At 43.0% G+C, this 72,089-nt stretch overlaps 3 protein-coding genes and 1 pseudogene across 3 annotated transcripts in view; 2 read left to right on the top strand and 2 right to left on the bottom strand.

Moving 5' to 3' along the window:
* LOC111158878 (mitochondrial fission regulator 1-like) overlaps positions 1-21,922 on the top strand; it is a 53,199-nt gene extending 31,277 nt beyond the window's left edge. Inside the window, 3 exon segments of the mRNA XM_022521175.1 lie at positions 20,945-21,019; positions 21,106-21,536; positions 21,538-21,922. Of these exon segments, the coding sequence (XP_022376883.1) occupies positions 20,945-21,019; positions 21,106-21,536; positions 21,538-21,922 (891 nt within the window).
* Positions 21,923-34,802: 12,880 nt separating this feature from the next.
* On the bottom strand, positions 34,803-36,675 carry LOC111158919 (52 kDa repressor of the inhibitor of the protein kinase-like). The gene has a single exon (XM_022521250.1). The coding sequence runs from the start codon at positions 36,504-36,506 to the stop codon at positions 35,793-35,795; it is 714 nt and encodes a 237-aa protein (XP_022376958.1). The 5' UTR covers positions 36,507-36,675; the 3' UTR covers positions 34,803-35,792.
* A 12,548-nt stretch (positions 36,676-49,223) lies between these two features.
* On the bottom strand, positions 49,224-51,822 carry LOC111158847 (PROP paired-like homeobox 1). Its single transcript, XM_022521131.1, has 3 exons — positions 51,711-51,822; positions 50,310-50,542; positions 49,224-49,562 (listed from the first exon to the last, which is right to left on the bottom strand). The coding sequence occupies exons 1-3, from the start codon at positions 51,820-51,822 to the stop codon at positions 49,224-49,226; spliced, it is 684 nt and encodes a 227-aa protein (XP_022376839.1).
* Positions 51,823-65,780: 13,958 nt separating this feature from the next.
* LOC111158925 lies at positions 65,781-66,718 on the top strand (annotated as a pseudogene).
* Positions 66,719-72,089: the final 5,371 nt, after the last annotated feature.

Here is a 72,089-nt window from a genome sequence, read left to right on the forward strand (position 1 = left end):
TGATTTCAGACTTCAAGCTCTATTTCAAAGCTGCAGCCATTAAGACAGGATGGTACTGGCACAAAAACAGACACATAGGCATGGAACAGAATAAAGAATCCAGAAAGGGACCCATAACAGAAATGGACTATAACACGGTCAACTAATCTGTGACAAAGCAGGAAAGACTAACCAATGACAAAAGGACAACCTCTTCAATAAATGGTACTGGGAAAGTTGGACAGCCAGACGTAGGAGTATGAAACTGGACCATTTTTTTACACCACACACAAAAAATAAATTCAAAATGGATGAAAGACCTAAATGTAAGACAGAAGTCCATCAGAATTCTAGAGGAGAATACAGGCAGCAACCTTTTCAATGTTGGCCACCGTAACTTCTTGCTAGACACGTCTCCAAAGGCAAGGGGAACAAAGCAAAATCAACTCTTGGGACTTCATCAAGATAAAAAGCCTTGGCACAGCAAAGGAAACAACAAAACTAAAAACAACCTACAGAATGGGAGAAGATATTTGCAAATGACTTATCAGATAAAGGGCTACTACCCACAATCTATAAGGAATTTATCAAACTCAGTACCCCAAAACCCAATAATCCAGTCAAGAAATGGGCAGAAGACATGAACAGACAACAGACAAATTGTCAACAGACTCATGAAAAAAAAGGTCCACGTTATTGGCATGAGGGAAATACAGATCAAAACCACAATGAGATATTAAATGTCTGCAAGTAAGTCAGAAAACAACAAATCTTGGCAAGAATATGGAAAAAGGGGAACCCTCTTACACTGCTGGTAGCAATGTAAACTGGTGCAGCCACTCTGGAAAACAGTATGGAGGCTCCTCAAAAAGTTAAAAATAGAGCTACCCTATGACCCAGCAACCATCCTACTGGGTATTTACCCAGAGGATACAAACACTGTGATCCGAAAGGGCACTTGCACCACAGTATTTATAGCAGCAATGTCCACAATAGCCAAACTATGGAAAGAGCCCAGATATCCACTGACAGATGAATGGATAAAGAAGATGTGGTGTGGGGGCACCTGGGTGGCTCAGTGGGTTAAGCCTCTGCCTTCAGCTCAGGTCATGATCCCAGAGTCCTGGGATCGAGCCCCACATCGGACTCTCTGCTCAGCAGGGAGCCTGCTTCCCTTCCTCTCTCTCTGCCTGCCTCTCTGCCTACTTGTGATCTCTCTCTCTCTGTCAAATAAATAAAATCTTAAAAAAAGATGTGGTGTGTGTGTGTGTGTATGTATGTATGTATGTGTGTGTGTGTGTGTGTGTGTGTATATATATATATATATATATATATATATAATGGAATATTATATAGCCATCAAAAAGAATGAAATCTTACCGTTTGCAATGATGTGGATGGAACTACAGGGTATTATGCTGAGCGAACTTAGTCAATCAGAGAAAGACAATTGTCCTATGATTTCACTCACGTGAAATTTAAGAAACAAAACAGAGGCTCACAGGGGAAGGGAGGGAAAAATAAGACGAAATCAGAGAGGGAGACAAACCATAGAGACTTAATTCTAGGAAACAAACTGAGGGTGGCTGGAGGGGAGGAGGCAGGTGAGGGGATGGGTGATGGGCATACAGGAGGGCACTTGACGGAATAAGCACTGGGTGTTGTATGCAACTGACAAATCACTAAACTCTCCCTCTGAAACGGATTATACACTACATGTTAATTAATTGAATTTAAAGAAAATAAAAAAGAAAGAAGCACCTGCCATAGACAAACTCTTGCTCAATAAAGTGTTGCTGTTATTATTAGGGGCAGGGGTCCTGCTTAATTCGTTTTGTATTACTCCCCGCACTCTTGATAATTTTGTCACTCACCTGATATTCATCAGAAGCTAATTTCTTTGAGGGCACCCAGGAAACACAGAGTCACTCTTCGCTTTGATGGTGAGGTTGCTGAGGATCAGAGGCATGGGGTTGCTGACACTATTCCTAACGCACCAAGCTCTGCTCAGAACCCAGGCACTTTGACCCTTAGTCCAGAGCTCTTTCACTGCCCTGTACTCAGTATTAGGGAAATCAAGAGGTAGTCGGGACCAGAGAATTGTTCAGGGGAATGTATAGAGTGGTTCACGCTCATCCTTTCTGGTGCTTCCATGACCCAGGAAGGGGAAGTGAGGACAGGGTTTCAGTGGGAAAATTGGGAGGTGGGGAGGTATACAAATGAGAAATGATGTGGTAAGAGCACGGGGTGGTAGGTACAGCCATTATACGACTGGCTACAAGTAGTTTCTGAAATGCTCTTTTTAACCAAAAACAAGAAATTATCAGTTACCAATATAAACGTTGTCTAAGAGACACAGTTTAAGTGTGTATATCTTAGAAAAAAAAAAGATTTTATTTTAGAGCATGCGCCAAGTGGTGGGGGGGCAGTGGAGAGGGAAAGAATCTCCAGCAGACTCCCCACCTTGGGGCTCGATTCCACAACCCAGGAGCTTATGACCTGAGCTGAAACCAGGGCTCAGAGGCTTACCCAACAGAGCCACTCAGGCGCCCCATAAGTGGGTATTTCTCTGTAATTACGATTATAGCATTTAGTGAATCATTTTTTTTCTTTCCAGGTTTACTGAGGTATAATTAACAAATTTAAAAAGCTGTATATATGGGGTGTACAGTATGATTTAATATATGTACACACTGTGGAAGGATTACTACTATCAAGTTAAATATCACATCCATTACTCACATAGTTACCATCGTGTGTGTGTGTGTGTGTGTGTGTGTGTGTGTGTGTGTATCTTTAGGATCTACTTTCTGAACAACTTCCATGTTTACAATACGGCATTATTAAGTAAGATCACCCTGCTAAATGTTAGATCCCCAGAACTGATTTATCTCCCAAGCCATGTCTGCATAAATGTGCATGAATTCAAATCCAACTATAGTTAATTAACCATTCCCTTGAAAATTTCCATTTTTAGTGAATTACATCCCATCTTCATGGGGCCGCAGGGAGGTGATGAGGTCAGGAGGGGGAAGTTCTCATGAATGGGAGTAGTGCCTTATGAAATATCACCCAGAGAGGTCATGTGAGGACACTGTGAAAAAAACAGTGGTCGATGAGGAAGTAGCCCTTCACAGATCAAAATAGTGCGGTTCCATGATCTTGGACTTCCCAGCTTCCAAAACTGTGAGAAATAAATGTAAGTTAAAAAAAAAATCTTCAATGAACACTCAAACTATTTCATTGTTGTTACTTGACTTGCATTCCCCACCTTATGACAGGTTCCTTGAAGTGTAATTATTCCATGAAAGAACATGAATATTTATGACTATTGGTACATAGAGCCAAGTGACTTTTCCAAAGAGTTGTGTTAATTAACATGATCAGCAATACAGGCAGGAAAATAAGCTTCACAGCATCACTGTACATATTGCATACTGTCACTAAAATCTATCTTGCAAAACAATAAAACAAAAATAAGTCAATTTTGCTACCAAAAAATGACAAAAGAGTACCTCATGGATTCCCTTTAAACTCTTCTGATGATTAGTGAACTTCAACATGTTCCTGCATGGTTTTTTTTCTTCATTATGAATTGTTTTTCATTGTGTAGAGCAATCCCGTGCATGAAAAGACATTTAGCATTTCTGGCTTCTGGGCAAGAGATAACAACACAACCTTTTAAGTGTTGGTCAGTGGGACAACCAAACCTCCCCCACATATTTTCACATACACGTTTATGAGATACTGACCACTGGCTACTGACCTAGTTTAAGGCCTGGACCAAACACAGGCCTAAGTATCTATTCCAAGCCTTCTTTTTCTTGACTTTTATCCTGGTTTCAGTATGGCCTTCATGGGCAAGAGGAGGCCTCTTGCCAACAAAGAGTTAATAAGGCACCCCCAAGAAAAGGTGTTGTCTTTGTAACCTCACTGACAGGTTTCTCCTCTGACACCTGGAACAGAGTTTATCCTTGGTCTTCACCTACATTAGAACTCCTCTTGTCAAAAATAAGCACATAGATCAATGGAACAGAATAGGAAACCCAGAAAAAAACCCCATAATTATATGGTCAATTAATCTTTGACAAAGGAGGAAAGAATATCCAATGGGAAAAGGACAGTCTCTCCAATAAATGGTGTTGGGAAGACTGAACAGCTACATGCAAAAGAATGAAACTAGACCACTGTCTTATACCACACACAAAAATAAACTCAACATGGATTAAAGCTCTAAATGTGAGACCTGAAACCATAAAAATCCTAGAAGAGAGCACAGGTGGTAATTTCTCTGACATCAGTGGTAGCAACTCTTTCCTAGATATGTCTCCTAAGGCAAGGAAATCAAAAGCAAAAATAAACTACTGGGACTCCACCAAAATAAAAGGCTTCTGCAGACTTAAGGAAACAATCAACAAAACTAAAAGGCAACCTATGGGATGGGAGAAGATACACGCAAGTGACATGTCAGATAAAGGGTAAGTATCCAAAGTTTATAAAGAACTTACACGAAAGAAAAAAAAAAAGAACTTACACGATGCAACACCGAAAAACCAAATAATCCAATTAAAAAGTGGACAGAAGAATAGACATTTCTGCAAAGAAGACATCCAGATGACCAACAGACACACGAAAAGATGTTCAACATCACTCGGCATCAGGGATAATGCAAATCAAAATCAGAGTGAGATATCACCTTGCACTTGTAAGAATGGCTAAAATCAGTAACACCAGAAACAAGTGTTGGTTAGGATGTGCAGGAAAGGGAACCCTCTTGCACCACTGATGGGAATGCAAATTGGTGCAACCCCTGTGGAAGCAGTACAGAGGCTCCGCAGAAAATCGATTACCATACGATCCGGTAATTGCACTACTATTTACCCCCAAACTACAGAAACACCAATTCAAAGGGATACATGCACCCATGTGTTTATTTCAGGCTAACTGAAATAGCCAAATTAGAAAAGCAGCCTAAGTGTCCACTGATAGATGAACGGATAAAAACGATGTGGTGTACACACCATAATGGAATATTATTCTGCCATTAAAAAGAATGAGATCTTGCCATTTGCAATGACATGGATGGAGCCATAGAGTATTATGCTAAGCAAAATTAGTAGCCAGAGAAAGATAAATACTGTAAGATCTCACCTCTTATGGGGAATTTAGGAAACAAAACAAATGAGCAAAGAAAAAAAAGAAGGAGAGACAGAGAAAAACCAAGAAACAGACTCTGAACTCTAGAGAACAAACTGATGGTTATCAGAGGGAAGGTGGGTAGGGGATGCATGAAATAGGGGTTGGGGATTAAAGAATACAGTTACCATGATGAGCACTGAGTAATGTACAGAATTGTGGAATCACTATATTGTACACCTGAAACTAATCTAACACTGTATGTTAACTACAGTGGAATTAAAATTTAAAACTTAAATAAAAAAAAGTTTTTAAACATTTATTTATTTGACAGAGATCACAAGTAGGCAGAGAGGCAGGTGGCGGTAGGGTGGAGCAAAAGGCAGGCTCCCTGCTGAGCAGAGAGCCCGATGTGGGACTCGATCCCAGGACCCTGGAATCATGACCTGAGCTGAAGGCAGAGGCTTTAACCCACTGGTTAAAGGCACCCCCGCCCCAAATAAAAAATTTTAAAAAGGAACTTCTTTTCCTTGGATGAAGCTTTGAGCCTCCCGGAGGATGACTGGGTTCGGCCAGAAGCTGTCTCTCGCTTTTGGCCAAACCGTGGTAGCAGAGGATGGAGACTCTAGGAGAGGAGGCTGGGAAGGAGAGCAGGGTGGGAGACTGGAGTTCAGGTGACAACCCACACTTTACCTCTAGGCAAAGAATTGCTTAGGCCACCCTGATCTCCAATATGAATGTAATCCTGCTATTTCCAAACCAAACACACTAGCGTCTTCATTACAGTCTTTCCATAGTATACAAACCATTTTGATAATAAGCCATAAAATTCCTTTGTTGGCTTATGCTAACAATTTTTTGGGGCCCTTTTTTCAAGGATCCAAGATTCTTTCATAGGATGTCTATCCACTCACGTCTACCCTTTTCATCAGGGCTCTCAGGTTGGCCGAACACAGCAAAGGCGCTTCAGGAAAGCATAGATTTTTGTTTCAGCGACTGGAGGTCCAGAATTCTTGGATTACAAAAGATTCCATGGCAATGAATTTTAAATTCCAAAATAAAGAATCAGAAATGATTTATAAAAAAAATCTACCAGGATTCCTCTTTCAACTTCAGCTTCCATCCTTACATCAGGAAAAAGCTGAATACACTGGAATTCGATGACTTTCCTTAGATTTGTCAGAAAATTAAGGTCACAGGGCAGACCGCCACCCCCAAATCTGGACAATCGCGCACACACAGGGAATCCTAGCCAAGCTGGGTCTGCCTGATCTTGTACTGTATGCACGGTACGGACAGTACAGCCAGTACCGGTGGGCACACTTACAGGGCACCTGATGAATCAGGCTGAGTGTGGACTAGACAGAGTGTTAAAAGCTCCTGGGAATCAGTCCTTGGGGGGGCCTCAGACTTCCACGGATTTTACTTCCAGGACCCCCACCAGGTTCTCCTAGGGAAAAGAGAAAAATCCACTCATGTTTTGGGCATTGGAAGGGGAGAAAGTAACTTTTGAAATATGCTACGGGCTTTCTCCATAACAAAAGCCTACACTGTCAGGGAAATCACTCTACCAGAACTATATATTTTTTTAAGGTTTTACTTAAATTCCAGTTATTGAACACACCGTGTAATATTAGTTTCAGGTGTACAGTATAGTGAGTCAACACTTCCATACAACACATGGCGCTCATCACAACACAAACATACCCCAATCTCCATCACCTGTTTCCAACATCCACCCATCCACCTTCCTACCTGAACCTCATGTGATCTGACCAAAGGGAAATAAGACAACTCCAAACACCTCTAGCTCTCTTACTTCATGTAAGGGGAGGATAAAAAGCTAAGAAATGCTTCTAAAAGGTCAAAGCAAGATGACAGTGGAGGGGAAAAAAATCAGAAGACTGAAGCCTTTAGCACTTAGAGCTATAGCAAACAGTAAACGTAATCCCCATGACCCCTCAAGTTGCTATGACCTGAAACATCATGTCTGTATTTCAACACAAACCTATAAGGCTACTGGCAAAGGATACAAAGTCTGAAGAGACAAAGCAAGCATCACAGCCAGACTGAGATAGGACATATTTTGGTATTCTCAGGACTTTAAAATAACTATGACTAACAGGTTAAGGATTCTGATGGAAAAAGTAGGTAACAAGAAAGAACAGATGGCTAATATAAGCAGAGAGATGGAAACATGAAGAATTAAAAGGAGACGCTAGAAATAAAAAACCCTGTAAGAGAGATGAACAGAGCTGAAGAAAATAATCAGTGAGCTTAAAGGTTAAGTCGGTAGAGATGTTTCAAACTGAAATGCAAAGAGAAAAAAAATTTTTTTAAGATGTTATTTATTTATTTGACAGAAAGAGACACAGTGAGAGAGGGAACACAGGCAGGGGGAGTAGGAGAGGGAGAAGCAGGCTTCCCACCACCCTGACCCAGAGCAGGGGGCCTGATTCGGGGCTTGATCCCAGAGCACTGGGATCATGACCTGAGCCGAAGGCAGACACTTAATGACTGATACACGCAGGTGCCCTGAGGAAAAAAAAAATTTAACTGAATAGCTATCCAAAAAATGTTGGACAATTACAAAAATTATAACACTTAGGGGTGCCTGGGTGGTTCAGTGGGTTAAGTGGCTACCTTTGGCTCAGGGCATGATCCCAGGGTCCTGGGATTGAGTACCAGGTCAGGATCCCTGCTCAGTGGGGAACCTGCTTCTCTCTCTGCCTGCCCCTCCTCTTCCCTTCCCTCTCCTCCTGCTCATGCTCAGGTGTTCTCTCTCTCTCAAATAAATAAATAAAATCTTAAAAAAAAAGTATAACATTCACACAATGCTCCAATTGAGATACGAGGTAACCCAATGGATAAAAAAACAAGAAACATCTTTTTGTTGCCATAAAGAGTCTTAGTTCAAACCTAAAGACATGTATATGCTAAATGTGGCATACCTAAAAAGATATGCCATGTAAATGAAAAGAAAGAAAAAAAGTTGGGGTAGCAATATTAGTATCAGAAAAAAAGGACTTTAAAACAAAAACCGTAACGAGACAAAGGAGGGAATTTCATAATGAAAAAAGGAATCTATCCAACAAGAGGATGTAACAATTGCAAGTATCTATGCACCTAACATAGGAGCACCTAAATAACACATTAGACCTGGTAGACGGAACAGATTACATAGACAGAACATTCCATCCCAAAAGAGCAGAGTACACATTCCTTTCAAGTGCACATGGAACATTCTCCAGGGGAGATCACATATTAGACCACCTCAGTAAATTTAAGAAGACTGAAATCATATCAAGCATCCTCTCCAACCACAACTGTAAGAAACGAGAAATTACAAGAAAAAGTGGAAAAACAAACACAAATAGATGGAGGCTGACCAGCATGCTTCCAAATGGGTCAAAGAAGAAATCAAAGAGGAAATTTTAAGAAAAAGAGAAAAATGAACATGGAAAAACAATGGTCCCAAGTATTTGAGACACAGCAAAAGCCGTTCTAGAAAGAAAGGTTATAGTGGATGGGGAGGAGCAAGATGGAGGAGAAGTAGGAGACCTAAATTTCATCTGGTCCCAGGAGTTCAGCTAGATCAAACTATTCTGAACACCTACAAACTCAACAGGAGATTGAAGAAAAGAAGAGCAGCAACTCTAGGAACAGAAAAGCGACCACTTTCCGGAAGGTAGGATGTGCGTAAAAGCGAATCTGAAGTGATGGGAAGATAGACCGTGGGGGGGGAGGGGCCGGCTCCCGGCAAGCAGTGGAACACAAAACTGGAACTTTTAAAAGTCTGCTCCACTGAATGACGTCGCTCCAGAGGCTAAGTGGGGGTGGAGCCCTTGCAGGGACAGTGTGGTCTCAGGACCGGCGGGATCACAGAAAGACAGGGAGTCTGAGTGTGGCAGAGCTTCCAGGTATCAGAGCGGGGAATCCGACTACAGAGACAGAGCCAAGAAGAGGTTCTCAGCTTGGGGTTACGTTAAACCGTGATCCCCAGCACAGTCAGGCCACTGCTCCTCGAGCAGGGACTCCATAAGCGGCAGATCTGGGAGACTCACCTGCCTCTCTGGGAGCACGCGGCAGGGATCTACAGGGTTTGGAGACTCCAGACGGGGCTATGTGCCAGAGACAGAGACGCTTGGTCACAGGCTGGGTGAGCTCAGTGCGCGGCCAGTCGGAGACCAGGGAGACAGGAGTGACTGAGCACTTTTCTACGAGGGCGCACTGAGGAGTGGGGCCCTGAGCTCTCAGCTCCTCCAACCGCTGATTGGGAGGCCACCATCTTCATTCCCGTCCTCCAGAGCTCTACGGACAGTGTTCAGGAAAAGCTCCTGAGAGTGAACCCGAGCAGATTGCTTAGCCCCGCCCCTGGCAAGGGCGGTGCAGTTCCTCCTCAGGCAAAGACATTTGAGAATCAGGGCAACAGAAGATCTGCAAGAACATCCAGCCAAGATCAAGTTCACCTATCAAAGAAAACTGGAAAACTCAAGAGATACAGGAATACTGCACACAGAATTCATGGCTTTTCCCCCCATGATTCTTTAGTCTTTCGAAGTTAAATTTTTTAAATTTTCTTTATTTTTTCTTTTCTTTTTTTTGAATTTTTCCCTCTTTCCTATTTTAATATTTTGTCTTACGAATACCTTTTTAAAAATTTTTTAATTTTCATTTTTATAGTCATATTCTTTTTTTTAAAGATTTTATTTATTTCTCAGAGAGAGACAGTGAGCACACAAGCAGGCAGAATGGCAGGCGTAGGTGGAGAGAGAAGCTGACTCCCTGCCAAGCAAGGAGCCCAATGCAGGACTTGATCCCAGGACTTTGGGATCATGACCTGAGCTGAAGGCAGTGGCTTAACCGACTGAGCCACCCAGGTATCCCTATAGTCATATTCTACCCCTAGTTGTATTTAACCTTATTGTGTGTGTGTGTGCACGCGTGGGCCTGCGTGTATGTATGCATATGTATGTGTGTGTGTGTGTGTGTGTGTGTGCATAATTTATTTTTCTTTCTTTAAAATTTTGTGATAGTTTCTTCTAACAGACCAAAATATACCTTAAATCTAGTATCTAGCTTTGTTCTAGTCTTCTGCCTGATCACATTCTCCTTTCTTTTTAAATTATTTTCTTTTTTCAACCAACTTCTCAATTCACTTTTTTAAAATCTTTTTTAATTTTCAACTTTATAGTCATATTCCATCTCTTCATTGTATTTACCCTTATTTATATATATATATATAGGTTTTTCTTTTTTTTAAATTTTAGGAGGCAGTTTCTTCTAACAGGCCAAAAGATACTCCAAATCAAGTGTGTGGCTCTGTTCTATTCACCAGCTTGATCGTATATTTTTTTTCCTTTCTTTTCCCCCAAGTTTCAGGTCTCTTGATTTGTTGAGTGTGTATTTTTCTGGGGTCCTTGTTACCCTTTTAGGATTTTGTTCTCTAATTCATCTATTAGTCTCTGGACAAAATGACAAAGTGGAAAAATTCCCCACAAAGAACAAGAGGCAGTACCAACTGCTAGCACCTAATCAATACAGATGTTAAATGAAAGAATTCATGGAAACAAATGAAAATGGAAACACAACTGTTCAAAATCTTTGGGATGCAGCAAGGTGGTCCTAAAAGGAAAGTATATAGCCATACAAGCCTTTCTCAAGAAATAAGAAAGGTCTCAAATACACAACCTAACCCTAACCTAAAGGAGCTGGAGAAAGAACAGCAAAGAAAGACTAAACCCAGTAGGAGAAGAGAAACAGTAAAGATAACAGCAGAAATCAATGAAATAGAAACCAAAAGAACAATAGAACAAATCCATGAAACTAGGAGCTGGTTCTTTGAAAGAATTAATCAGATTGATAAACCCTTGACCAGACGTATCAAAAAGAAAAGAGAAAGGACCCAAATTAATAAAATCATGAATGAAAGAGGAGAGATCACAACCAACACCAAAGACATACAAACAATTATAAGAACATATTATGAGTCACTATATGCCAGCAAATTAGACAAACTGGAAGAGATGGATGCATTCCTAGAGACATATAAACTACCAAAACGAACCAGGAAGAAATAGAAAACCTGAAGAGACCCATAACCAGCAAGGAGATTGAAGCAGTCATCAAAAATCTCCCAACAGGGGCGCCTGGGTGGCTCAGTGGGTTAAGGCCTCTGCCTTCAGCTCAGGTCATGATTCCAGGGTCCTGGGATCGAGCCCCACATCGGGCTCTCTGCTCAGCAGGGAGCCTGCTTCCCCCTCTCTTTCTGCCTGTCTCTCTGCCTACTTGTGATCTCTGTCAAATACATAAATAAAATCTTAAAAAAAAAATCTCCCAACAAACAAGAGCTGAGGGCCAGACAGCTTCCCACGGGAATTCTACTAAACATTTAAAGAAGAATTAATTCCTATTCTCCTGAAACTGTTCAAAAAAATAGAAATGGAAGGAAAACTTCCAAACTAATATTATTAGACCAGCATTACCTTGATTTGAAAACTAGATGAAGACCCCATCAAAGAGAATTACAGATGGATGCAAAAATTCTCACCAAAATACTAGCCAATAGGATCCAACAGTACATTAAAAGGATTATTCACCATGATCAAGTGGGATTTATTCCTGGGCTGGAAGTTTGGTTCAATATCCTCAAATCAATCAGTGTAACAAAATACATTAATAAAAGAAAGAACAAGAACCATATGATACTCTCAATAGATGCAGAAAAAGCATTTGACAAAGTACAGCATCCTTTCTTGATTAAAAGTCTTCAAAGTGTAGGGATAGAGGGGACATACCTCAATATCATCAAAGCCATCTACGAAAAACCCACAGCAAATATCATTCTTAGTGGGGAAAAACTGAAAGCTTTTCCCCTAAGGTCAGGAACAAGGCAGGGCTGTCCACTATCACCACTGCTATTCAACACAGTACTAGAAGTCCTAGCCTCAGCAATCAGACAACAGAAAGAAATTAAAGGCATCCAAATCGGCAAAGAAGAAGTCAAACTCTCACTCTTTGAAGATGATATGATACTTTATGTGGAAAACCCAAAAGATTCCCCTCCAAAACTGCTAGAACTCATACAGGAATTCATAAAGTGTCAGGATATAAAACCAATGCACAGAAATCAGTTGCATTTTTATATACCAACAAGACAGAAGAAAGAGAAATTAAGGAGTTGATTCCATTTACAATTACACCCCAAACCATTACATACCTAGGAGTAAAGCCAACCTAAGAGACAAAAAATCTGTACTCAGGAAACAATAAAATACTCATGAAAGAAATTGAGGAAGACACAAAGAAATGGAAAAAATGTTCCATGCTCATGGATTGGAAGAAAAAATATTGTGAAAATGTCTATGCTACCTAAAGCAATCTACACATTTAATCCAATTCCTATCGAAATACCATCAACTTTTTTTCAAAGAAATGGAATAATCCTAAAATTTATATGCAACCAGAAAAGACCCCAAATAGCCAGATGAATGTAGAAAAAGAAAACCAACGTTGGTGGCATCACAATTCCAGACTTCAAGCTCTATTACAAACCTGTAATCATCAAGACAGTATGGTACTGGCACAAAAACAGACACATAGATCAATGGAACAGAATAGAGAGTCCAGAAATGGGCCCTCAATTCTATGGTCAACTAATCTTCGACAAAGCAGGAAAGAATGTCCAATGAAAAAGACCATACCTTCAACAAATGGTGTTAGGAAAACTGGACAGCCACATGCAGAAGAATGAAACTGGACCATTTCCTGACACCACACACAAAAATAGACTCAAAATGGATTAAACACCTCCATGTGAGACAGGAATCCATCAAAATCCTTGAGGAGAACACAGGCAGCAACCTCTTTGACCTCAGCTGCAGCAACTTCTTCCTAGAAATATGGCTGAAGACAAGGGAAGCAAGGGCAAAAATGAACTATTGGGACTTCATCAAAATCAAAAGCTTTTGCACAGCAAAGGAAACAGTCAATAAAACCAAAAGACAACATACAGAATGGGAGAAGATATATGCAAATGACATATCAGATAAAGGGCTAGTATCCAAGATCTGTGAAGAATTTACCAAACTCAACACCCAAAGAACAAATAATCTAATCAAGAAATGGGCAGAGGACATGAACAGACATTTATGCAAAGAAGATATCCAAATGGCCAACAGACACATGAAAAGGTGCTCAACATCACTTGGCATCAGGGAGATACAAATCAAAACCACAATTAGATACCACCTCATACCAGTCAGAATGGCTAAAATTAACCAGTCAGGAAACAACAGGTATTGGTGAGGATGCAGAGAAAGGGGAACCTCCTATACTGTTGGTGGGAATGCAAGCTGGTGCAGCCACTCTGGAAAACAGTATGGAGGTTCCTCAAATAGTTGAAAATAGAGCTACCCTGTGACCCAGCAACTGCACTATTGGGTATTTACCCCAAGGATACAAATGTAGTGATCTGAAGGGGCACATGAACCCCAATGTTTATAGCAGCTATGGCTACAATAGCCAAACTATGGAAAGAGCCTAGATGTCCACTGACAGATGAATGGGTAGAGAAGAAGTGGTACAAAATGGGCAGAAGACAAGAACAGACACTTCTCCAATGAAGACATACAAATGGCTATCAGACACATGAAAAAATGTTCATCATCACTAGCTATCAGGGAGATTCAAATCAAAACCACATTGAGATAACACCTTACACCAGTTAGAATGGCCAAAATTAACAAGACAGGAAACAACGTGTGTTGGAGAGGATGTGAAGAAAGGGGAACCCTATTACACTGTTGATGGGAATGCAAGTTGGTGCAGCCACTTTGGAGAACAGTGTAGAGATTCCTTAAGAAATTAAAAATAGAACTTCCCTGTGACCCTGCAATTGCACTACTGGGTATTTACCCCAAAGATACAGATGTAGTGAAAAGAAGGGCCATCTGTACCCCAATGTTCATAGCAGCAATGGCCACAGTCATCAAACTGTGGAAAGAACCAAGATGCCCTTCAATGGACGGATGGATAAGGAAGATGTGGTCCATATACACTATGGAGTATTATGCCTCCATCAGAAAGGATGAATACCCAACTTTTGTATCAAAAGGACAGGACTGGAAGAGATTATGCTGAGTAAAATAAGTCAAGCAGAGAGAGTCAATTATCATATGGTTTCACTTATTTGTGGAGCATAAGAAACAACACAGAGGACATGGAGAGATGGAGAGGAGAAGGGAGTTGAGGGAGATTGGAGGGGAAGATAAACCATGAGAGACTATGGACTCTGAAAAACAATCTGAGGGTTTTGAAGGGGTGGGGGGTGGTAAGTTGGGTGAGCCTGGTGGTGGGTATTATGGAGGGCACATATTGCATGGAGCACTGGGTGTGGTGCATAAACAATGAATTCTGATACACTGAAAAGAAATTTAAAAAAAATTAAAAAAAAAGAAGTGGTGCATATATACAATGGAATACTATGCAGCCATCAAAACCCCAAAATCTTAACATTTGCATTGACATGGATGGAACTACAGGGTAATAAACTAAATGAAAGTAGTCAAGCAGAGAAAGACAATTATCATATGATCTCACTGATATGAGGAATTTGAGAAACAAGACAGAGAATCATAGGGGAAGGAAGGGAAAAATGAAACAAGATGAAACCAGAGAGGGAGACAAACGATAAGAGACTCTTAATCTCAGGAAACAAACTGAGGGTTTCTAGAGGGGAAGGACTGGAAGGGATGGGGTGGCTGGGTGATGGGCATTGGGGAGGGTATGTGCTATGGTGAGTACTGTGAGTTGCGTAAGACTGATGAATCACAGAGCTATACCCTGAAACAAATAATACATTATATATTAATAAAAAAAGAAAGTTTATAGTGATACAGGTCTACCTGAATAAAATAGATATCAAATTAGCCATCTAACCTTACAAATAAAGGAACCATAAAAATAAGAACAAAGCTCAAGGATAATAGAAGATAGGAAATAATAAAGATCAGAGACCAAATAAATGAAAGAGACTTTAAAAAAATAGAAAAGGTCTATGAAACCAAGAGCTGGTTCTTTGCAAAAATAGACAAATTTGATAAAATTTTAGCCAGACCGCTCAAGGCAAAAAGGGAGAGGACCAAATAATTAAAATCAGAAACAAAAAAGAGATAACCACCAAAACCACAGAAATATAGAAGATTATAAGAGACTACTACTAAAAATTATATGCCAACAAAGTGGAAAATTGACAAATTTGTAGACACATACAATCCTACAAAACTGAATCAAGTAGAAATAGAAAATCTGGACAGACCAATTACTAGTAACAAAACAGAATCAGGAATAAAAAACTTCCAAGAAACTAAAGACCAGGACCAGACTGCTTCACAGGTGAGTGAATTGTACTAAACATTTTATTTTATTTTATTTGTACTAAACATTTAAAGAAGAGTAATACCTATGCTTCTCAAAGTATCCCTGCAAAGTAAAAGATAAATTCCAAATTCAGCATCACCCTAATACCAAACCAAAGACGCTACAAAAAAGTAAAACTACAGGCCAATACCCTTGATGAACCTAGATGAAAATATCTTCAAAGAAATATTAGCAAACTGAATTCAAAGATACATGAAAAGATTACTTCATGGATTGCAACATCTATAAATGTTGTAATCTATCAATGTAATATATCCAATTAACAAAAGGATAAAAAATCATAAGATCATGAAATAGATGCAGAAAAAACATTTTATGAAATTCAACATGTGTTTATGATATAAATGCTAAACAAAAGTGTGTGTAGAGGGAACACACCCCAACATAATAAAGGGTCATAAATCACAGACTCACAGCTACCATCATACTCAATGGTGAAAACCTGATTTTTCTTTAAAATCAGGAAGAAGGATGTTCACTCATGCCACTTTTATTCAGTGTAGGACTGGAAGTTGTAGCCAGGGCAATCAGACAAGAAAAAGAAACAAAAGGCATCAAATTGGTAAAGAAGAAGTCAAACCATCATTATTGTAACTGATACTATATATAGAAAATCATAAAGACCCCAGCAAAAACTATTAGAAGCAATAAATGAATTCAATAATATTGACTATACAAAATTAATATACAGAAACCTGTTGTGTTTTCATATACTAATAACAAAGTTGCAGAAAGAGATATAAAGAAAACAATTCTATTTATGACTACACCAAAAAAGAATAAAATACTGAGGAATAAATTTAACCAAAGAGGTAAAAGACTTATATTCTGAAAACTATAAGACATTGATGAAAAAAGTGAAGTCAGCACAAATGCAAAGGTATACCATGCTCATGGAAGGCTTCATATGTTAAAATGTCCACACTACCCCCAAACAATCCAAGGATTCGATGGAACCCCCCTCAAAATTCCAACTATATTTTTCTGTAACTAGAACAAATAATTCTAAAATGCACCACAAAGAACCCTGAATAGCCAAAGCAGTCCTGAGAGATAACAAAGCTGGAGGTATCACAAACTGATTTCAAACTACACTACAAAGCTATAGTAAACAAAACACCATTGTACTGGCACAAATATAGACACACAGACCAATAGAACAGAATAGAGAGCTCAGAAATAAATCCATATTTATACGGTCAATTAATCCAATTAATGGATCCATTAATCCATGGATATCAACTTATCCATAAGAAGATAAGAACATACAATGGGAAAAGACAGTCTCTTCAATAAATGGTGTTGAGAAAACTGGACAGCTACTTCAAAAGAATGAAACTGGACCCCTTTCTTACACCATACAAACAATTAAACTCAAAGTGGATTAAAGACATAAATGTGAGACCTGAATCCATAAAAGTTCTAAAAGAAAACACAGAGAAATAATTTCTTTGACATCAGCCTTAGCAACATCTTTCTGGATAAGTCTCCTAGGCAAGAGAAACAAAGCAGAAATAAACTATTGAAACTACACCAAACTAAAAAACTTTTACACAGTGAAAGAAACTAAATAAAATGACAAGGCAACATACTGAATGTGAGAAAACATTTGTAAATGATATAAGCAGTAGGAGATTAATATCCAAAATATATAAAGAATTTATGCAACACCCAAAAAACCCACAAATAATCAGATTAAAAAATGAGCAGAGCACCTGAATGGACACTTTTCCAGAGGAGACATAGAGATAGCCAACTAACACATGGAAAGATGCTCAACATCATTAATCATCAGGGAAATCCAAATCTTAGCCACGATGAGGTATCACCTCCCACCTGTCAGAATGGCTAGTGTCAGAAAGACAAGAAATAACAAGTGCTGGCAAGGATGTTGAGAAAAGGGAAGCTTTGTGCACTGTTAGTGGGAATATAAAGATGCCACCACTGTAGTAAAGAGTATGAAGTTTCCTCAAAATTTAAAAATACCATAGAATCCAGTAATTCCATTACTCGGTATTTACCTCAAAGAAACAAAAACAGTAGTTCAGAAATATATATATATATGTATGTATGTATGTATGTATGTGTATATATATATATATACACATACATACATACATACTGAAGCATTATTTACAATGGCCAAGATAGGAACCAAACTAAATGTCCATTGATAAATAAGTGGATACAAGTAGATGTAGGTGTATACAGATACACACACAATCGAATATTACTCAGCCATAAAAAAGAATGAGACCTTGACATTAATGACAACATGGGTGGACCTAGAGGGTATTATGCTAAGTGAAATAAGTCAGACAGAAAGACAAACACTGTATGATTTTACATATATTTGGAATCTAAAAAACAAATAAACAACAAACACAAAACCCCAGAGAAGAGGGGCATGGAACATGAGCAAAATAGGTAAAGGGGATTAAGAGGTACAAACTTCCAGTTACGAAATACATAAGTCACAGTGATGAAAAAGTATAGAGAATATAGTCTATAATATTATAATACTGTCTGGTGACAGATTGTAACTACACTTATAATGGTGAGTACTGCATAATGTATAGAATTGTCAAAACACGACATTGTACACCTGGAACTAATATAGCATTGTATAGCAACTATATTTCAATAATAATAACTTAACTGAAAAAAACCTGGGGGACTACTGTTTGTTCAAAGTAATGAAAGTAACAATGTATTACAAGATTATAGTATATGGATAAGTTAAAGGAATGATAAAAATGTCTTAAGGAAAGGATATGGAATTGGGAATATTCTTATAAAGTAACTTCAAAACCCATGAAACAGCCTAGTATTAGATGAAAGTAGACAGAGATGAAATGAAAATGTATATAGCAAACTTTAGGGCAACCAATAAAAATTTTAAAGGAGTATAATATGCTAAGAAAGGAGGAAAAAATGGAATCATATAAAATGCTCAATTAAAACCAGAGAAAGCAGAAAAAGAGGAGAAGGTTTGTTTTTTTTTTAAAGAACAGACATAATCAATGAGAAAAACTTATAACCATGTTAAATATTAATCCAAATAAATCAATCACTTTCACTGTGAGTGGCCTAAGTATACCAATTAAAAGAGACCATCAGAGTAGATTAAAATAGGAAAAGACTCACTATATGCTGTCTATAAGAAACCCACTTTAAATACAAAGACACCTATAGATTAACAGTAAAGGCATGGAGAAAGATATACCATGCTAACTCTAATCAAAAGAAAGATGGAGAAGCTATATTAATTCCAGACAAAGCTAATTTCAAAAGTAGAAAAGTTATGAGACAAAGAGAGACGTTACATCATGATAAAGGAATCAATTCTCTAAGAAGACATAATAATCCTTAATATGTATGCACTTAAGACAGGGCATCAAAATATGTGAGACAAGAACTGATAGAACTGCACAAATATTACATTTGGAGATTAAAATGTGTCTTTATCAGGAACTGACCCATCCAATTGGCAGAAAATCAGGAAGGACAGGGTTTAACTAGATAACACTATCAATCGGTTGGACCTAATCGACAGTCTATAGAATATTTGAGCCAACCACAGCAGAATATACATGTTTCTCAAGCTCACATGGAACATTCACCAAGATATTCTACATTCTGGGCCAAAAAAACACCTTAACAATTTTTTTTTTAAAGAAAGTGTGAGCGTTCGTGGGGTGGGGGTAAGTGAGGAGAGAGAGAGAGAGGATCTTAAGTAGGCTCCACGCCCAGCACAGACCCCGATGTGGCGCTCAATCTCACGACCCTGAGGTCATGACCTGAGCCGAAATCAAGAGTTGACAACCAACCCACTGAGCCACCCCGGTGAACCAACAATTTTCTTTTAATGAAAATCATACAAATTGTGCTGTCAGATCACAATGGAATTGAACTGGAACTCAATAACTTAAAGGTAGCTGGAATGCCAAAAAATTTAGAGATTAAATAACACACTTTTAATAACACTTGGGTCAAAGAGGAAAGCAAAAGAGAGGTTTAAAAATATTTTTACCTAAATGAAAATGAAAATACAGCATATTAAAATATGTAGGATGCAATAAAAACAAGGCTTATAGGGAAATTTATAGCAATTAATGTATATATTAGAAAATTAGAAGTTTCTAAAATCAATAACCTAGGCTTCCACCTTAGGAAACCAGAGAAAAATGAGCTCTATAAACTCAAAGCAAACAGAAGAAAAGAAATAATAAAAATTAGAACAGAAATCAGTGAATTTGAAAAAAGAAAATCACTAGAGAAAAATCAATGATCACCAAACATTAACTTTTTGATATAACTCTATCAGGGCTAACCAAGAAAAAAAAAAGAGAGAAATCACAAATTACAAATACACAAATATCAGAAATGAAAGAGGGATCACCACTATTGATCCCACAGACATTAAAAAGAGATATTACAAACAATTCTATGCACCCAAATTTAATAGATTCAATAAAATTCTCTGAAAGACACAAAACTTACACAATGAGAAATCCATACTCTGACCAGAGCTGTATCTATTAAAGAAACTAAAATAATAACTTTCTAAAAAGCACAGATGTTTTCACCAGTAAATTCTGCCACACAATTGAGAATGAAATAATACCAATTCTCTACAATATCTTCCAGAAAATAGAAGCAGAGAGAACTCTTGCAAACGCATTCTACAAGGCCAGAATTACCCTAATACATAAACCAGATGAAGACTTTACAAGTAAACTCTAGACCACTACCTTTCATGAACATAGTTGCAAAAATTCTCAACAAAATGTTAGCAAATGGATCCAAAAATGTATTAAAAAATTATACACCATGAGCAACTAGGGTTTATCCCAGGCATGCAAGGCCAGTACAACATTTGAAAATCAACTAATTAGGGACGCCTGGGTGGCTCAGTGGGTTAAGCCTCTGCCTTCAGCTCAGGTCATGATCTCAGGGTCCTGGGACTGAGCCCCGCATCGAGCTCTTCGTATGGTGGGGAGCCTGCTTCCTCCTCTCTCTCTGCCTGCCTCTCTGCCTACTTGTGATCTCTCTCTCTCTCTATGTCGAATAAATAAAATAAAATAAAAAAGAAAATCAACTAATGTCATTCATCATACTAATAGGCTAAAGAAGAAAAATCATACAAAGCATGTATATAAATGCATAAAGTCATTGAAAAAAATCCAACACTTATTCATGATTAAAACCAACAAGCTAAGAATAGAGGGGGACCTCTTCAACATGATAAAGAAAATCTATAGAAACCTATAGCAAACCACACATATCTAGTGATGAGAAACTAGATCCTTCTCCAAAGACTGGGTAGAAGAGAAAGATGTCCACTCTTCGTCAACTCCTATTTAACCTTGTTCAGGAATAAAATCAGGGGATAACCAAGCTGGAAGCCGAAAAAGTTCAAAGTACCTGGGTTTTTCAACAGCTTGGAGGAAGCATGCATTCGGCAATCCACATGGTTCATCTCAAAATATCGTAAGGAAAATTAGTACTAATTTATCGCTGATTCAGTGCCCAAATGTTCAGTTCCAGCTCACCAGCCCCACAACAAAATGGAGCCCAAGCCATCCTGGAGAGGATGCAGTGGTATCTTTTGCTGATGGAGGATGGGTAGCCAAAGAAGAAGGAGAGTGTTCAGCAAGACAAAGGACAGAGGTCAGATCAAGGGAGTTTCTTCAGGATGACCTTCATTTCTTTGAGAAGCTGCCAAGCAGGCAGTGTTCCTTACCAAACCTGTCTCCAGAAGAGCTTCCACAGAAGACAGCACTAGCAAATGAGGAGACATTGCAGAAGATCTGTGCCCTTGAAAATGAACTTGCTGCTCTTAGAGCTCAGATTGCCAAAACTGTGACCCAGCAAGAACAGCAACATGTCATTCCAGGTGACTTAGATCCTACCACATCTGTTACTACACCACCATCCTCTGTCCCTCTCCCGCCCCCGCCCCCACCTCCCCCAACCCTCCCCCATCGGGGCTCCCGACCTGATGAAAGAGCGAAGAGAGAAAAAAACCTGTGCTGGAAAGACCTTGGTTAAGAACAGTCCAAAGAAACCTGATATGACAAATACGTTAGAGATCCTTAAAGATATGAACAGTGTAAAATGTCAGTCAGTGAAAAGTTCAGAACAGGATATAAAGCCCAAACCGGTGAATGTTACGGACCCTGCTGCCCTCATACCAGGGGATCTGAAAAAGGCATTTGCCTATCGATATCGAAGCCATAGTCAAGGTGAAATCCAAAACCTGCATCAGAGGCCACCTCAGAAGAGAGTGCTGTTGGGGCCACACATGTCGAAGTCTACAGGAAAAATGAAGGCTTTAATTGAAAATGTTTCAACTTCCTACTAGACAGTGAGCAGAGAAAAACTATCCTTGCTCCAGCTGTTGGTTAGGGCTGTTTGATGAGTGGAAATCAACACAATTTAGTAAATACCTGAATTTAGTATTCAGTGGTCTCCTTTACATCTCATCAGACTCAGCAATAACAAAAGTACTCTAAGTTTGTGGGTTGTTTTTTTTTTTTAAAGATTTTATTTATTTGACAGACAGAGATCACAAGCAGGCAGAGAGGCAGGCAGAGAGGAAGCAGGCTCCCTGCTGAGCAGAGAGCCTGATGTGGGGCTTGATCCCAGGACCCTGAGATCATGACCTGAGCCCAAGGCAGAGGCTTTAACCCACTGAGCCACCCAGGCGCCCCGTTTTTGTTTTGTTTTCTTTTTTTTTAATGAGAAGATTAGTTCTGAACTTTCCCATAATGTGTATTCAGACATGTGTTTTCTTTTTTTCCAGACATGTGTTTTTAATGTAGTCAGGATGTTTAGGTTTCTAGTCTTGAAAATAATTATATAGATTTCAGAAGAAAGGACATTTGTAGAGGGGTTTTTAATTCTTAATACTAACTTATCTCTGCAGATATTTTATATGCATATTTTGGATATAAAATAGTATGTAAAATTGTTTTAAAGTTGCGATTAGCCCATTTTTATTATTTAAAAAAATTTTTTTTTCAGCATAACAGTATTCCTTGTTTTTGCACCACACCCAGTGCTCCATGCAATCCATGCCCTCTCCAATACCCACCACCTGGTTCCCCCAACCTCCCACCCCCCCGCCGCTTCAAACCCCTCAGATTGTTTTTCAGAGTCCATAGTCTCTCATGGTTCACCTCCCCTTCCAATTTCCCCCAACTCCCTTCTCCTAACTCCCCTTGTCCTCCATGCTATTTGTTATGCTCCACAAATAAGTGAAACCTTATGATAATTGACTCTCTCTGCTTGACTTATTTCACTCAGCATAATCTCTTCCAGTCCCGTCCATGTTGCTACAAAAGTTGGGTATTCATCCTTTCTGATGGAGGCATAATACTCCATAGTGTATATGGACCACATCTTCCTTATCCATTCATCCGTTGAAGGGCATCTTGGTTCTTTCCACAGTTTGGCGACCGTGGCCATTGCTGCTATAAACATTGGCAATTCAGTAACGTGGCAGGATACAAAGTCAATGTACAGAAATCAGTGGCTTTCTTATACATTAACAATGAAAATACAGAAAGGGAAATTAGAGAATCGATTCCATTTACTATAGCACCAAGAACCATAAGATACCTGGGAATAAACCTAACCAAAGAGGTAAAGGATCTGTACTTGAGGAACTACAGAACACTCATGAAAGAAATTGAAGAAGACACAAAAAGATGGAAGACCATTCCATGCTCTTGGATCGGAAGAATAAACATTGTTAAAATGTCTATACTGCCTAGAGCCATCTATACTTTTAATGCCATTCCGATAAAAATTCCACCGGTATTTTTCAAAGAGCTGGAGCAAATAATCCAGAAATTTGTATGGAACCAGAGGAGACCCCGAATCGCTAAGGAAATGTTGAAAAACAAAAATAAAACTGGGGGCATCACATTACCTGATTTCAAGCTTTACTACAAAGCTGTGATCACCAAGACAACATGGTACTGGCATAAAAACAGACACATAGACCAGTGGAACAGAGTAGAAAGCCCAGATATGGACCCTCAACTCTATGGTCAAATAATCTTCAACAAAACAGGAAAAAATATACAGTGGAAAAAAGACAGTCTCTTTAATAAATGGTGCTGGGAAAACTGGACAGCTATATGTAGAAGAATGAAACTCGACCATTCTCTTACACCGTACACAAAAATAAACTCAAAATGGATAAAAGACCTCAACGTGAGACAGGAAATCATCAGAATCCTAGAGGAGAACATAGGCAGTAATCTCTTCGATATCAGCCACAGCAACTTCTTTCAAGATATGTCTCCAAAGGCAAAGGAAACAAAAGCCAAAATAAACTTTTGGGACTTCATCAAGATCAAAAGCTTCTGCACAGCAAAGGAAACAGTCAACAAAACAAAGAGGCAACCCACGGAATGGGAGAAGATATTTGCAAATGACAGTACAGACAAAAGGTTGATATCCAGGATCTGTAAAGAACTCCTCAAACTCAACACACACAAAACAGACAATCATGTCAAAAAATGGGCAGAAGACATGAACAGGCACTTCTCCAGTGAAGACATACAAATGGCTATCAGACACATGAAAAAATGTTCATCATCACTAGCCATCAGGGAGATTCAAATTAAAACCACATTGAGATATCACCTTACACCACTTAGAATGGCCAAAATTAGCAAGACGGGAAACAACATGTGTTGGAGGGGATGTGGAGAAAGGGGAACCCTCTTACACTGTGGTGTGAATGCAATGCAGCCACATTGGAGAACAGTGTGGAGATTCCTCAAGAAATTAAAAATAGAGCTTCCCTATGACCCTGCAATTGCACTACTGGGTATTTACCCCAAAGATACAGATGTAGTGAAAAGAAGGGCCATCTGTACCCCAATGTTTATAGTATGTAAAATTTAATAATGACATCAGTGAGGGTACTGTTACCATCATTAGTGGTCATTGATCATTTACTACTCAGTGACAGAACAAGGTTGTTGTAGTGAAATATTTAGGATTGGAACCTTTTTGCCTTGAATAGGACTTTTACTTTAGATTCTCTCATTTCCTTGGAGATGGGGTTCAGGTAGGAACCAGATAGATAATGTTCACTGCTGAAAATTCCATAATGCTTTCATTTAAAGGAAAGTCAAAGACTATGAAAGCTGCTTTCACTTCAGTGCTGTCCAGTGCTGAGGGAAAAAAATGTGGTTTTCACATAGTGAGAAATCAAATTATTGAATTAAATCTGTAACAGGAGGGTGCCTGGGTGGCTCAATGGGTTAAAGCCTCTGCCTTTGGCTCAGGTCATGATCTCAGGGTCCTGGGATCAAGGCCCGCATCAGGCTCTCTGCTCAGTAGGGAGCCTGCTCCCCCCCCCACCCTCTGCCTCTCTGCCTACTTGTGATTTCTGTCAAATAAAAAAAAAAATCTGTAACAGGAGAAAACCAGAACATACCATCTTTTTTTTTTTCCAGTTGAATAAATGGCATCGAAAAGATGACTTGTTGCTAAGTTAATATATAATGGAAATAACAATATAACAGAGTTTTAAGATTTTTAATATTTGTCAAATATAGTAGCTTTATAAGGAAACCTTGAATAGGCGAAAGAATTTCCTATTAAGTTGTTCATCATTGGTCAGAATGCTGTCCTGTTGAATTACATTAAGCAGCAAACCTTAGGTGCTATTGGAATTGTTGTAAGTGATCATTTGTGAATGCTTGGTAAATCTTCATGGTTTTCTGTATTTCTGTTAAACTCAGCTATAGTTAATGCCAGAATCTCCTACCATGAGTAAATATTTGATTTACTTAAATCTAGTAAAAAGAAGTGGAGATAGGAAGAGTAGACACTTACTTTTAAGTTAAGTTACTGAAAATATGTGCAATGTTCTCAATCTTAGCAAAGGTTATTCAGCTTAAATCTGAACTATGACTGGGTGCCTGGGTGACTCAGTGGGTTAAATCCTCTGCCTTTGGCTCAGGTCATGGTCCCAGGGTCCTGGGATGGAGCCCCACATTGGGCTCCCTGCTCAGCAGAGAGCCTGCTTCCTCCTGTCTGTCTCTGCCCACCTCTCTGCCTATTTGTGACCTCTCTCTCCATGTCAAATAAATTAATAAAATCTTAAAAAAATAAAAAAAGAAATCAGTGGTATTTATATGAACTGTGAAACACCTGAAAAAGAAATAAATAATCCTGTTGACAATAGCATCAAAACCAATAAAAACTTAGGAATACATTTAACCAAAGAAATGAAAGAGCCGTGGAAAAAAATATATAAAACTTTCATGAAAGAAACTGGGAATAAACGAAAATCTATTCTGTGTGCTGGGTTCAGAATTAATATTAATAAAATGTCCATACTACCCAAGGCCATCTATAGATTTAACGCAGTCACTATCACCATTCCAATAGCATTTGTCACAGAAACACAAGAAACAATCTTAAAATGTGTAGGGAACCACAGAAGACCCTGAACGGCCAAGCAATCATAAAAAAGAAAAACAAAGTTGGAGGCATCACATTTCCGGATTTCAAACTATACTACAAAGTTACAGTACTTAAAACAGTAGGATACTGGCATAAAAATAGATGCATGGGCCAAGAGAACAGACTAGAGAGCCCAGAAATAAATCCGCACAGTTAATGGTAAACTAATATTTGACAAGAGAACCAAGAGTCCTCCATGTGGAAAGGCAGTCCTTCCACAGAGGGTGCTGAAGAACTGAATACCACATGCAGAAAAATGAAATTGGACACTTATCTTACACCCCTCACAAAAATAAACTGAAGAAGATCAAGGACGTAAGCTTAACACTTGATATTATAAAAATCTTAGAAGAAAGCATTCATGAAATAAGTCAATCAGAGAAAGACAAATATATGATTTCGTTCATGTGTGGAATTTAGGAAACTAAACAGAAGAACACAGGGAAGGAAGGAAAAATATGATGAAATCAGAGAGGGAGACAAACCATAAGGAACTCTTAACTCTGGGAAACAAACACGGCTGCTGGAGGGGTGGTGGGTGGGGGATAATATTCTACTGTGTACACTGGGTGATGGGCATTAAGGAGGGCACGTGATGTGATGAGCACTGGGTGTTAGAGGCAATTGATGATTCACTAAATTCTACCCCTGAAACTAATATACAGTATGTGTTTAAATGAATTTTAAATAAAAATTTTTTTTAAAACAGAAGAAAGCATTCAAAAGAAGCTCCTTGATATTGGTCTGGGCAGCATATTCCCTGGATAGGACACCAAAGCATAAGAGGGGAAAGGAAAAGTTAATAGGGGGACTACACCCAAGTAAAAAGTTCCTGTTCAGCCCAAAAGCAACAAACCACAAGATGAAAAGGTAACCTACTGAATGGGAGAAAATACCTGTAAATCATATACATGATAAGGGGCTAATAGCTAAAATATACGAAGAACTGATAAAAATATATAAAGAACTCAACCGTAAAACAAAGTCCTATTAAAAAATGATCAGAAGGGGGCGCCTGGGTGGCTCAGTGGGTTAAGCCGCTGCCTTCAGCTCGGGTCATGATCTCAGGGTCCTGGGATCGAGCCCCACATCGGGCTCTCTGCTCAGCGGGGAGCCTGCTTCCTCCTCTCTCTCTGCCTGCATCTCTGCCTGCTTATGATCTCTCTGTCAAATAAATAAATAAAATCTTTAAAAAAATGATCAGAGGAACTGAGTAGAGGTTTTATTTTCAAAGAACACCCATTAATGGCCAACAGAAATGAAAAGGTGCTCACCACCACCGTCAGCAGGGAAATGCAAGTCCAAACCACAATGAGCTATCACCTCCCAACTGTTAGAATGGCTGTTAACAAGAAGACAAGAATGACAAGCGTTGGCGAAGATGTAGAGAAAGGGAACCCTTGTGCATGGCTGGGGGGAATGTAAATTGGTGTGACCACTACCAAGAACAGTATGGAGGTTCTTCAAAAAATTAAATCTGGAAATACCATATGACCCAATAGTCCTACCTCTGTTGTATCTATGTTAAGGAGAGGAAATTAGGGTTTCAGTGAGATTATTTCCACTCCTGTGTTCACTGCAGCATTACTCACAAAAGCCGCAACATGGGAACAACCTAAGTGTCCTTCAGTGGACGAATGAGGACACGGTGTGTGTGTGTGTGTGTGTGTGTGTGTGTGTGTGTACACAATGGAATATTATTCAGCTACGAGAAAGGAGGAAATCTCACCATTTGTACAGTATGGATGGAATTTGAGGGCATTTCACTAAGTAAAAAAGACAGAGTCCATCAGAAAAGTCAAAAGACAAATACTGTGTGATGTCACTTAGATGTGGAATCCCCCCAAAAAGAAACCTGAACTCATAGCAGAATAGTGGTGACCAGGGGCCATGGGGTGGGGGGAAATGGGGAGAGGTTGATCAAAGCGTAAAAATTTCTGGTTATAAAATGGGGCGCCTGGGTGGCTCAGTGGGTTAAGCCTCTGCTTTTGGCTTAGGTCACGATCTCAGGGTCCTGGGATCAAGCCCTGCATCAGCAGGGAGCCTGCTTCCCCCTCTCTCTTTGTCTGCTTCTCTGCCTACTTGTGATTTCTCTCTCTGTCAAATAAATTAAAAAAAAAAAAAGAAATGGGAATTATGTGAGGTAGTGGGGTGTTAGCTAAGGCTTCAGTGGTAATCACTGCACAATATGTGTGCAGCAAATCAACACGTAATACACCCTAAGCTTACACACGTTTATTTCAATCACATCTCAATAAATCTGAAAACAAAGGCTTACTGACATGCCAATGATCCTGAACCTGAAGGTACCTTGAAATAGAAGGTAAGGTCTGAATTCCTTTAAGGAGAAGTCAGCAAGTCTAGAGGCCCAACCAAATATCACTTAGTGATAACAACATGCATGCATGTTCCCAGAATATACTATTTTTCCTGATGATATTGCAAGCTACTGCATCCCTAGAGAGGCATGAAAATATAGGGCCTTGTAAAATTACCATACTCTATGGAAATTTTAGCTAGGTATAGAAATTAGAATTTAAAAAATAGGCAGTATTGAGGCAATAGAATTCAATTCATAGAAGTAGCTCTTTTTAGTTGATTTTGGTCAAAAGGAAAAAAATCATTTATGTATTTACTGTTGTCTGCTTTTTGAAGAGGTTAAACACTCAAGAGATTAAGCTCTATTAGGTTGGTAATGGAATTGAACTTTTTTTTTAAGTTTTTTTACTTTTATTTATTAAGCAGGCCCCCCCACTGAGTGGAGAGCCTGATGCAGGGTGGTTCCGGGAACCTGAAACCATAACCTGAGCCAAAGGCAGAAGCTCAAACCCCTGAGCCACCCAGGCACCCTGGAATTGAACTTTTTTTTTTTTTTTAAGATTTTTTTATTTATGTATTTGACAGACAGAGATCACAAGTTGGCAGAGAGGCAGGCAGAGAGAAAGAGGGAGGCAGGCTCCCTGCTGAGGAGAGAGCCCGATGCGAGGCTCGATCCCAGGACCCTGGGATCACAACCCGAGCTGAAGGCAGTGGCTTTAACCCACTGAGCCACCCAGGCACCCCCGGAATTGAACTTTTAAAAGTAATTTGTCAGATAAGCTTGCAAAAGGAAGACATCTTATTTTAAATCCATACATTTTGATTTGTTATTAAAGAAGTATGTGAATATTTAAAAGAAATGATGATTAATACTCAGAATATTTAGTAAATTCACAAAATGAATAAAGTTATGGGGGTTCAACTCCAGGCATAAAAGCTCTTGGACATTAAAGAATCAAATGGTAGATATTAAAAATTATAAAAAAATATATTAAGATATTAAGATATAATTAAGATATTAAGATATTAAAATTATTTTAAAATTATTTAAAAATAAAAATATCCTATTAAAAATAGGATGATGGGGAGGGAGAAATCCATGAAAGATTTGGTAAAGAAAAAATGTAATCAGCAAGTATAACAAAAAGACCGAGAAACAGGAAATAGGAGGAAAAGCCTAGAAGCCTAGAGGACAGATCCAAGAGAGCCAATGCCACTGAAAGAAATTCCAGAAATAGAGAACAAAGAAAGCCAAAAGAGACACAATTTTATGCAAATGTTTCAGAATTTAAGAATAGAGAGTCACTGGAATGAAAGGACCCAGTACCAGTACGTGGCAGATGGAGTAAAGAGAGGTGTTTTCACAGCCACATGGGAAATACAAAAACCCCAGAAAGGAAGAGAAGATCTGGAAGCCTTTAGGGAGGTATGAATCAATGCATAGGATAGCAGTCTCCAGAAAAACAAACAAGACAGGATCTAACTGATTATGTGATTGATTTGAAAGTTCAGAAAATAATCTTAGTTAGGCATTTTGTGTTCTTTCAGAGCAATTGGGAGAACAGTTAGAAAAGCAAGGGAAGAGGAAAACAAGAGGTAATTAGATGATCCAGAAAAAAATCCAAATGTTACAGGAGATGAAATGTGATAGTAATATACAATTTCTGGCTGTGCTAAATAAGGTTTACAGTTGTAAGGGCCTATTTAGCCAGAGTGACTCCATCTTGGTTAAAAGTCATTTTATTGTTTGTACAGTAAAACTTAAACCAACCCTGCCCCCCCCCCCCCGCGAGAAACTTACTTAGAAGCAAGTCTGGGAAGCCAGTAAAATATGGTCAGCCAGTTCCTGATAACAGAGCCCAGAATACAAGGACAAGTCAGGCCAGGTGGAGACATCCAATGAGTAAGAAGCACACATACTCTTTCCCTAACCACCAAAGAATGTAAACCCTGCCGTTCGGGCGCCAAACTTGAGCACCAATTCTGACCAGAGTAATAGGTTAGGTCAAACAGCTACTACAGGGTAAACTGTAATTCAATTGGCCACCTGCACGTGGCCTAACAGGACTATACAATGTTACAATCTCATTGGCTACCTATATGTGGCCCAGTTTTTGCTCTATAAAAATTAGCCTGTGAGGCTGGGAGGGTCGTTCTCTTTGGGAGCGGCCCTGGCCATTCAGTCTGATTCCTAATGCTTGACATAGTTTAAAGCTTTGCATAACTTTAACTTTGTTTACTTCTAATGCTTGGCATAGAATAAAGCTTTAAATAACTTTCATTTTGTCTCAGTCTCGTTTCATTTAATAGTGGACCCTAACACAGTGTTACAGAATTATTAACACTAACTACCAACTTAATCAAAATTTTCCTGTAACTATATTGGGAAGAGGATAGCAGGAACATGGGTAGAGAAGAGTTAAATCTTCATCTACAATTACAGAAAGTCTGTATTTTATATTACTGGGGATGGGACTAGTAGCAGGTTGTTTTTTGTTATAAGCCCAAGAGTAGCCTTATAAAAATAGTAAAAGCTGCTTCTAAATGCCATTTAAAAAACCTGTAAAACAAAGCTATTACTTCAATCACAATAAAAGTAATTTTAAGATAATTGTTGAAGAAATGAACAGATTCAAAAAGAGGTGGTGTGGAATCCAGATCATGGGATGGAATGGCTGGGACAGACTCTGTAGTGGCTCAGTTGGAAGAAGATATGACTCAAGATCTCTAAGGTTGTAAAAAAAAAAAAAAAATCTCTAAGGTTGTGAGTTCGAGCCCCGTGTTGGGTGTAGAGATTACTGGGGAGGGGGGAACACTTAAGACAGACCCTGAAATTCGGACAGTCCTCTTGAATAAGGTAGAGGAAGCGCAGCCCAGCAAGAAATGGAGAAAAATCTCTTCTGATGGCTGCCCCTCTGTGTGTCTGACATCCTGAATTTCCACTGGGTGGTTCATCCTTCCTCTAAGAGTAGAGAGCAAATAAATAGGAAAATATCCAAGTTTCTCATATGAAGAAGGAAGAGGGGTAGGGTTAAAGAAGAAATAAAGATGGTACATAAGAATGGTATACCTAACAGTAGTCAAAGAAAATGTAAACAAGAAAAAAAATACTCTTGCTTCTTGTTCACTCATAAAATTGAGAATTCCAATGAAATTGGCAATATGGAAGAAAACACAGGAAGAAGCAAAATTAAACAGACCAAAAAAAATGGAACAAAGAAGAATACCTCGGAGGCCTTGGATCTAGACGGTTTTACATTTTAGAGAAGACGATTTCCATTTCATAGATTTTTTTTTAAAGGAAAGAACAAAAGATGTATAATGATCCAGCTTATTATGCAAAGGGAATCTATGATACCTACAGGTGAGTGAGAGGAACAATTATCCCAATAAATGAAGCCAGATAACCAAACAGAATCTAAGGTACAGTAAGAGAATGACCAATATAATCACGTTGGACTTATCCCAGGGAGTCACAGTAGGTCCACTGTGATAGATCCTATATGGGGTTCTCTATGGGGGGAGAAAGATCATTTTAATTTAAGTCTTGGTGAAGCCTCGCACAGTTCCCTACTTTAGGTATAAATGACCATGTGTCCATACACACATGCTTAACAAGACTAGGATGACGGTTCCTTCCACGTCAAACTGTCTAAATCAAAGCAACGTTCCAGCACGGGAGACACCTCCACACCACCTGGGCAGAATCACAGGGCTCCGCTAGCACCTGTGCGCCACACGGTTCAAGGCGTGTTAGCCAAGGCAGCTGAACTTGAAGCTCCAGGAGACGTAGATATCTTGAACTTTTCCAACAGTGTGGAACAAGGAACAAATAAAAATAAGGTAAGAATTCAGAAAATGGTTCAGCAAGGGGGACTGATAGAGGAACAACAAGCAGAAGGTTTCCTATCCATGGCTAATACAAAATCAAGAAATGGGGGCGCCTTTGTGGCTCAGCTGGTTAAGCGACTGCCTTTGGCTCAGGTCATGATCCTGGAGTCCCAGGATGGAGTCCCCACTGGGCTCCCTGCTAGGCAGGGAGTCTGCTTCCCCTTCCACCCTCCCTCCTCTCATGCTCGCGCTCTCTCTCTCTCATTCTCTCTCAAATACATAAATAAATCTTAAAAAAAAAAAAAAAAAGTGGGGTGGAGGACGGGAGGTGGGGATCCCTACTCACGGAGCAACGAAGGTGAGTCCGTGGAAGTAATTCCAATAAGCTGCGTGAGAAAATGATGACAACTCCAAGCGTTTCCTGAAAATTAGAAACCACGAACCTGAGAAGCAGGTGTTCCACGACGGCGGGGCTCCGAAATGAGACAGGCAGCGTCAAGGTCAGGAAAGGACCTAGGGACGGCAGAAGGGCGCTCAGGAGGTCCTGTTTGGAGGCCGTCTCGGAAGGGGGTCTCTCCCCTGCTGCTCCGGCCCGCGCTGCTGCCTGGGATCCGCGGGGGAATCCAAGCCGACCGCTCTCTTACCAGGACCGCCGCCGAACCGAACCCAGCCAGCCAACTGCTCTCCAAGTCCGAGGCAGCTCCCTGGGGCGATCCCAGCAAGCGCGCGCGCGTAGCAAGCGCGCGCGCGTAGAAACCCCGCAGCACTGACTAGGGATTGCAGTACCTTTGCGCTCTGCGCGCATGGACGCGCTCCGGTTCCGCAGAAGTAGCCGGCGCGGGGCGGAGCTAGTCGGGCCCAAACCCCTCCGGCTGGGGAGCCGAGCCCGGGAAGTGCATGAAACCCAGGCATTCGGAACAGTTCTCGAGGCTGAGATGGAAAGCACAGGAGACGCGCAGACCCCCAAACCTCAAAGTGCAGGTTCACTGTTTCCAGGGTCTGTTCTCAGAAGGACACGGCTGCTCTGGCCCCCGTTTGTCTGTGGGTGTGGTGTGTGGTCTGCGCGTGTGTAAAACAAACCCACAACGTATGTTGAGAAAAAGTAAAATTTGTTCACCAGCCAGTCAGTCCTCGCTTTTCTAGACCTAGGGTTCTCAGAGTGCTATTTGCAATTCGTACTCAGCTTGTCGATATCTACAAAGGAAGGGGTGGGGGGAGCCTGCGGGGATTTTGATTGGAATTGCATTGGATCTCTGGATCAAATTAGGAATAACTGACCTCCTAAGAATATTGAGGCTTCTGAGCAGTGAAAACGGTGTATCTTTTTATTGAAGTTTTATCTATTTGTGTTCATCAGAATTTTATAGTTTTCAGCATACAAATCCTGCCCCTATTTTATTAAACGTATACCTAAATACTGAATTTTGTTACTATTTTAAATCGTGTTTTTATTATTCATATTAAAATTGGTGTATAACATGGTCTGCAAACCTTGGGCCAAACCTGATCTCCCACCTGTTGTTGTTATTTTAAAATAAAATAATATAACAAAAAACTAAAAAAACAAAATAAACATGATGACCTCAAACTTTTTTTTTTTTTTTTGGTTGCTGTTTCTCATGATATCTTTCCAATTATTTACTTTTATCCCAAAGTTTTTCAACCTCAACACTGCTGAAATTTTGAGATAATTCTTTGTAGCAGGATTGTTCTGTCCAGGGTAAGTTGTTCAGCAGTGTCCCTGGCCTCTCTACGCACCAGCACCTCCTAGTTCTGAAAACCAAAATGCCTCCAAACATTGCCAGCTGTATGCTGGTAAGCAAAATTACCCTTCTCCTCCTTTATAACTACTGTTTTAACCTACCCATGTCTTTCTATTTAAAGTAAGTTTCTTGGGGGCACCTGAGTGGCTCAGTGGGTTAAGCCTCTACCTTCAGCGCAGGTCATGATCTCAGGGTCCTGGGATCGACCCCCCCCCCCCCCCCCCCTGCTCCCCCGGGGGCCCTCCTCCCCCCCCCCCCCCCCCCCCCCGCCTACTTGTGATCTCTCTCTCTCTCTGTCAAATGAATTTAAAAAATAAATAAATAAAGTTGGTTTCTTGCCGACCACCTACAGTTGGGTCTTTCTTTTTTTCTTTTATCCAATCTGACTATCTCTTGTCTTTACCCGGTAACATTTAGGCCATTAATATTAATGGTGTTCATTGGCATGGTTGGATTAAAATCTATGCGCTTGCTAAGTGTTTTTTATTTGTTTTCTCTTCTCCTCTTCTCTTGCCTTTATGGATTTAGTTTTATTATTTCTTTTCACCTCCTCAACTGACTTATTATTGATTCCTTTTTAAAATACTTCATTTGTAGTGTAAGTACCTTTAAGTGCTTATTCCCAATTCCTCACTTCCATTTCTTTGTCATTGGGTCACACACCTCACTTTAAAATACGCTACACATACAGAAGACATTGTTACAATTTTTGCTTTAAGCAGGTAGCTTTTAGAGTGATAAAAATCAGAAAAATATTTTACTTTGTCTTCATTTCTTCTATTTCTAATGTGTGTCATTTCTTTGCGTAGATCTAAATTTCCAACCTATTTTTTTAACTTTAAACAAAATTCACATTTTATTTAAGTTGAAATAAACTATACAAAATTGATCTTCTTCACCAAAAATAACAGCAATATTTTCTGTATTATTCCTAGATAAACCACAAAACACTTATTTTTGTAGGTTTTCCAGGTTTTGTTTATAAATCAAGACGAGGCAGTAGATATAGTCATGGAAAAAGACAGAGGAAAACAGACAAATCAGTTGTCAGTATCCATGGCCTCTGATCCTGCCTTGACCATGAACAGAGGTGTTCAACATATACCTGCTAAAAAGCTTATAAAGTCGTTGGTGTTTCAACATACACGTGCTAAAGAGCTTATGAAGATGTAGGCTCAACAAAGGAATGTAAACAGCAACAACCCAATGTGGAACAATGGCAGGCTCTCCCATTCAAACTTTAACTGTAACTTGTTCTGTTAAGTTCATTTGATAAAGAAAAAATCTCTACTGCACTCCTTGCTTGGCAAGCTCACGTGTTTCTGTCTGGTAACTCCCTGAACTGTCCATTACAAATTTTTAACATACTAACACTCCCACTACTCAAGGGTCACTCATGAGCTTCTTGTAACATTTTCTAAAATGTATCCCTTCCCCCCATACCTCTTCAAAATCTTTATCTTCTAAGAAGTGATAACTCAATACCTGACAATTGGATCCAGTGATAATAAATGTTATGTCTAAAATGACTTAACTAAAACAATTCCCAAGTGCCACTAGCAGAAATCCCATAGAAGTGTAATGTGGCACTTTCAATGCTATCTTCTGGAAGAACAGGTATGTCTCCAAAGCATGAGAGTTTAAACAGGGGCCATTTAAATAGGCAGATTATCAATGGCTAATATGCTCAATGAGAGGTCAATATGTCAAGATATTCAGTGATTAAGTGGCCTACATACACCTGACAGCTTTTCTGTAAGATGTTTTCAAATTTCTTACAGATTTTTCCAATATCAAATATAAGAGAAAGCCTACTTTAAACGTTTCTTAGGTATTTTCAATGGTTTCTGAGTTATCTGTAGGAAGCTCTGACTTAGTTGTATAGAGTTTGATATATGTGTCCACCATTAAATCGAGATCATGTTTTATGTCAAAATTTATGTTAAGCAAAGCCAAGTTACTTGACCTTTGGTCTGTCAAAGTGTTCCTCAGGTATGCTTTGAGATGCTTTCGCCCATTTTCATAGCGTTCATTCTCAACCTTCATCACAGGAAGAATACACAGGACTTTCAGCAATGCATAAACATTAGGAAAAAACTTGATGTCTGGTAGATGGAGGGCTTCATAAATGGTAGATGGAAGTTCTATATCTTTCCCTCTGTGTTTCCATTTGATTCTCCAGCAATGCAGCTCAGCTGAGAGTGTGTCAGGATTGGGCAAGTCACTTCTGTACATGTCAGCATGGTGCTCCTCTGATGTATTAAATTTGAGCTGTCCCATGACAGAGGGTACAAGAGATAAGCGTTTAAGAGCTTTGAGGTGCTGTTCTGAGAATATATCTTTCAGTTCCTGAATAATGTGTTCCACTGTTGGAACACTTAGAGTTTCTTTATAGTAACTCTCAGAGGTGAGCTGAGATTCCAGGTTACCGTGCTGGGCTCTGCGGAATTTCCCAGGGAGTTTCATCTGAATATCAAGTTTAGTTGCCAAATTTGTGGCTTCTTCGGACCAAAATTCATGATAAACTTCAATATTTTCCATCACTTCATTTAGTGAATGCAGCACTGCAGTCAAGCTACTGGCTGCAAAGAAGACGTCAGAGGTCTGCCCTTGGAGATTTTTCCCAAAGGCTCTTGTAAAAGATAGAACATTTTTAAGAACAACAATGGTAACGATGAAATCAAAATCTGTTACTGCACTGCAGAGTACAAAAGCTGGACCAGCTATATAGTTATTCCACCTAATATTTGTATCACTATTTATACCATCTAAACATAAAACAAGTGCTTCTAGGAGGTCCACTAAAATTTCAAAAGCATCATGCCTGATTTTTTTTTGTTTGTTTCTTTTAAAGATTTTATTTGTCAGAGAGAGACAGAGAGAGCACGCACGTGTGAGTACCAGCAGGGGGAGGCGCAAAGGGATAATCAGGCTCCAGGAGCAAGGAACCAGATGCTGAACTGGATCCTGAAGCTCTTGATCCCAGGATCCTGGGATCATGACCTGAGCGGAAGGCAGACACTTAATGGACTGAGTCTCCCAGGTGTCCCTGTTTATTTTTGTATTTGCCTGAATCACTTACTTTCACGTTTCCTGTAGAGTAGGTCTGCTGGCAGTGAATTTCCTCAGTTATTGCTAGTTGTGAAATTATTTCTCCTTCACTTTTGAGGGATATTTTCACTAAGTAAAAATTCTGGATTGACAGCTTTGTTTTTCAGCACTGTAGAGATGATACTACCATCTTCTCGCTTGTACGTATTCTGATGAGAAGCTGCTGTACTTCATAGCCTCGTCCATCTGTAGCTAATGGGTCTTTTTTCCCCTCTGGCTGCCTTCAAAGGTTTTGTTTTTTGTTTTTAGCAGTTTGAATATGATGAGTAAATGTGATTTTTGGTGGTGGGAGAGCTTTCTATCCTTCTCGGAATTTGTTTTCATCAAAATTTATTAACAAAGATGTCAAAAGTCCAGAAATAAAAGAAGACCAATAATCAAAGAGTACTTGGTAAAAGTTTATTGGTACACACCGAAGATGTTTTGCAAACTGGGAGCACTCAAAGGAAACTATGGAATGTGGCTCAGGGATATGTTGTAATAAAGCAGCTTAGATAGTGAGAAAGCAGTGACTGGTTATTCTTCACAGTGATTGGTTATAATAGAATTTTCTTAGGTGATAGGGAATTGATCAGTGATTGGTTTTGCTTATGATTTCCAGAGGTATTAGCAAGAAACAACCCATGTCAAGTTAGACTTGCAAAATAGGCTAAATTAAGCTTTGTTTGTGTGACTAAACTGGTTTTGCTGGCTCAGGAAATTTCCCAGGTTGGTCTCTTTGTTTTTTATTTTAACAAGGGTATGGTAAGGCCAAATACAAATCGGAAGGAGAAAATGACCATGAAATTATAAAATTATTGTATTCTAGTTTCTTGGGAAGAACATGGCACTCCACAGACCTGCTCAGGGGATGCTCTGGGGTCAGTCATAAGACAGAGGGAGAGGGAGGAAATGTGGACTAGTGTCTTTTTTGTGGTTTCTTCCAGAAGGAAGAGGGAAGAAGGAGGATCCAGGATTGGCTAGCTGTATTTAAAAGTGGCACCCTGGGGCACCTGGGTGGCTTAGTGGGTTAAGCCTCTGCCTTCGGCTCAGGTCATGATCTCAGGGTTCTGGGATCAAGCCCCACACCAGGCTTCTGCTCAGCAGGGAGCCTGCTTCCCCCTCTCTCTCTGCCTACTTGTGATCTCTCCCTGTCAAATAAATAAATAAAAATCTTTAAATAAGAAATAAAAAAATAATTTTAAAAGTGGCACCCTTGTGACCTCATGCTGTGCTAGGAATGTAGGGATGTTAAATGGTTATCTTCCCTCCCTAGTAGTTTACCTAAAGTAATTGACATCCATCTTGATGATATTAATGCATCAAATTACAGAAATGATAAAACACGATTGATACAAAGTTCATCAAGCTTGTGGGATTGGTGGTTTTGTGTCTGTCACTAATATGGAAAAAAATCTCAGCCATTATTTCTTCAAATATTATCTCTGTCCCATTTTCTCTTTCTTCTTTTTCTGGGATTCCAATTATGCATATGTTAAACTGTTCCATATTGGTCCACAGCCCACTTTTTAAGGCTTGTTGTGATGAACACCCAGTGAGGTTAATGGAAGAAAATGTCTCCAAGAGGGTGTGTACTTTTCCTTTTTTTTTTTTTTTTTAATGGTTTCCAGGGGATTCATATAATGCTGTTAGTGTATACTCACTCTTCACCAATTTGTCTACTATCCTAACCAACCTCTTCTTTCTCCTGTCCTATCCCAGGCACTGGCTCTCAGATTTCAGGCTAGTGGGTTACTCTATGACCTCAGCTTCCAATAGGTTCAAACAAAGTAAAAAAACCCCGATGTTACAGCAGCTCTTTTTTATAGCAAGAATGAGAGCTACCCTTCTTCCAGCTCTCCACAGTCAGGTGGAAGTCAGAATTCTGACCACTGATTTTTTTTTTTAAGATTTTATTTATTTATTTGCCAGACAGAGATCACAAGTAGGCAGAGAGGCAGGCAGAGAGAGTGGGGGAGGGGGGAAGCAGGCTCCCTGCTGAGCAGAGAGCCCGATGAGGGGCTCGATCCCAGGACCCTGAGATCATGACCTGAGCCGAAGGCAGAGGCTTAACTCACTGAGCCCCCCAGGTGCCCTGCCCACTGATTTTTTTAAAGTTATTATTTACTAACTGTTCTGTGCTATGTTGTGTCCTGCAAAATTCCTAAACTGGAGTCCTCACTATGGTACCTCAGAATGTGGCTTTATTTGGAGACAGGGTATTTTCAAAAGTAATGAAGTCAAAATAAGGAACTTAGGTGGGCCCTCAGCCAATAGGACCGGTGCTCTTATAAAAAAGTGGAAGTTTGGAGACAGACACATACATTGGGAGAATGCCACATGAAGACAAAGGCAGAAATGGGGTGATGCTTCTGTAAGCCAATATTGCCAACGAACCACCAGAAGCTGGGCAAGAGGCATGGCACAGATTCTGTCTTACAGCTCTGAGAAGGAACAAACCAGCAATCTTGGACTTCTGGCCTCTGAAACTGTGAGACAGCACATTTCTGATCGTTCACAATCATCCTAAGTCCACGGTTTACCTCAGGGTTTACTCTTGGTGTTGCCCATTCTGTGAGTTTAGACAAAGGTATAAAGACCTATAGAGTAGTTTCACTGCCCGAGGAGTCCTCTGTCTTCTGCCTACTCATCCCTCCCTCCCCTGACAACCACTGATTTTTTTACTGTCTCCATAGTTTTGCCTTTAGCAGAAAGCCACATAGTTGGAGTCATACAGCCTTTTCAGACTGGCTTCTTTCACTTAGTAATGGGCACTTAGGTTTCCTCTATGTCTTCTCTTGACTTACAGGTCATTTCCATTTAGCACCAAGTAATACTCCATTGTTTGGATGGACCACAGTTTACTTATCCACTCACCTCCTGAAGAACATCTTAATTGGCAATTATGAGTGAAGCTGCTGTAAACATCCCTGCGCAGGGTTTTCTGTGGACATAAGGTTTTCTTTTCTTTCTTTCTTTTCTTTTTTTTTTTTTGAATGTTTTAGATAATGTCTATTTATTTATTTAAACATTATTTAGATAATGATTATTTGAAAATAAACATTTTCAAAACCACCTAAAGGAGTTTTCAACTCCTTTCGGTAAATACCAAGGAGCGCGATCCTATGACAAGACTGTTTAGTTCCTTAAGAAACTGCTGGTCTTCTAAAGTGGCTGTGCCATTTTTTATTCTCACCAGCAGTGAATAAGATCTCCTATGACTCCACATCTTCCCCAGGATTTGGTGTTGGTGGTCTGGATTTCAGCCACTCTAATAAGGAGTGGAGTCATTGTTTTAATTTGTGTTCCCTCAACATCTGGTTGAAGCAATTCCTGTTTGTAAGCCCCTTCATTTGTGCCACTTGGCAGTAACAAAAGTTCTAGCAAAAATGGACACTTAGTAGAGGAATGTAGCTCAGATATCCAGGTTTATGACTTGGGGATATTTTTCTCTTTGACTGATAGAATCAATAGTTGATTTCTAAGAATTTTGGTCAACAAGTAGTTGGACATGGTTGCATTTTTTTTTAAAGATTTTATTTATTTATTTGACAGAGAGAGATCACAAGTAGACAGAGAGGCAGGCAGAGAGAGAGAGAGAGGGAAGCAGGCTCCCTGCCGAGCAGAGAGCCCGATGCGGGACTCGATCCCAAGACCCTGAGATCACGACCCGAGCCGAAGGCAGCGGCTTAACCCACTGAGCCACCCAGGCGCCCCCATGGTTGCATTTTTAAATGCACTGCATTTGCCCTCAGGAACATGAGCTTCTTGAATACGTTGAGCATGCCCTAACTAGATCCCATGCAACTTCCCAGTGGGTGATTCATGGTTGCCCTGCAAGGGCAGAGACCTTCAGCAAGTCAGCTTACATTCCCAAACCTCAGTTTCTGCATCCGACAAAGGGAGCCTGCTTCCCCCTCTCTCTCTCTGCCTGCCTCTCTGCCTACTTGTGATCTGTCAAATAAATAAATAAAAATCTTTTTTTAAAGATTATTTATTTATTTCACAGACAGAGATCACAAATCAGACAGAGATCACAAGTAGGCAGAGAGGCAGGCAGAGAGAGAGAGGGGGAAGCAGGCTCCCTGCCGAGCAGAGAGCCCGATTCGGGGCTTGATCCCAGGACCCTGGGATCATGACCTGAGTTGAAGGCAGAGGCTTTAGCCCCCTGAGCCACTCAGGCACCCCATAAATAAAAATCTTTAAAAAAAAACTACAGGTTTAATGAATAAGCAATTAAAGTTTAGATTGACTTTTTAACTGCCTCCCCCTTTCTTATTCCCATGAAGAAAAAGGATAATAAGTGCAAGTCTTGGCTGACCAGAACTTTCACATTCTAAGGAAGGATTTGGCCCTGTGCTCTGCTCCTGGGAAGTAACCTCTAAGCCCTTGGTTGGAGGTTCTCTCCTATCCTTGTTTACTTGGAGAACTTGGGTCACACCAGACAGTGATGGGGCTTGAGCCAGGCGGTATGGCCTTGACCTCCGCAGTGGCTGGAGACTGAAGGTCAGGTGCATGTTTGGTAAGTTATGCCTATATAACTGACCTCCAACTACAGACACTGGATTCTAAAGTTCGGTGAGCTTGCCTGGGTGGTAATGCTTGTTGTCCACACACTGGAGAACTGAGCACTGCCCACAACAGCATTCGGAAAGGACAACTGGAAGTTTGCTTGTACCTGTTGGTCTCCTGGACAGGCCCGGCGTGCTTTTTCCTGTGGCCGATTTGAATCCGTTTCCCTTTGTAGTAGTAAACTGTCGCGGTGAATAGAATGGCTTTCCTGCGTTCTGTGAGTCCTAGTGAATCGCGGCGCCTGGGAGTGGTCTTGGGGACCTTGGAGCTGCACCCCCCATCACTGCCTACCTACACAGGCTGTATTTAGGACTCTGACATTCTTTGGGAACAGGAAAGACATAAATGAGATTTCTGTGCAGATGGATGGAGGGCTGACAGGCCCAGTTACAAATGAGACAAAACATGCACAGCTCTACCGAGAATGCAGAAACTTACGCTTCCTATTCAATGAGATTAATAAGGTCACGTCACCTCCTCTTTCTGGAGACATTACCAACTATAAAATTTTGTTACAATAGTGCAAAGCTTGGTAATGACCATACTTATTAAGACAAACACCAACAAAAACAGGATCATGCAAAGATCCAGATTGTGTGGTAAAAGAGAGCTGAGGAGGGACAGCTTACATTTCCGACCTGACTCTGCTTAACAGTGGCCAGTGAAAGGCGAGACTTGACAAGGGGAGATATGAACTTCTAGAGTTCTAACCTCTACGGTTCCATGAAAATTTACTAGCCTCCATGACATCACAAAATCAGGCTAGAGCCCATCAGGTAGCCATTGATAAGGCAGTTTGGAGAATTTCCTTTTTTTAATAAAGATTTTATTTATTTATTTATTTGACAGGGAGAGATCACAAGTAGGCAGAGAGGTAGGCGGTGGGGGGGGCAGGTTCCCTGCTGAGCAGAAGCCTGACGTGGGGCTCGATCCCAGGACCCTGAGATCATGACCTGAGCCGAAGGCAGAGGCTTAACCCACTGAGCTACCCAGGTGCCCCTGGAGAATTTCCTTTTAAATGAAAAAGTTGTAAGCCCTATTATCCCCACTATCTCTCTTGGGGCTCCCGTTGCAGCCCTGTCCTACAAGGAGGGGGCTTCAGCCCTGGTGGAGACCCCAACAGCCAAAGGGAAGCTACAGTCTGGAGCCCCATACGGGGGCCCTCAACTCAATGGGCCTGGCCTTAGAGCAGAAGGAACCTCTATTGCACCCCTCCTCCGCAGCACCTGGGGCCCGAGGTCACTAAAGCTGGTCTACCAAGGTTGGAGCAGAGGGGAAGCCTGCCCTGCCCAGTCTGGAGTGGGCAGGAGAGAAGGGCGTTCCCCCAGGGCTATCCCAGGAGTCCACAGCCGCTGGGAATCCTGGCACCCAGCTACTCCCTGTTGGGTCTCACCCCATCTCAAAGTCCAGGAAGCAGCTGCCCTAGAATTCTGGGGAGAGCGATGAGGTAAGGCTACAACCTGTAAGCAGGACCTTACCATGCGCCACTGGGGACTAGACAGCAAGGAACAGCCAGGTGGTGTTCCGTTCCCCCCTTAGGAGAGGTGGCCTGGTGGTGGGGACAAACACTGATTGCCAAGCAGTGACCAACCCTCACAGTCCCCAAGGAGGACAGCCTGTTAGCAGCAAGGAAAGGAGATCAGTGCTGAGGCTGGTGCTCAGGTCCATTTCCTGTGCCCTGCCCCACCCTGGCACGTTATGTAGTAGGCACAAGTCAGGTGGCCTTCCGCCCACCGACCCCCAACCAGGTCCAGAAGTTAGAAGGGTTCCTGAGATCTGAGCACAGGAAGCAGATCCCCTACCCAAAGGCAGCTGCCTCTATGAATACGAGGCTAAGTGCCCCCCCCCCCCCCCCCGTCTGTCGGGACCCGGTGGGGGGGGGGGGGGGGGGGGGGGGGCGGCATTCCCACAACTCAACAGACCTGGAGTAAGGAACGGCACTGCCTTCCTTCCCTGGCTACACCCGCCGCCCCAGACGCAATCTTCCCCTAAGGACTATTTTTCCCTTTTCAAAGAATCACTGTCTACCTCCCACGTCACCCTGCAGACAAGGACGCAAAGCCTCGCCGCAGCCGGGAGACGGGAGACGCGAGCGCAGACCCGGGCTCCGTGAGTTAAAGGCTCTGCGAAGACAGGACGGCGGCGGTGGGGGAGGTGGTCCTGGGCCGCCACCCTGGAGGGCCGGAAGTGTTCTGTCGCGAGTCCCCGGCTCACAGCACCCCCTTCCCCGTTCCCTTCCCCGGGCTGCCTGCGACAGGCAGGGATGGGGGCACCGAGCTCAGCCAGGAAGCTGCCCTGGGAAGCGGGGACGATTACACCTAAGGGTGGCAGCCGCGGGAGAAGAGCAAGACAATCTCCCGCCGGAACGGCCAGTGTCCCCGAAGGCCCGTGTTCAGAGCGGCTGGCTCCCAAGAGCTTTGGCCAAGGGCTTCTGCGGGTGCCTGTCTTGAGCTGGCGCTGCCGGGACGCTCCCACTCCTTCCTCTCCTCCCCCCAGACACTCGGGTGGCAGCGCCTGTAGGTGCGCTGGGAGCAGGGACAAGGTCGCCGAGGTGGGGGTGGGGTGGGGAGGAAGAATCCCCCTTTGGTGTCTTCTATTTTTTTTCTCTCTGTCTGAGGCTGGGCTCACGTGGTCCTCCCCATCCTGGTATGTCCTGGCATCTGGCAGGATTTCTTGGATTCAAGAGGACTCCCAGCATCTGACCCCCATCATGACACTAAGGTAGGTGGCTCACAAATGTTTGCACAGAACTAGCTTTCTAGTTGCCTTATCTGAGAAGTCTTAACAAGAAGCAGAAGTGTTTATAAAGGTGCAGTGGGGGAGGTGGTGGTGGGAGTCACCGGCACTGAGCAGGTAGCTGGCTCTTCCCCACTGCTCTCAAGGTAGATGGCTTGGTCAGGGGTCAGTTCTGTCTTTTGGAGATGGGCAAGAGGACCTGACCTCTTTGACCTTGGGGTCCCTGTCCCTGTGACGGAAGGGCCTATGTGGTGGAGAGGCAGCTATCTACACCCATGTGTCCCCCCTTCACCTCCCTCACCTGGCCTGGGATCTTGAGGGGTCCCTGTTCCCCTGACCCTGGAGTGCATGGGCCCATTTCACCCTCGAAGATGCCGAAATCTTCCAGAGGTGTTCTGGCTGCTAGTTGGGATACCCTACTCCAGCTCTCTGGGTCCCATTTGCTGGTACGAAGACACCAGGGCTCAGATGGACCCAGGTGTCCTGCAAATAAATTGATAAGTGCATGGTTTGAGTACCCTAAACCCCAAAGCCTTCGGCCATGTGGCTTCCTATACTTATCCAGACACTAGCCCCAAACACACACACACAGTCTCTCTCTCTCTCTCTCTCTCTGAGTCACCCTGTGGAGCTGACCTCTACTTTTACTCCACTTTGGGCTTCTTAGTTGGGTGCTAGTAGAGAAGTAAAGGACCACATAGGCCTTTAGATGCCAAGTGTTAAGGGGGCATAACTCAGAGGCTGGTGGGAGGGAAGAGAGGAGGGACCTCAGCGGAGCAGGAACTTGGAAAACTGAAGCTAACTGCCCAAATACAAACAGGGCAAATTCTCAAGAACCCCTCTTGCTGTTGGAACTTCAGCCTCACCGTTTGCACCTAACTCAGAAAAGAGAGAGTGGAGGTACTGGGAAACCGGGAAAATAATAAGAGGTCTGATAAGCCCCTGGGGGGGGGCACCCCCCCCCCCCCGGCACCGTACAGTCTTAGAGCCTGGCACCTGGGCCCCTAGTGTGGGCCCAGCACTTGGAGGGCCCTGTCTGGTCCCCCTCTACCTGGTGAGAAGTTCTCAGGGTCCCAGCCCATGCCCCATTTCCCAGTTAGGTCTCATACCCAGGTCCCCAGTACAGTGATTCCCTGTCTGAATGGCCCTGATCCCCTTTCTAGGGTCTGCAAGATATAGTCCCCAGTTCCATCTTCCTGAAGGCTGAGCCTTGGTCCCCAGGGAACCAAAAGAGGGCGCTGTTTGTGTGGATGAGTAGTGTAGACGGCACCTTGATGAGCAGTCTGAGTACACCTCGAACTGGAGAGGTCTTTCTGGGCACAGCAAGTAGGGGCTGGTAGAGATGTCAGGCAAGCAGTGGACCGGGGTCTACACTTGTCCTCTTGCCAATCTCGGGAGCCAGGCGTCCCCATTGTGAAGGAAGACTGAAAATGTGCGTGGAAGTCAAGTCTTCTCAAGACTTGCTGTCATGGGTGGCATGCTGGCCACGTTTCGGGGACAGCGAGCTGCGAGCCGGAGAGCTGCATCCTGCAAGGCGGCCAGGTTCGGTGTGCACTGGCCAGACAGCCCGCAGGCCAGAGATGCGCCGGACTCCTTGGGAGAAGTGGACGCACTGCCTTCCGGCTCCCGGGTAAGGTGAGGCCGGTGGAGCCAGAAGCCGCCCCCACCTGGAGTCTTGCGGGTTCCCGCTGGTCCCTCCATGAAATGCTCCTGGCGACTGAAGCTTCTCTCGGCAGCTGAGTGTGTTACAACCTCTGCTTTCTTAGGCCTGGTTGGTAAATCGGGATAGCCGGTCGCCTCCGTTGCGCAGAAAGGTACCTGCCGCCCGCAGAGGCTACCTTGGACCACGCATGTGCACTGCCTGCGCCCTCCCTGCGCGCTCACAGGACCCACCTGGAGGGTCTTCTCCACCTGCATTCATTTCCCAGCATGAAGACGAATTCCTAACCTTTTCTCCCTCGAGTGGCTGCTTTCCCCTTTGGTTGGCGGGGAGGTGGAAGGGGATGTTGCTGCTTGTAGGACTGTTTTTTTTTTTTTTTTTTTTTTTAAGTTTTTTAATCTATTTTTTAGGTAGTCTCTACACCCAACATGGGGCTCGAACTCATGACCCTGAGATCAAGCCGCATGCCCTCCTGACTGAGCCAGCTGAGCTCCCCCTTTTTCTTTCGTTTTTATTCCCAACTGGGATGCAGATTCCAACCCTCTGCCAGTTTTAAGAGTATCTCTTCTCCCAAGAAGGAAGGACAGGGAAATGAGAAGAGTTGAGATGCACCCTGCCCTTCCATTGGGCTTTACAAGAAAACCTGCCAGGACTCCGTATTGCCATGTTAACCCTTAAGGCTCCAACGTGCCAGGTCATTCTCCCGCACTGGAGGCACCGGGGCTCCCAGGTGAGCCGAGAGAAGGGGCCCATAGGGACAAACGCCCTCCAGAAACTGCTGGTCTGCGATTTTTACTTGATCTATATGCATCCTAACATGCATTTAAATTTTCATCACTTTTCAAGTTGTTTTGCACAGTTAAAACTTTATATAAACGGTATGATATAGTGAAAGTACTTTCCTGGGAAAAAATGCTTTTTGCTCAACATAAGGCTTTTGGAATTAATCCAGGTTAATACACACATAAATATACTGTCCTATATGTTTATATATATATATATACACACACACACACACACACACACACACACATATATATATAATATTTTGAGTAGACTTGTTACAAAGAGTACTTTTGTAATTTATAAAACTCCTATTGAGATTTTAGATATATGTGTGTGTGTATATATATAAAGAACTTTCCTGAATGACGTAAGAGGAGTCTGGAAAAAAAAAATGACAGGACACATCTGTACTTGGATAAGACGACTTAACATTTTAAAAGATATCAATATTCCTTAAATTTTCACAGAATTATAACCCTAGGATGGCGGTGGTGCCAGAAGGGACAAGCTAACTGATGGAAAGAACCAGGCGTCAACCACTGTCTTGCATGTAAAGGAGAAATTAGTGTGTGTGAAAAAGCAGGGCTTCACAAATCAGTGTCAGACGACCAGATACATTCGACCGGTAAGACTGGCTGGCTGGTCAGGAGGAAATTACATGAAAACTGTGCATGACTGCACATCCTAAGATAAAGTTCAGATGATTCAAAGCGAAGTGTTTTGATCCAAATCGCGGAGGGAATGTGGCTGGAGCTGATAAAAACAAGGGGAGAGGTCTCGGCAGGGCTTCCTTAGCCAAACCACCCCTTGCAGAGAATGACCCGTGGGAATATTTCTCGGGTTCTACCAATTCTGCATAACTGGTAGCATTCCAGGGGCTGAAAACAGAAGTTACATATGATACGTACCGACAGCATTAGGGCTTAATTCTCTCAGGAAAACCTTGCTCAGAAATGCTAGAACACAAGTAACAAATAGCGAAGGACAGCCACCACACATCTAAAAAGCGACTTCTACCCCTACTGCACAAGGTGCCCTCGATCACTAAAGAAAGATGACTCTACCAATACACAAATCCAGAAATACCTCAAAGAAGCCAGACAGGAAATATACAAGTTGCCAGTAAACATGACACTGTTTCCCCTCTCACTAGCAGCGGTGTAAATGAAAACTGACAAATAAGCAGTAAGGAGACATCGCTCTCAGGGGACAAGAAGGTCAGAATGGTGCAGGTCAACAAGGACGTGCTGAAACCAACACTGGGGGAGTTTTGGAGGCTGGCGGCATGTTTCTGGAAGGCAGTCTGGCCCAAGCAGATAAATCCACGGGAGGGCGAAGGCACAGTACAGAGGTTTTGACTCCAGACTTGTATATATATAAAATTTTATAAATAACATGACTATCCATTCCTAGGGGCTTGTTTAAGGATTTTTCTATGGGCCTGCCAATAGGTAAGTATGCACATTATGAGTAAAATACCTTATAAGCCATAGGATATATAAATGGGGCCACTAATGAGGCCGCGCCAGGTTTCTGTGAGGAGGGCTCAGACCAAGGGACTTCCCAGTGGGTTCTTTCCTGGGAATGACCTCTTGCGAGCCTTAAGACTCCTGGCTGGCGTTTGGAAAAGTCAGCCCTGAATCTCATTGTTTCTTCTCTATCAGAAAACATATATGTTATGACTTGCAATCGATTTCAAAGTCAGGTTGAAGGTAATACTGAAGACTCAGATCTTATTTTTTTATTGTTTATGAGATATTGGAGAGCTGTTCTGTGATGATCAGATTTTCAGGGTCCTGTTGGTAAGGGGAAAGTCTGGAGCTAAGGGAGCCACTGAAGAGGACCAGTTAGAAGATATGTGGCCAGAAAAGGCAAAGTGTCTGCCGGAATGGAAAAGAGAGGAAAAAATTCAAGAGGTATTCCTAGAACATTAATGAACAAAAGTGAATGTCTGATTTGGGTGGTGGGTGGGTGATGGAGAGAGGATGAACAGGTAGACTTTGAATCGAAAGCCTTATTAAAAGCAGCTAGAAACTGCTGCGTGAAGATCTTCAACTGTGATCTTAATCCACATAGCCCCGAAAGTTCTGTCATGTTCAATCACTTCCATTCACCAGCAGCAACAACTGCTTCCGTCAATACCCCCCCTTCCACCGGTCACCTCCCCGGAAGCTTTTTACTTCTATCTTCTAGTAGGTTCACCTCCCTAAATTCCCTCAACTAATGAATGACCTGTGGGCCTTCTTCAGCATGACTTCCCATCTCTAAATTCCCAGTCTCTGAGCTGTCCCTCACTAAATTTCTACTTGAACCTTGGAAGTAAGGGAAGCCACCCAACTTTCTGTGCATTTCACCAGGGCCACGGGCTGGGGCGGGGGGGGGGGGGGGATTTCCTTATCAGTACCTGTCTGACCTTAGTTCCAGGACTTTGGGGGCTCAAGGCTGAGGGGAAGCATGGTAGGGGGTGGGGGGCAGGGCAGATGGCCAGTGGGCGTTGGAGGCAAGGTGGGATACCAGTCTTCAGGCTGGTGGGGTCGAGCAAAGGAACTGCCCGTGGAGGGCTGAGAGGGAAGGGTGTGGTTGTAGTGGTGAGGGAAGCAGGTCATGGGTGGAGGCGGTGTTGGGTAGGAGTAGGGACAAGCAGGGGACTCGGGCAAGAAACCAGAGAAGGTGGCAGGAGACAGATGGGCCAGTGGCTGGAGGAGTGACCGCTCTTGCTTCCTCTGCTTAGCTCTGCGGTTCTGGAACCAGACCTGAGGGAGGGGGAGAATAGCCGCATCAGAGCCTCTCTCAAGTAGGGACACTCTCCCCGTCAATGACAGAAGCTTCAGATACTGAGCATAAGCCTCTCCCGCACCGCAGAGGAAGGAGAGCTCTTCCCAGAGGCACAGCTGAGCTGGGCCTTCTCACAAAACAAGACGCAGACCGTCACCCCCAACCTGTGTCGAAATTTGCTCTGCTGCAAATCTGGGAGAGTCCGAAGTGTCAGCTTCCCGTGAGAAAGAGATAAACCATGACACCAAATGATATTTTTCCTCCATGGAAAATAGGAAACATCCCGGAGGGTTATTAGAGATTAAGACTGTGGATGAGTTTAACTGTTAGAGACGGGGCTGGATTTCGGGTAGGGTTTGTACCTAAGATTAACTATCTCAATGGTTCGGATGGAAGGAACAGCAGGCAGGCTGGGTTTCAAGGCCATGGTTAGGGACAAGGCTACGTGGGCATGCAAACAGTTAAGACTGTATTTCTGTTGGAATTCACATCCAGTTAAGGCTGAGGGTAGGATGCTGAAATTCAAGTTAGATCAGGTTAGAGCCTGTGTTCAATTCAAGGGACATTCCGGAAGTAGGTGAGGCGGTGTGGACCATGGGTCAAGGCTGTGTTCTGGGGAACGCTCAGGGGAAGTTCTAATGCCTAGAAAAATTGAGAGCCCAGCAGTTCCCAGGTACCAGATCTGCATCTCTTCCCAGAAGAGGAGGGGGATCCTGGGGCCTCACCTGGATTCTGGCCTCGCTGAGGCCTGTGTCCCGGGCCAGACCCTCTCGGGCCCAAATGTCGGGGTACTGATTCCTCCCAAAGGCTGCCTCCAGCTGCTCCAGCTGTGCGGGACTGAAGGTGGTACGGTGGCGGCGTCGGGAGTGCGGGCGACCCCTCTGTCCTCCGTGGGGGGACAGCCTTGGTCTCCGCACTCCTACACCAGAGAGGCTCCTGTAGGGCCGAGGGCCGGTGTCTGAGGAGGGAGGGGAGGCAGAGGTTGTGCAGAGTGGACCCACCTGTCCCCCTCCCCAGTTTCTCCTCAGTGCTCCACTACGGCTCACACACTCTGCCCTGACCAGAAACCCTTCAGCTCTGAACATAGCTCAGCCTTGTCCTGGCCTCACCTCGCGGTGCCCTGACCTGCGCCCTGCTCTCCATACACGCTGTACAGATAGACTCGCTTCAACCTGGGGCCCTGCCCGCTTCCCCTCACTGTATGCCCACGCCCATGGAACATTCCCGTGCAACAGGCGCCCCTCCTGTGCCTTTCACCTCTCTGAGCACATGTACCACCCTCCAGGGTCTCAGCCCACGTGGCTCCTCTTTGCTCTGAGCCACTAACAGACTGTCCTTGTCTCTAAGGCCCCGGGTCCCCGCTCCCCAGGCTCACACTGAGCACACACCCTCTCGAGAGACTGCTCCCATCCTCCCAGGCCCTTCACCTGGGCAGATGCAACATTCCTCACTCTTGTGCTCAGGCCCACCCTCCCCTTACATGCATTTCATCTTCTCTCCTACCCTGGCCCTGGCCTGGGCCGTCGGGCTGCGGAACCTGAGCTCGTGGGAAAGGCTTGCCTCTCCTCCACACAGGCTCACTAAGCCCCCACACTAATTAGTCTGAGAGCCAGCCGGGGAAGGGAGAACACGGAGCGAAAGGAAACACCTGGAAGGGACACACTGTGAAAAGGAGATGTCTGGAGCTGAGGCACCCGTCCCCATGGGGACCAAGGGTGTGGCTCCCACCCAGGGCTCCTGGTCCACCTGGGGGACACACATGCATCGAGGTGCTGGTCACAGGGGATCCCAAGCCCCGGCCCCTCCAGCTGCCCATCTCAGAGGAGGCTGTGCAGTGGGCGACCCAGGGGCTCGGGAGTGAGGGCCCAGATGTCATCGCCTCCACCCCCACCTCCAACTGCGGGTGCTGCTCTGCAGCCCGTCCACGCTGGGGTCTTGGGTCCCGTCTGTGAAGCCAACGACTTGTCCCTCCCCACACTTTCTGAGATGCCCAAGGTTTTAGCATTCTCAGATTTGTTTTTTATCACCTTCCTCGTGGGGAGCCACTGCCCTCCAGGAGCCTAAGCATGGAGCACCCCCACCCCCCACCTGCTGCCTCCTCAGGTCCAGCCCGGAGATTCACTCACCGGCCATGGAGGTCAGAGTCCCAGCGGCGACGGGGTGGCTCTGGGGCCAGGGGCTGGTGCAAAGTCGCCCCTTCTTTTGCTTACCCTGCTCACTCCTCCCTTCCGCTTCCATGACTAGTAACAGAGACCTAAGAGGTCTGGTCCCCGGTGTCCCCGAGTCTCTGCTCCTGGTCAGTCTTTCTCTGGTGTGTCCCCTCTACGCCTCCTTCTCCCTCTGTATGTACCTCTGGCTCTCTGTGTAGATCTAGGTACAGAGAGATATCTTGGCCTTTCTCACTGTCTCTCCTTTTTCCTAATCTTTTTTTCTAACTCCCCCTTCCTTCTCTTGAGTATCATTTCATTCTCTCTGCCTTGCCCAGACCCTGTCTCCGTTTGTGCCTCAACTTCCCACTGCGGGTCCACTGTCCCCGCGATGCGGTCCTCTCCCTTTGCTCTCAGCTGCCTACTTCCCCAGCTTGCAATCCCACACCGTCTCCTTCTCCCTGAGCCTTGGAGGAGTGACCTGCTCCTCGCCCCTGGGGGCCCGTCCAATCATTGCCTGGCCACCAGAGCCCCTTCGTCTGGGGAGGATCACAAGCCGGATGAGGGAAGGTGCTCAGTTGGAGGGTCCAGGGACTGGGGCCAAGAGCTCGTATTCCCAGAGGACCAAGTTCTTTTGTCCTATTAAATCCCCTCCTGGGAGCAGGCAGGGTAAGAAGCCAATGCATTCCTCCCAAGACCCTTCCTCAGAACGCCACCGCAGGGAGAGGGGGTGTAGATGTGGGCCAGGAGCCGCGCCTGCCTTGGTGACATCCAAGGACCTGTTTCCGGGAATCTAAAAAGCTAAAAGACACCAGTACATTCTGGCCCCTCCTAGATGTTCTGATTCTCAGAATATACTAGACGTACCCCCCCACCCCCACTCCCCTGCCACGGCAGGACAACCTGAGCCACAGGATGGGTGTCCCGGAGACCACAGTTCTCAAGTATGGTCTGCTTTCTTCCCCCACATCGCCTCCTCCTTGTTCACTCAGAGCCCTTGGGACTCCGTGACCTTCTGAGGTCACTGAAATAGAAAACCCTGACCCTCAGGAGCACTGGAATGCCAGGGGCTTCCTGACCCCTTGGACTCGTGGACTCTGCAGGAGACTGAGAGTCCCACGACATCCTGACACTCTGATTCTTCAAGGAAACCGTGAAGCACCCAGATCCCTGGGCAGTCAGGACACCCTGACACCGACAGTAGTCGGCTTCTTGAGATGACTTAGACTCAGGAAGTCAGGGAGCCATTCTGACACCTGCAGGCCATCCTGAGCCTTTAAAGACAACCTGATACCTCAGGATTCTAGGATATTCTAGGACACCCTGAAATCCAGAACGTTCTGCCTCAACTCGAAGATCCCCCTGACCCTGCCATGAGGTCCTAACCCCTCAGGACACACTGACCCAATAGGGACAACCTGCGCCTTTTGGAAGGGACAATCTGGACCCTCAGGTCAAGCTAATCTTTCACACACATCCTTTAAAAGCACCCTGACAATTTAAGACCCTCCCAAATCCTCTAGGAGCTTTATGTTTCCAACATGGCCCACAATTCAGCAGCATCAGCAGCACCAGCAGCTTGTTAGAAATGCAGAATCTCAGGCCCCCCCTTAGTCTTATAGAAACAGAACTGATGTTGTAACAAGACGCCCTAGGAGAACCGGATGTACATTTCTCTTCATCAGCTCAGGCTTCCATAACAAAATATCCAAGGATGCGTGGCTTACACAGTAGACATTTATTTCTCACAGTTCTGGAAGCTGGTAAGTCCAGGGGCCAGGGGCCAGCTGATTCAGTTCCTGGGGAAGACCCTATCCCTGCATTGTAGACAGCTGCCTTCTGGGTCTTCACATGGCAGAGAGAGAAGCACCTCTGGCCTCTCTTCTTCTTTGAGTCCAGATGCTAACCCCATGCCTGGAGTCCTCACCTCAAGATCTCATCTCGCCCCGATCACCTCCCCAAGACCCCACCTCCAAATGCTGTCACACCCACTTAGGGCTTCAACATGGGAGTAGAGGCAGGGGCGACATGAACATTCAGTCCATAACCACATTCAAGATGAGAAGAATCAATCCAAGATACTCACCTTTCTCCCCCTACCCCAGCATATAGTGTGATTTCCTGGAGCAACCCAAGCCTCAGGACATCCTGATGCTCCAAGACCTAGTAACATGGAGTCAACTTGGACCTACAAGCAAACACTGAATTCCAAAACAGCCCGCAGCCTCAAGATACCCTAAACCTACAGGGAAACTGCCCAGCCATCCAGGACAGACTGATATTTCAAAGAAACTCTGACCCACGACCCCTGCTCCGCAAGGATGTTGAGACCCTGACAGTTTGACTTGCCTTTCCAGAATACCCATAATCCCTCAGGGGTCTGGGAGCCTTAGGGGCATCTGGTCTTCCAGGGGGCATCCTGACTCCAACCGCCACCCCCGACCATCAAGGAGGCCTGACGCCCAGGAGCCTCTCATCCTACAAGAGGGAGAATGGTGTGGAGTGGAGGGGTGTAAATTCTGAAGCCAAACAGCCCTGGGTTCAAATACCAGCTATACCACTTGCTATGCTATGTGATCCTGGGCTCATTTCTTTTCTTTCTTTCTTTTTTTTTTTTTAAAGATTATTTTAATTTATTTGACAGATCACAAGTAGGAAGAGACGCAGGCGGGGTGTGGGGGGGTGGGGGAGCAGGTTCCCTGCCAAGCAGAGAGCCCGATGTAGGGCTTGATCCCAGGATCCTGAGATCACGACCCGAGCCGAAGGCAGAGGCTCAATCCTCTGAGCCACCCAGGCGCCCCTTGGGCTTGTTTCTTAATATATCTCTGTGCCTCAGCTTTATCATCTGGGGATAATAATATAGTTGATTCTCTTTTATTTCATTTTTTATTCATCTGAAAGAGAGAGAGAGAGAGAAAGTAGAAGCAGTGGGGAAGGTCAGAGGGAGAGGGAGAAGCAGACTTCTGGCTTAGCAGGGAGCCTGACACGGGGCTCAATCCCAGAACCCCGAGATCACGACCTGAGCCAAAGGCAGACGGTTAACTGACTGAGCCACCCAGGCGCCCTGATTCTCTTTGAGGTAACTGTGTTCCATAAAGTCACTACAAACACCGAGTCAGTGAATATTGAACCACTGCTCCAAAAAAAAAAAAAAAAAAAAAAAGGTTCCACAATATTTTCTTTTTTAAAAATTCATTTATTGTGAGAGAGAGAGAGCACACAGGAGAGAGAGGGAGAGAGAGAAACTCAAGCAGAATGCATGTTGAGCACAGAGCCCAACATGGGGCTCAATCCTAGGACCCTGAGGTCAGACCTAAGCCAAAACCAAGAGTCTGATGCTTAACCGACTGGGCCACCCAGGCATCCCTGGCCACAACATTTTCACCAACCAATCAATATGTAACCTTGTATGTGTTTCTGTTTAAAGATATCTTATTTTAGTACATATTGCTAAGTCACCAACATTGACCTCAGGACCAACAGCACTGTGACTCACGCCTGAACCAGGGTTACTGAGCATATGTATTTTCTCCCTAAAGCATATCGTGGCCCTCCTGCACTTAGCACTTGAAGCACTATGCTTAGAAGCCACGTTAAGCAGCAAAATTACCCCCCAAAACACAAAAATGCGAGAAGCGGCGGCACTTAAGAGACTGCAAAAAGACACCTGTTTACAGCATGGAAGTTAAAACAAGAAGGCAGAACAGCTAGAACAGCGGCTTTGTTTGACCTCGGCTGGGAGCGTGGCGACTCAAAGTTTTCACCCCCCTGCGCACGCGCACGGCTGCAAATGCCCGCCCAGCTGCCAAAGAGCATTACAGGGAGTACTGACCTTCTCTGGGTTTCAAATACATTTTAGTGAGTAGGCGTCTGCCCAAACACGGAACCCACAGAAAGTGAGGATCACCTGTACCTACCTGATGAAGATGGGAGGACTGAGAGTCAATGAGAGAGAAGCATTTAGGATGTACCTTGAATGTAGTAAACACAGGCAAACGTGCTACTGTATTTCATTTATTAGCATTCTTCTTACTACCACAGTCCCTGGGAGACTCTAGCCCTCAGAGTCATTCTGACTTTATCTGATTCCTGAATCCCGAGGGCGCACAGTTGAATTCAGTCCCTAGGACACAGGAGTCCTCCAAGAAGTGTTGACTTGCACATCTCGGAGTTGGCACGATAGCCTGAATTCACAATGTTCCTCTACAACCTTCTAGGGCACCCAGAACTTAGACCGCCAACATGTCCAGACTAAAGGCATGGTGAGATTTGGGAAACTCTGACCCTATAAGGAATTCCCTGACCTGAAAAGATCCAGACACTCAAGGGCATCCTGCCCCCTAGTCCATTCAGAAGCCTGGGTTGGCTCTAATTTTGCAAAGGGCATGCTGACATTGAAAAACCATGTACTCTCCAATGCCCCCAATGCAGGAGATGAGAGAGAAAGAGGGAGAGAGAGGGAGGGACAGAGGAAGAAAGAAAAATGTCTTAAATCAGTTACCTAACCTTTATCTTAACAAACTAGACAAATGACTGTCTAGTTGCAAATGAAACCAAAAGTAAGAAGAAAAAAGAACATACAGAGATCAGATTGTTGACAAAGATTTTTTCATGGACAAAGTGTGAGTCGGGCTCCTGAACCTTCTCTTAGGCCCATTTGTGTATTTCCTTGTAAATCCCAGTTTTAGCAAGAACTCTTCAAAGTCAGTTTAACCAGAATCTCCCCCTCTAGGTATCTGGTCAACCCTGGTGGGTTCCTCATCTTCCAGAATCCCTCAACTGAGGTCTTCCCACCCTGGTCTGTCTTCGCAAAGAATCCTCTTTGGTTGGTCTAACTAGAAACCTCCACTATACCTGGTGTCCCTCTTAGCAACTTTCCATCACCTTGCTCCTTGACTAAATATTCCAACTTGCTCAGCTATATTCTGAATTAAGCCTGGTTCTTATACTTAGGACTCCTTTCCCCTAATGCAGTAAACCTGAATAAAATCTGTTTTTGCCACTTTAACTACTGTCTTTGACGGTTTCAATCAATGAAATAGAAAACAGGTGATAGTGAAAATTAATAAAATTAATTAATAAAACTGAAGGCTGGTTCACTAAGAAAATGAAAAACAACTAGAATCTCTTGCAAAGCCCATCAGGACAAAGATAAGACAGAAAAGACTAACACAAAGAATGACAGAAGTACATCAGTACAGATACTAGAGACATTAACAGGATGGTAAGAGAATATTATGGACAACTTTATTCTGGTAAAATTGATAAATCAGATGAAATGGACAATCTTACAAAAGATAATCTATCAAAGCTAACTCAACAATAAATAAGCAAAGTAGTCCTATATCTAATTAATAACTGAATTATAGTTTAAAAAAACTTCCCACAAAGAAGATTTCACGCCCAGATGGCTACACTGATGAAATCTATCAAACTTTTAAGAAATAAGTAATAAAACTAGGCACAAGTTCTTTCAGAAAATTGAAAAGGTTTGAGTACCTTCCCAATTCATTTTATCAAACATTATAATAACAAATATTCTTTTTCTTTAAAAGATTTTATTTATTTATTTGACAGACAGATCACAAGTAGGCAGAGAGGCGGGGGGAGCAGGCTCCCTGCTGAGCAGAAAGCCCAATGTGGGGCTCGATCTGAGGACCCTGGGATCATGACCCGAGCCAAAGGCAGAGGCTTAACCCACTGAGCCACCCAGGTACCCCAACAGACCAATAGACTTTATGAGTATAGATTCACTGGGGATCCTGGATAAAACTTTAGAAAATCAGTATCTCATCATAGCTAAATGGGATAATACATAAGATCGAAAGGCTTTCACCCCAGGAATGCAGAGTGGGATTAACGTTAGAAACGCAATCCATTGTAATTCACTGTATTAACAAACTAAAAAAGGAAAACCATCCCAATAGACACAGCTAATGCAACAGACAAAATTCAGCATACATTCAAAATAAAACCACTGAGCAAAATAGGAACAGAAGATTTCTTCAACTTGATTAAAGTCGCACATGAAAAAACTGTAGCCATCATCCCTTTCATGATGTTGAAAGGGAGACTACTTTCCCCTTAAAATTAGGAACAAGAGGGCTCCTGGGTGGCTCAGTAGGTCAACTGTTAACCGTCACACTCCTAATTTAGGGTCAGGTCTTGATTTCAGGGTCCTGGGAGCCAGCCATTCATGGGGCTCTGTGCTCAGCAAGGAGTCTACTACCCCTCTGTGTCTCTTTCTGCCCTTCCCCCCACTCATGCTCTCTCTCGCAAATAAATTTTTTAAAAAATTAGTAACAAGGCAGGGTTGTACGTTCTTACCACTTCTACTCAATATTGTACCGGAGGCTCCAGCCAGTATAATGAAACAATAAGAAGAAATAAAAATGTGGTGTAAGTGGATACATATATTTAATCTTCATCCCTAGTTCCTGACACAAGAGCTTCTGAAACTCTTGGGATCTCCCGAGTGAGGGGGAGAGAGGACCATATTTTGTTATGCATAATAAGCCCCTTAGACCATACCTAAATGTATGCTAATGAAATGACTCTCAGTGGGCCCCTAGATAGCTTCAGGATGGGGGCTGGTGACCAGAGGAACCAACTAGGTGACCAGTCAGTTGTAACTTTTAACCCCAGTCCCCCACCTCCAGGGAGGGATGAGTCACTGGAGATTGAGTTAATCACCAACAGCCCATGATTTAACCAACATGCCTACATAGTGTTCTCTGCTTGAATTCCTAAACTACAGGATTCAGAGTTTCCGAGAGGAGCTGTGTGTTGGGAGGCTGGCACCTCTAGATTCCACGGGGTCAGAAGCTCCTATACTCAGGACCATCCCTGGCCTTGCTCTATGGTGCCTCTCTATTTGGCTATTTATTTGTATCTTTTATAATATCCTTTATAGTAAACCAGTGAGAGTAAGTAAAGTGTGTCCTTGAGTTCTGGGAGCCGTCACAGCAAATTAACCAACCTGAGGAAGGGGTCATGGAAATCTCAATTTGTAGCCAAATTAGAGAGAGTGAGGGTAACCTAGGGACCCACTACTTGTAACTGGCACCTGAGGTTGGGGCAGTCTTGTAGGACCGAACCCTTAACCTCTGGGGTCTATGCTAGGTCAGGATAGTGTTAGAACTGAACTGAATTATGGGACACCCAAGTGGTGTCCTGAGAGAGAATTGGTTGTCAGTTGGCAGGGGGGAGGGAGAGAAAAAACAAAAAACCAGACAGAACCCATTTGTTTGGTATCAAAAGTGTTGTGAGCAGAAAATATTTTTATTGAAGAGCAACTGGATTAGAAAGAAAGAAGAAAACTGCCTGTGTGTGTGGACGAAATACTCACACAGAGAATTTATGGTGGAATTATAAACAATCTACCAGAACTAATTAGTGACGTTAGTGAAGTTTTAGGATCCAAGGGCAAGATTTTTTAAAAAATCATACAACCAACAATGAGAAATTCAAATTAAAACCTTAGTACCATTTACATAAATGCTGATTATGTAACTACATAAATGCTAATTTAGCATAAAATATGAAATATTTAGTGTTTAAAGCTGTCCAAAAATGTGAGCAATCTGTCCACTGAAGACTAAAAATAACATTCATGAGAGAAATGAAAGAAAACCTTTTAAAATGAAGAAATGCGCTATGCTCTTAGGTCAGGAGACTAAATGCTATTAAGCTATCCATTTTCTTTTTCTTCTTTTTTTTTTTTTTTTGTAGAGAGAGCACCGAGGGGGTAGAGGGGCAGAGAGAGAGGGAGAGAGCGAATCCTAAGCAGGTTCCCTACTCCTAGCTCAGCGGCCGATCGGGGGCTCGACCTCACAACCCTGAGATAATGACCTGAGCCAAAATCAACAGTCTAAACCTCCACCAAAAGAGCCAGCCAGGCACCCCAAGCTGGAAACTTTTGATTGATAAAATTCCATACAATCTCAATCAAAGTTCATCAGGTTTGTCCATAGAAACTGGCAAATTGAACAATTTATATAATAATGCAGGGAACCTATCTGGTTGTGGGAAGCTACCAGCTGCAAAGGGAGGCCAGAGAACTGTAGGATAATGGAACCATTCTGTAAGTTGATTGTGGTGATGGTTACACGACTGCACAGGACTAACCAGACTCATCAAAGTGTACCCTTCAATGGGGCCTGTTTATTGTTCAAATAGAACTCAAAGCCTGGAAGAGTTAATTTTGGAATAGGGGAAAAATAAAGGCATGAAAATGAAACCAATGAAAAAAAATACACAATGATTAATTTCAGGAACATCCAAAACTTGTACAAGGAAAAAAAGTTAAGGTAAGTATACCCACCGGGTATAACAGAGTCAGAATGTTGATAATAAAATACTGACCTGCCTCAAAGTGTGATGTGCCTATATTAGGGGGATTTAAGAAAGAAGAAATGGGACAGTCATCTGTCAGATGGCAAGAGGGTAGATAAGAGTGCAAATCAAAGGTCAAAAACAGTACTATATATCTGAAACTAATGTAACATTGTGCGTAAACTGTACTTCAATAAACAAAATAGCATTAGGGGCGCCTGGGTGGCTCAGTGGGTTAAGCCTCTGCCTTCGGCTCAGGTCATGGTCTCAGGGTCCTGGGATCGAGCCCCGTATTGGGTTCTCTGCTTAGTGGGGAGCCTGCTTCCCCCTCCCCCTCTGCCTGCCTCTCTGCCTACTTGTGATCTCTCCCTCTCTCTGTCAAATAAATAAATAAAATCTTTTAAAAAATAGCATTATATGGACTCTGAAAAACAATCTGAGGGTTTTGAAGGGGCGGGGGTGGGAAGTTGGGTGAGCCTGGTGGTGGGTATCATGGAGGGCATGTATTGCATGGAGCACTGGGTGTGGTACACTGAAAAGAAATTTAAAAAATTAAAAATTAAAAAAATAGCATTATAAGCATATTATTTAGACAACTATAAAAGTGCTTACAAGGGCAAAAAAAAAAAAAAAAAAGTGCTTACATGAGCAATGGGACCTGGGGTGGAGATGAAGGATTGGGGGACGGAGTTTTCCATCTAAAGACTTGTTTAAATTTAAAGCTGTGCTAATATAATTATATGACAAAAAAAAAATAATTTCAACATTAAAGTGCTTGGGGTGGGGAGGGCACTTGGCTGGCTCAGTCAGTAGAGCATATCATTCTTGATCTCAGGGTCATGAGACATTGTACACATTGGGTGTACAGATTACTAAAAAAATAAATACACTTAAAAAAATGCCTGGTTGAATACTTGCTTATGTTATTTATATTCCTTATTAATAAAAGCAATGAAGGCCACTTTTCCCCATAGGTTTCTATGTTAATTTTTTCTTTAATTCAGAAATCATTTTGGTTTTAATACTCCTTTTGATATGAAAAATTGGATCACTATTTTACATTTTATCAACTGGACACTTCTTTTTACATTTTGATTTTTGGTTTCCAAGTTTTGACTATGTAATGGAGACTATAAGAGGATGTATTCTGGGCGCCTGGGTGGCTCAGTGGGTTAAAGCCTCTGCCTTTGGCTCAGGTCATGATCCCAGGGTCCTGGGATTGAGGCCCACAACAGGCTCTCTGCTCAGCAGGGAGCCTGCTTCCCTTCCTCGCTCTCTCTGCCTGCCTCTCTGCCTACTTGTGATCTCTGTCTGTCAAATAAATAAATAAAAAATCTTTAAAAAAAATAAAAGGATGTATTCTATAAAATCAGTGTTTGGGGCCCCTATCAATAGATTTTGTGATAGCCTAAAAAGGACCAAATCACAAATATGTGATTGTTTCCTGGGCTGGAAAAAGAATGTGTCATCTCCATTTACAGGGTGGAACTAGATGTCTTTGAAATCAGATTTCCTCATGGTTTAAATAAAATCTCTGCCATATTTTTTTATTAACTACTTTATCACATTCTGGGAAATGTATGTTAAAGTCTATCAAGATATTAATTTAATCAATCTTTAAAAATTTTTATGAACCTCTGCCTTACGTAAACTGTTGTTACACTGTTTCATTTGGTGATTCATATGAATTTTCCCCTTATTATCATAATTATTACTTTTGGGGGCACCTGGGTGGCTCAGTCAGTTAAGCGCTCGACTCTTGATTTCAGCTCAGGTGGAGATCTCAGGGTTATGAAATCGAGCCCCAAGTTGGGCTCTGCACTTAGTGTGGAGTCTGTTCCATTCCCTCTGTTCCTCCATCTCTCTCCTCTCTCTTGCATATAAATAAATAGATAAATAAATAATACCTTTTAAAAAAAGATGTTAGTCTTTTATGACTTATGATTCTGGTTGACTTAATTACTACCCTATCCATAATTAATAATGTCACCCCTATTCTCTCAATTTTTACCTGAACATCTCTGCCCAACTTCACATTTGTGTCCTTTTTTTCTATTTTTTAGAAGGCGAGTTTTGAAAAATACATCTTTTGAAAGTTTTGCTTTGTGTATGACATACAAATGCAAACTTAAAAATACACACCCAAGTTCCGAGAGCCATTAGATACCATTTAGATGAGGACATCCACACCTGTCCCCAGAACCCCTACCCAGCCTACAGGCCAGTATCTCTAGGCGGTGCCTCCGGTTTCCTGTGCTGGGGACACAGTCACTATTAGATTAAAACACAGATTTGAGGCTCTGTTCTAAATAATTACTTTCTCAGTACAAATTAACAAATCAAACTGTATGTTTGAGAGAGGAAAGAGTGCAGGGTCCTGAAACCTTTAGGATTCCACAAGCAAGTCAGGGCAGCAGCAAAGTGTATCCAGAACAGAGCTGCTATGGTGTAGGTGGGCCACTTTCACTGGCTTCACAATTTTTCTTCAGGTCCACTTTGGGCAGAGCAAGGGATGAGGTAGATTCTATGACACAAGACATACTTGAGGTAATTGGGAACGACAAGTCTGAGCACCAAACTGAGTTCCTCTCACACAGAGACAGTGGTGTCCAGAAAGAAGAGGAACAAAGAGCGGTTGGTACGTGTGTCTCTAGCGGAGCTATGGGAATCTACCCTAGGGACCCCCAACCTTAGCAACTATTGCTACCTGGAGCCCCAAGAAAGTCCCAGTCTCCAGGGAACAAAGATCTACTTCTTTGCTCCCAATCCTCCAAGCCAGACCTGGGAGAGCTCCATTGTCTAACTCCAGATGTTCTCCTTTGGTGAGAAAAGGTTCCTCAGTCCTCAGAGCTGAGACCCTGCAATCATCCAGGGTCAAGCAAGGAGCCAGTGGAGACAGGGGTCCCATAACTGCATCGCCACATCTCTCAGCAGCAGAGAAGACCCCGGTAAGAAGGGCAGGGTACCTCCAACAGCAGAGAGATTCACATGGACGGACACACACACGCACAGATGTACCTCTGCAAAAACAGACTGACGATATCCCTCTGCACCTAAGCAAGCAGGAAGGGGACACATGTCTTGGTTTGACCTGTACAACCCTTTCTTTTTTCAGGGTGTGCTGCCCAGGGCAGGACAGAACAAGCTCGTTTTAAGGGTGTACCTGGAAAGCAGCAGTGGGAGATGAAGGAGAGAGCTAAGGTCTGTGGTGCCGGCGTCAGTGACTGCGGGATCCTAAAAATCCTGCCCCAAAGCCATTCTCCCTCCCTCACCCCCCAGAAACTCTTCCGGAAGGCATTCCAGACCCTCCCATTCTGCCCCTACTCTGCACCTTCCCAGCAGTTGCTTCCCTAGGTTTGCTCATCCCACAGAATCTAGGTGTCCCAGAGGGAGGTTACTTGGGTGCCACATGGAGCCCCACAGAGGGGATTCGGCTGGGGCTGGGGACAGGGCTCAAAGCAGCTTCAGTTCTGAGGTCCAGGAACACAAACCCTCAAAGCTGCACCTGTGTCAGATGGCTCAGAGATGGCCACACACCAACACGACTCCGGACAGATCAGGGCAGGAGACCAGCCATAGGCATAGTTCTTCCACAGGTGCCAGCAGGAGCCTCTCTTCCTCAGAGGACGCTGCATGGGAGACTGAATGGAAGTTCAGGGGTGGGCGGTGAAGGGCCATTCAGAGGAAGAGGAATTCATGGGGTGACTACTATGATGTGGCTGGTTTCCTGGGGAGTCTCAATTTTAGGGGTGCAAAACATGAAATTATAACTTTTTTTCCCCTGTAACTGACACTCCCAATGCTGGCATAAAAACTCCACACCAGGAAGCACGGGATACTTTGGGCTTGTTTTACTCAGTCTTTGGACTTTGTAGCCACCCAGAGGCGATCAGACCACTCTCACTTGATACCCTATTGCCCCTCTTTTATCTTTTCCTCTGTTTCCATTATGGGAAACCACCTGTCTTTACATCTAGAACATTCGCCGGTGCTGGGCAGCCACTGTCTTGTTTTCTTGATCTGTATCTCTCTCACCCCTCAGCGTCTACAGTCCATGGTAACCATGCTCCTTGTGGAACACCTTCGAGCTTCTTAATACATATATATATATTTTTAAGATTTTATTTATTTATTTGTCAGAGAGAGAGAGAGAGAGAGAGCACAGGCAGATAGAGTGGCAGGCAGAGGCAGAGGGAGAAGCAGGCTCCCTGCTGAGCAAGAAGCCCGATGTGGGACTCGATCCCAGGACGCCGGGATCATGACCTGAGCCGAAGGCAGCCGCTTAACCAACTGAGTCACCCAGGTGTCCCCACCTTCGAGCTTCTGTCTAGTATGGTTTTACGTACCTATGATCTGGGAAATAGTCCAGGTAATAAACAAAATCCAATCTGAGCGCTTTCTCCTTGATTTTACTGATTGAAATCTCACAGCGATAGGCACCTCACTGTCTCCATTTTATGTATATCCTACAGCCAACTTCCTAGGAATATTCCCTTCAAGGTCCTCTGGCCCAGCCACTGAGTCACATCACAAACCAGTTCCCTGCCTCTTTCTCCCCTTTCTCCACTCCGGCCTGAGTAATGAACGCGTCCCCTCTCCTTTACTATTCCAAAACCATACATGCTTCCAGGGACATGTCTTTCATTGTGCTTTACTTCACTCCTGCCACCCCCCGCTCCCATCCTATAATGATTTCTTAGTCCTGGGATTATTTGCTGGAGGTAACACATGAATTTGGTCTTTACCCATCAGTAAATCCCTTTTGTCCAAAAGCAAAGAGAATTGGACTATATTATTGAATACATATATGCTCTATGTGACTGTATTGTTTTCAAAAATATACCTGTCTTTGTTCTTCTAAAATCAGAGGAGTGTTTCACACAGCACCCTGAATAGCACGCTTAGGATAGCCTTCCCAACAGCTGTGATCTATGGTTTGGTCAACCTCATAGCAGCTAAAATGTTAGGGACAAACTGCCAACCCGGTCTTTCCAAACCTGCAAATTCTCCGTTATCTCCATAATCTGGGAAAATACAAATGCTACAGATAACGACCTTAGGTTTGTAATACAGCACTTAGTACAGAGCCTGCCACATGGTTAAGTTGTCCTAATAAATGGTTAGCTAATCAAAAAGTACCACACAGGGGACGCCTGGGTGGCTCAGTGGGTTAAAGCCTCTGCCTTCAGCTCAGGTCATGATCCCAGGGTCCTGGGATTGAGTCCCGCATCAGGCTCTCCACTCAGCGGGGAGCCTGCTTCCCCCCTCTCTCTCTGCCTGCCCCTCTGCCTACTTGTGATCTCAGTCAAATGAATAAATAAAATCTTAAAAAAAAAAAAACATACCACACAGAAAAAAAGCACTTCACCCTATTTGGATATCTACTAACTTCTACTGTCTCGTGAGTGTGGAAATACCACTTAACTACCCTGAGCCTCAGTTGCTTTATCTATTGAGTGAAATTAAGTATCTCAATTATTAGACTGGGTTAAATACTACACATAAAAGTATCAATACAGGATACTCAGTAAATAAAGTGGAATAAATAGAACTACAGCCATTGGTAATTAAACACTCTTGAAATTAAGGAGAGTTTTTCTGTAAAATGATTATTCATCTTAATTCTCAACTAAGTGAATAAACTATTCCAAAATCCATTGGCTTAAATGTTAACATGTGATCTGACCCTGTGACAACATTTTCTCCCCTGCAGACATGGATGGAGACAACCAGACCATTGTCACAGAGTTCCTTCTCCTGGGACTCTCTGGGCCGTCATAGCAGGAAGACGTTCTCTTTGGGCTGTTCTTGGGGATGTACTTGGTCACCATCATCGGGAACTTGCTTGTTGTCTTGGCCATCACCGGGGACAGTCACCTCCACACCCCCATGTACTTCTTCTTGGCTAACCTCTCCTGTGTTGACATCTGCTTTTCATCTGTCACAATCCCCAAGATGCTGGTGAATCACATCCTGGGAAGCAAGTCTATCTCTTACGTGGAATGCATGACCCAGATCTACTTCTTCATCACTTTCAGCAACATGGATGGGTTCCTCCTGAGCGTGATGGCCTATGGCCGGTACGTAGCCATCTGCTGCCCGCTCCACTATACCGTGATCATGAAGCCCAGGCTCTGCATCCTTCTGGTGGCAGCATCTTGGGTCGTTACAAACCTGCATGCTCTCCTGCACACTCTTCTCATGGTCCAGCTCACATTCTGTTTTGACAATACCGTGCATCACTTTTTCTGTGACCCCTATGCGATTTTAAAGCTGTCTTGTTCGACACCTCTATCAATGACCTCGTGGTGTTCACTGTGGGGGGACTGATATTTCTGACGCCATTTACCTGTATCATCCTTTCGTATGCTTATATCCTCTCCAGTGTGCTGATGGTGCCATCTGCCCATGGAATAAGGAAAGCCCTGTCCACGTGTGGATCCCACCTCACTGTGGTCTCCCTCTTCTATGGGGCAATCCTTGGGGTCTATATGCGCCCTTCATCCTCCTACTCCATCCAAGACACAGCGGTCACTGTCATCTTCACAGTGGTGACTCCCCTGGTCAATCCCTTCATCTATAGTCTGAGGAATCATGACATGAAGAGAGCCTTAAGGAAACTAATCTCAGATTCTAGAATTAGAAAATTTTAGAGCTTAGAAGATTTTTGGATATCATATGTTTTTCATTTTATAATCAGAAGACCTGAGTCCCAGATAGGTCTAAATTCACCGAGGACTATTCCTCTAATTAATGATATAAGGTCATGCTCATACTTTTTAGTATGAGGCTGGTGGTTGCTCTTAAGTCATAAAAGCATTAGTTTGGGGTGCATGTGTGGCTCAGTCGTGGGGTGCCTGTGTGGCTCAGTCGTTGAGTGTCTGCCTTTGGCTCAGGTCATGATCCAGGGTCCTGGGATGGAACCCTGCATTGGGCTTCCTGCTCAGTGGGAAGCCTGCTTCTCCCGCTGCCCCCTGCTTGTGTTCTCATTCTTGCTACGTCTCTCTCTGTCAAATAAATAAATAAAATCTTTAAAATAAAGTAAAATAAAATAAAATAAAAGCATTTGTTTGTATCTATAAAAAGGGTGGATTCTAAAACACTCATTTTACACACAACAAAAACTCAGGACAAACGACATATTTGGATATTTTTGGATGGTTCCAGTAACCACATGAGACAGTGGCCACCACAGTGATCTGGGAATTTTAGAGGACTTTGGAGCTGGCTCTACTCAGCATCAGTTGAGGCCCTCTTGGCCTCACATTAGAAGATGTTAAAATTATTCCCAATTTATTGAGTCACAGAAAGGTTATTGTTACCAGGACTGTACAACTAGTAATTACTGACTACGATATGGTCCTGTATACTCTCAAGGTCATTGGTCATTACTGGTTTAGGCAATATTCCCCCTCTCTCCTAGGGTCAAGGCAAATCTGGAACTCTCACAAATCAGAACCCTGCCCCTACACTCCTCTTCTCCCCACTACCATTCTAAATTTTTGGTGCTTTGCTGTTGTTCAGTATGGGTGTCAGGAAGCCTCAGACAGTAGTAGCTAGACTTCCTCATGGAACTCTTGTTTAAATTTCAAGTTTAAATGGGCTAAGAGACACAGGTTCCCTTGATGCTGAAATGTCCAGAGTTACTATAGCACATTAGGGACATGAAAATATGAATTACAGGATTTGGGTGGGGACCCAGGACTTTGATTCAAAGTCAAGTTTATTCTACTCCATGAGGCCAAGTGTCTAAGAGTCCCAGCTTCTTCTCCTAGTCTATATCTGAGGGCTAAGAACCCATAAGTCAGTTCCTATCCCCTCTTCCCTGGTGTCCAGAGGTCACTCCCCTAATCTCCAGTGGCCAGTCTTTAGTACCCCTCCCCTCACTGGGCTTCTCGCCTCTCGCTTCTCTCCTTTCTCAATCTCCACCGATCTCATGGCTCATCAGTACTCCTTATCCTCACCATTAGCTCCTTTCTGACTTGGTCCTAACACTGACCAACCCTTACCTTGACCACAGCAACAGGTTTATGGTGGATGGCTGCCTCCCACGTCTCCCTGCCTTTATCTATCCTGCATACAAGATCTTTTAAATCCTCCTAAATCACTGAGTGTATTCTGTCAGCCAGTCTGTATATAAAACGATGAAGAAGCCAGGATAAATCCAAATATTACCTTTGAATATGAGGCCTAACATGACTTGGCCTCAAGCTATCCCCACACTTTGCTCATCAACTCACATATTCATCTGTTCCATGAGTTGCCTCTTCTAATTTTCTTTCTCTTTCCTTCATTCATTCTTTGTTAGAAGACTGCCCTGATTTTAAAGACTCTAACAGTAGTGCATTTCCCTTAACTTCTTTACTGACCCCATCCCATAGACCTATATTGAGCACAAAACCCAGTGCTTCTCAGGTGCAATGAACTCCCTCATGCATACTGGTGCCAGTGGAAACCTGACTAAACGTGATAAACCTGATGTATCTTCCTGAACTGTGAGTCTGACTGGAGTAGTTAGTGCAAATGTTTGAGATATAATAACATAGAGCAATGCTGGTGTTTGAGGTTATATGACTCATTTCACATGCATCATATTCTTTGCGTTACCCATATCTATCTGCTTGCATGTCTCATTACATTATTGATTATTATATTACACACTTATTTCAAGAAAGGACTGCAGGTTATGCATGGGCATATCCCTACAATGCTTGGTAGAGTTTTTGTTCATCCCAAATAATCATGTGTTGACAAGTCATTGATGATGGGATAGTAGGCAAGTCTAATGGAAGACTGGAAACTGAACATTCCTAAACACAAAAAAAATCACAGCAGTAAAATTTTTACATCTAGGGAACTAGAATAGTGACAAATTTACTCCAGAACATGGAAAGGTTTCACTGAATTCTGGGACACAAAGAGGCAGCAAGGTTGAATGGAAAAGAGCCATGGTTTGGGATATAGTTTTATTTCTCATTCCCTCTCTCCCTCAGCTCTCAAAAGGTTGGGTATGAGAAGGAGGATGAAGATAGAGGCAAGTCAAAGAACATACTAGATGGTGCAGAGTCAAAGGGAAAATCACTCTCTATCCTCGTGGTCCCCACCAATTCATCTCAGGGAGAAGTCATCATTTACCACACAGGAGATCTGCCCCTTCTACTGAAATCTTCACTGGCTCTTTGCATTACTTTTCAGGGGCCAACTACATAAGGGGACTGTAGGGGAGATAGGGAAAGGAGTTTATATCAGGGGTCTGAGCAGAATCAGCTTTTGTTGTGGCTTCCTGCCTGTAAGGCACTCACAGGACATGAACTCATGAACTTCTGAACTTGTAAATTAAAGCGCAGCATCATTTGGGGGCTGTGGTGCCCTTTTCCCTACAGAGGCAGATACAGGGCCAGGCTGGCAGAGTCCTCCCTGGGAGCAGCTAGGAAATCAGGTCTGTGTCTGCGAATTCACTCTCCAGGGTCTGCTCTCTGCAGCTGGGGTCCCCACAGACACACACCATTCTCCTTCCTCATAGGCAACTTCCATGTAGCACTAATGAGCCACTAGGGCCCAGCTCTTCACAAGCAACTGAAACAACTTGCAGAGATAAGTTTGACTTGAGCTCAGTGAATGTTGAAAGAGAGGCTCATCCCTCTTCCCAGCATGTTTCCCCAGACACTGCTCCCACAGTGGAGCAGGGACCATTCCGTGTCATGGCCATTGCAATGAGATGTATGAAATCATCTCCTTTCAAACTGTGCATTAAGACCACTCCAGCCAGGGACCTTCCAGGAGAGGTTGGTAGCGTCTCTTCTGAGCTGAAGCCTTTCCCTGAGTATTGCATGTTTCCGTTGTGCCTGTAGTATCTTGTCGACCTGTGTTTGAGGGCAGAAGAGCTTCACATGGACTTTGCTTCTCACAATGTCAATCAGCCTTCAGCAGATGACCTTGCTCTGGCCATGAGTTTTTATCACAGGAATATTAAAAACTGGTTGTCTAGTCCAAATGGCCAGCAGACACACGAGAAAGTGTTCAACCTCACTGGGCATCAGAGAAATACAAATCAAAACCACAATGAGATACCACTTCACACCAGTCAGCATGGCTAAAATTAACAACACAGGAAATGACAGATGTTGGTGAGGATGCAGAGAAAGAGGAACCCTCCTACACTGTTGGTGGGAATGCAAGCTGGTGCAGTCACTCTGGAAAACGGTATAGAGGTTCCTCAAAAAGTTGAAAATAGAGCTACCCTACGACCCAGCAATCACACTACTGGGTAGTAACATGACCCCAAAGATACAAATGTAATGATCTGAAATGTGCACTCCAATGTTTATAGCAGCAATGTCCACAATAGCCGAACTATGGAAAGAACCTAGATGTCCATCAAAAGATGAATGGATAAAGAAGATGTGGTGTATATATATATATATATATATATATATATATATATATATATACAATGGAATACTATGCAGCCATCAAAAGAAATGAAATCTTGGGCGCCTGGGTGGCTCAGTGGGTTAAGCCTCTGCCTTCGGCTCAGGTCATGATCTCAGCATCCTGAGATCGAGCCCCGCATCGGGCTCTCTGCTCAGTGGGGAGCCTGCTTCCGTCTCTCTCTGCCTGCCTCTCTGCCTACTTGTGATCTCTCTGTCAAATAAATAAATAAAATCTTAAAAAAAAAAAGAAATGAAATCTTGCCTTTTGCAAAGACATGGATGGAACTGGGGTACTATGCTAAGTGAAATAAGTCAATCAGAGAAAGACAATTATCATATGATCTCTCTGATATGAGAAAGTTGAGAAACAAGACAAAGAATCATAGGGGTAAGGAGGGAAAAATGAAACCAGAGAGGGAGACAAACCACAAGAGACTCTTAATCTCAGGAAACAAACTAAGGGCTGGTGGAGGGATGGGGTGGCTGGGTGATGGACACTGGGGAGGGTAGGTGCTATGGGGAGTAGTGTGAATTGTGTAACACTGAAGAATCACAGACCTGTACCCTTAAAACAAATAATACATTATATGTTAATTAAAAAAAAAAACCTAGTTGTCTAATTGATGAACTCTGACTCCTAATAAATCTGGTTGTCTAGATTAAACATTCATGTGTGAGCCACAAGGAGATAATCACTATCTTGCCAAACCCATTTTCAAAACAGGCCATCTTTTATTTGGTCGAAACTTCATGTCTGAAGTTATATCATGTTGACAGTAAAAAACCACTGATTCAAGCTCATCTTGAATTTTTAAAAAAATTCATTTATTTTAGAGAAAGAGTGAATGTAAGCAGGGGGAGGGGCAGAGGGAGAGGGAGAGAGAAGGATCCTCCCCACTGAGCATGGAGCCAGACCCGGGGTTTGATCTCACAGCCCTGAGATCAAGAGTCAGGCACTGAACCAACTGAGCCACCCAGGTGCTCATCTGATTGATTTTTAAACGTGAGATACAAGTGCTATTTTAGGCACATCTCTGTCCCTGTATCATGGAAACAGTTGCCAAGAAGGATGTGATGTTATTTTTGTTCTTCTTTCAGTCTTTGAGTATGGACCTATAAATCACTTTTGAGCCAAATTCTCTGAGCATGATCCAGACTTCCCATAACTGATGTTCATATACAATCTGCCATTTAATATTTTTCAGAATTTGGGAGAAAGAGTGGTTTTGTTGAAATTGTCAGCAGATAAGACATGTAGCATAAGAAAGTAAGGGAATGGTAAAAAAAAAAAAAAAAGGGATGAGGGCACGACAAAGGGAAATAGCAGCCAACAAGAAAGAACTCTCAATGGCCAAAGCTGGAACAATTCAAGCAACAAAACAAATAAAGTAGTACTGGATTATAACCCAAAGTATAAAATAAATATACATGAGTCCATACTGATGAAAACAAATGACTGAATAAACAAGTAAGTCGGGGGGAAGAGATGTATTTTACTTACAGGGAAACTCCAATAATATATGTAGACACTCCTGCCACCCCTCCATGCCAAAAAGTGGAACTTAATCCTCTTCTCCCTCCTTCATGGTGG

Source organism: Enhydra lutris, unplaced genomic scaffold (assembly GCF_002288905.1).
Source record: "Enhydra lutris kenyoni isolate GAN:26980312 unplaced genomic scaffold, ASM228890v2 scaffoldscaffold64, whole genome shotgun sequence".
Classification (NCBI taxonomy): domain Eukaryota; kingdom Metazoa; phylum Chordata; class Mammalia; order Carnivora; family Mustelidae; genus Enhydra; species Enhydra lutris.

What these genes read in the sequence shown, in the direction of transcription:
- LOC111158919 (XM_022521250.1), bottom strand. Translation starts at nt 36,506, where the DNA reads ATGGAAAATATTGAAGTTTATCATGAATTTTGGTCCGAAGAAGCCACA.
- LOC111158847 (XM_022521131.1), bottom strand. Translation starts at nt 51,822, where the DNA reads ATGGAAGCGGAAGGGAGGAGTGAGCAGGGTAAGCAAAAGAAGGGGCGA. An exon ending in GACTCTGACCTCCATGGCCG is followed by an intron (nt 50,543 to 51,710) that starts GTGAGTGAATCT and finishes CTCCCTCCTCAG; the next exon opens with ACACCGGCCCTCGGCCCTAC. An exon ending in TCAGCGAGGCCAGAATCCAG is followed by an intron (nt 49,563 to 50,309) that starts GTGAGGCCCCAG and finishes CCCCTCCCTCAG; the next exon opens with GTCTGGTTCCAGAACCGCAG.